This window comes from Symsagittifera roscoffensis, chromosome 3 (genome assembly GCF_963678635.1).
Source record: "Symsagittifera roscoffensis chromosome 3, txSymRosc1.1, whole genome shotgun sequence".
NCBI lineage: Eukaryota > Metazoa > Xenacoelomorpha > Acoela > Convolutidae > Symsagittifera > Symsagittifera roscoffensis.
Window position 1 is genome coordinate 1,386,499 of NC_087064.1, and position 71,771 is coordinate 1,458,269.

A 71,771-nucleotide genomic window follows, 5' to 3' on the forward strand; every position below is an offset into this window, starting at 1 on the left:
CGCTCGCAAAAACGGTTAATTACTCCTAGTAGGTTGCAGAGCAAGTCAAGTCCAGTGAGAAGCATGTCATTTAGGCAATTTTTTTAAAATTTCGGATTTGGCGTTGGAAACACGGCGAAGTTATCCTGGCTTGCTTGGATTGATTACGCCATGCTCAGGTAAAACTCATCCTGTCGAAGGTATTTTGTCTTGCTGTAACTTACTTATTTAGTGCTTGCTGAGATCCTTGTCAATTGTATCCCGGTACAGGGCGAGTTTTTCCGAATCCTTATTAAGTTGTATTTTTATCCGGTGGAGTTGGGCAATTTCTGCTTTATAGTTGATGGGAAGATTCGCATTTTGTTTCCACAGAAATCCGAGTCGGTAATGGTTATCGTATAATGATATAGTTTTCCGAAGTGTTTGCATAGCGTGTCTTTCGTCCGATGACATCGTTATTTCAGACTATGTGGCAAAGTTTTCCAGTCGCCGTAAGGAAGAGAGAAGATCCGAGTCAGTTGATGTCTGTATTGGAGTCGCTGTTGCTTGATGGCTTGAGAAGTGTGCAATGTTGTTGCTCGGTCCTGCTATTGTGCACCCTCGGGCTGTAAGGACTGCTCGAGGAACAGTTTGATTTCCTTTGAATATGGTCTTGGGCCTCATGATGTCAATATTGTCAGCTCCAGTCACAGGGACTACGTCTTTGTTGTTGAAGGAAGATATATATCCCTAAGGTGGTCGTATTGGCTGCAGTTTTTGTTCATATTTTGGGGCTCCCCAGCATTCAGGTTGATGTGCTTTTTGATTTGAACATTATTTAGTTCAAATTATATCCAGCAAGCAGCAGATGACGAAATCTCTTCAGATAGCCGAGATACTCAGCAAAAAGTCCTCTAGACAGGTTTCAAAGTCAAAACAACGATGACCTGATCGCCGCTCCAACAACCAGAAGGCGACACCACCAACGCAAGCCTCAGCTACTCGCAGTAACAAAACAGCAGTTCGTTACAGCAGCAGATTCTCAGACATCGAGTAACGGACAGTCGCGAACGGACTACAGTCTCATTACTAGACCTCTGAAAGTAAAAATTGAGCCTTTGGACGGAAATACCATGAAACGGAGCATGTGGTTCGGACTATTCGAACCAACAATCCACAATCAACCGATCTCGGACGTCGAAAAGATGACTAATCTGCAGACTTTAACGACTGGAAAAACAAAACAAGCTCTTTCTGGTTGTTCCTTTAATAGCACTAGGCACAACGCTGCGCTCCAAAACCACGACGAAGATATGGACCACCCGTCATCATCATCAATGACTTAATCAACAGACTACAGAACTTCAAGCGACCGTCAAATCATCGATGGGATTCGTAGATGGAGTTCTTTACAATAATCAGTAATATGGTTGAAAACTTTCAGACGCTTGGGCTCAATGATGATTTGAACTCTACAATATACGCACAATTCGCCATCATCAAATTGCAACACCATCAGCAGCTTCAATGGACTCAGTACATCACCGCCCAGAACATTGACCAGCATAATCTCATCGCCTCCAACGACTGAATAACTGGATAAGACAGTTTGCATTAGCATGCAATACCTTATCACCCGTGCAACCGAAGCGATGAACATGGATTCGAGCGATCGATAACACATACCGCCAAGACTTCGATACGCCAACGGATCTCGACCATCAAACAACCAGCCTTCACAGAAGACTTCTCAAAATTGGAATGCGAACACCCGACCCCTATGTCCCTTCGACGGATAGATTCACCACCCAGCAAACTGCAGAAAGTTTCAGAAGTCATCTTTGGAAGAGAAGAAGAGACTCGTTTTGGAAAATAAAATTTCTTACAAATGCCTTGCACAACATCAAGTGAAAGACTGCCCATCAAAGCACACATGAAATAATTGCAATCATCATCATCATACATCTCTACACAATGAACAACGAATACAACGACCAACAAAGCTTAATCCAAACCAGCGATCAAATCAATTCAACCATCTTGTCAGCCAAAACAAGATATCAGGAATCAACAGCTCACTACTGCTACTTTTACTAGTCAACATAACACATTTCAAAAAATACCTTAATATATATGCCTTTCTTAATGCAGGAAGTACATACATTTATACCGAAACTGATAGCAGCATATCTTCAACTGGAGTAAACTCACTATCAGGAACAACTTCTCATTTCTTCAACTAGCAAACGATAGACGCTAAGACACTGGATTTTAATTTTCATTCATTGGGAAAAACACTTAAGAGTATTGTTGAGGTCTGGCTCATGATTGCTGCTGCTCGATTTTGTTGACGTATGGCTAGAATCCTGATATAGCATTGGCTGTTGATGCGCTGAATCAGCTGTGTGTGGTGCTTGAACATTGTTTGCATCAGTTCTCTGCTAATGTGGAGTTGTCCCTGCTGTATTTTCTTGCAGCATCTGTCTAAAGTCATCCATAATGTCGTCGTGTACATCATGTAGATGAGTGAAGCGGTTGATTAGATCCTACGCTGTGGCCTACTCAGTCGGTTGGTCTACAAGGTAGGTAGTGGCGTCTTCCAAGTTGCTGAGAGTTTTCTTCATCTCGTTCTCTGAGTCAGCTATGTTGTAGTTCAATATGATGTCAGTGATGACTTTTCGTACTCATCTGAAGAGACCCTCTAGTTGTGCGATGAGAAGATTTCCCTAGAAGAAAGTTCTTTTTTTGGGCATGGCTAGCTTGTTGTAGCTAATCGTTGTTGTCGTTGCAGTTGTCGTAGATGTCATATTTAGTCGTAGTTTTGACTTATTTTGTTAGTTCTTTTCCTAGGTAGCTAGTTCTAAGAATAAGAGGAACGTAGCGAATAGAACAATGATGCTGTAAATGTATTTTCAAACAAATCTAACGAAATAAATTAAGCAACTAAAAGTTACAAATGCTTAATAGTAGTTCGTTCCGATACTTAAGCAGGCGAAAAATAAAATGAACCAAAAAGTAAAGTTAAAGACCCTTTACCAAAGTGAGGCTATGGGGGTGCGAATTCTTGGATCGATTTTTAAAAAAATTTTATTTCTTAATCACTTGCAAAATGAATGTTCCTTGATTGACACTAAAGACAAAATTGGGCCTCCAGCTCGGTGAAAGGGTAGAGTTAAAGTGTGGTTTCTAGCGGTTTAGCTGAGTGCCATATAGAAAACGAACATGTAATCGTTTCTAGTTTAGACGGTGTATTTGAATAAAAATTAGTTGTTTGCACCTGTTTGTCACTTAAATTTTGCATTTTCCGACATTTGTTTTTGCTGTGATCCGGTTTTCATTTTTTCAAGAGTTTTTCTGATTGCATATGAAAAGTTGACGTCATCTAAGATGGTCATCAATTGTCAAATTGGCATATAACTGGGGTTTTTAAAAAAAAGAAAGACTCTAATCAGAGTCGCAAATTGAAGTGCACAGCTTGTTGATTTCGTATAAATATCTTCTACATGGACTTTGATTTCCTGTCTATTTTATATGGCATCAAACTTCACTTAAATTGTTCTTTGAGCTGAGAAATCGAGTTGCAAAGACTATTAAGATTTTTTATCGTTTCGTCTACGAAAAAGAATATGATCTAGTGTTTTTTTTTATTTTCACGCAAATCCAGATGCCTCGAAAAAATTTTGGAAGGTTATTTGTTAGTCCTATCAAATGTTATTTTCAGAGTAGCGTAATGCAAATCAACATAATTCTCAACTTTACAGAACGGACAGACAAGAAATTGAGAGGAAAAGCTTGCTATTTTGGAAGAAAGTTTGATTTTTTGCCCGGAAATCTACATCTCGACTGTAAAGTTTTTTAGAAGAGCCATTCGCCAATGTAGCCTAACAAGAATTATACAAGAAAATGTGGACTCAAACAAGACTGCTCGTATCAGGGCGAAGCCCTGAATGTTCCGACTGCCTTTTAAGGTCTATATGGCACCAAGAATGTAAAAAATTAAAATATGGTCTCAATTTTTTTACTCTCAATTTTTTGCCTGTTCTTTCTGTACACGCCCCCCACACGCCATCCTAAATACAAAGTGATAGGTTTTGCTCCTATTAACAAATCAATTAGGACAAATAAGCTTCCTTGAATCAATTTGGAACGATTTCTAATACGGATAAAACTTCGCTTACGCTTCAATAGTTCGAAATATATTGCGCGTTAATTGTCCCAAATTGGCCAAAATGGCAATCTTTAAACCCCCCATAACTTTACGAAAAATGACCACATGTGAATATTTCTTTTCAAATTTAACCTCAGGACAAAAATAGCTTTCGATTGATATAAAACAAATATGTCAAAAATGGCTAGTTAAAACGTCGAACTTTGTCTGAAGAAAAATACCCACCAGGAGCACAAATATTCCGTTACTTTCGATACGAAAGTCGGAACAATGAACAAGGTTACAACAAAATACAAAACAAATGCTGGACAGACATTTCGACGGAAAACAAATGAGACGTCAATAAAACAACGGAGTTTCGTTGTTATATTTTTTCTGCATGACTAACCATTCGAACGAAAAGCAAAAAAGTAACAAAACCTACTGAAAATCAAATTTCACAAATGCAAAACAAAAGAATATAAAATCCCATTGCAAAAAAAAATTGTAAATGATAAAACAAAAATCTGAACTATGAAAATGGTTTGACAAGCATAAAAATTCAATTGTGATATATGTTTGAACTGCATTTAGAGAAGCTCAAAAAAGTTATTTGTAGCCGTCGCAATTACGTCCCGATATCAGCTCAACTAAAACTAATTTTTGCAATTAAAAGTGTGCTTCGACTTCTAAATTAGCTTTTCTAGTCAAGTTCAATTTGCATTTTGTCTAGTTTCCTAGGACCCAAATGAATCATTAGAAAATACACATTATAATTTTTTTTAAAAGTGTGTAGCAAAAATAACCCTATTGTAAAAAAGCAACAAATTTCAAAATTTGAATGCTTGAACCTTAATAAAAACTCAAGAAAAACCCCTGTATTAAAATCATATTGGTCAATTTGTGGCTTGTTCATTGAATGGTAACGGTGATTTACAGACGGGTCAAATATTTTGCACTTTTTTGTTCACAACTGAGCAAAATGAAGACTAATTTCTTCTCATTTTCTTTTCTCAGCAATTATAAAAAAACACACGTCTGAAATTTTGACACAGCTGGTTAGTTATAAATTTTCACAGTTAGTAAGTTATGAATGGCTGGATGAAAAATGCCTTCAAAAATGGTTTTGGAGGTTTTTTCTGGCTAACCAACTATCTTCAGAGACGTTTTTGTTGTGGAAATATCTTAACACATGGAATTTAAATTTACGGGCTCAAACTTGTTCTCTGTGAAGCTGAAAGACTTGGCTAGCTCCCTAAACTTCGTAAAATGACAGAAAAAAAAGAAAATCAAGTTTTACTAATTATGGCGTCAATATTGAAGCCTATTGGTTTCGACGAATCAATTTTGATTTTTTTGGACCCTTGTCATAGGTGAAAGAGTTTTTCAAACCAACCTAACTGATAGTAGTTTTATGCATCAGCAGAACTGGTCAAAAACATCTTAGTTGTAAATTTAGTTCAACTGTCAGCGCAGAAACACTCAGAAATAGGTAACTCGATTTTCACGTTTACGACTTTTTGTTTGCTGCTTTCACGCTGTACCAGGAGCAAGCCAAAGTCATCAGCTTACCAAAAAAGAACAACATCAAGTCGAATGCCTTGCAGCTCACGAAGTCGTCTTCTCAATAAAAACACTATTCTAACAAGTCTTGATTGACTACACAAACAAATCCTCAGAAATTCCAGCAGATGCTTTAAAAAATTTACAAGCCTTGTGTCAAAACTTCAACCCTATATCTTTTAAGTTTCAAAGAACACAAGTGACGAAGAACCTGGTTACTCCAGTTATAGTCACCAAAGGTCTCCGCATCGGTCTTGCATGCACAATGCATTGGAAACAACTTGATTACGGATGACTTACACAACAGATATAATGAAAAAAGCCTGCTTCTAAACTTTCGTAAGCATATTCACAGACAGGAAATTTTTTAGTATGAAAGATCAATTAACCATGCATTGCCGATGGCATAAAAAAAGCAATACAAAAAATGAGCAATTTTGTAAAAACATATTTTATAGATAAACTGAAACATAATTTGAAATTTGTGTATCCAGGACTAAGTTAAGCACACAACAAACTAAACTTTCCATTTAAAAGAAGAAGAATAAAATTTGTTTTTGAGGCAAATTTGAAGTTACATACCCGTACCGAGAAAATTTTGTATTTCTGACCTGAAAGACTTTGTATCTAATCAGTTTGAAATGTTTAAATAAAGTATGGATTTTCTTTAAATTCTTCATTTCTCATCCTAATTCTGATCAGAAATTAGCTAAATTTAGACAGACTATTTCTAGCTAGAAAAAGTCTCCTGGTGGGGGTCAAACCCCTAACATTCTGATTTCTAGACGTTTGTTCTATCAACTAGGCTACAGTCTTTGTTACAGTTGCCTGGTTTTAGCAGTATAACACTAAGTTTGCATTGTATTGCTACTGTTATTGTGTATACTCGAAGCATGCTTATCTCGTTGCGGTTGAGCAATGAACTGACTTCTGGTTATTTGTTTCCAGAAATTGTTTATTTCTAAACTATAAAGAAAGTAGATCACTTCTGCATGGAAAATAGGAAAAAACTAGGCTAGATAACCTACATAGATTTTCTATCTAGAAAAGCAGATTCCGCTGGGTACGGGGTGCTGAATTCAATTTGGATCGATTTTACAGCCGCTTTTTTCACCTCGTTTGCTATGCGGTGTTAAATTAAAACACGCAATAAAAACGCATTGCGCGGTTTTTACCTCAACTTGGCCAAAATTGGGCACACTTCAAACCCCATAGCATCATCAAGAGTTCGCGTTTTTTTGGCGCGCACTTCCCCCTCAAATTTAATACAACAGTCAAAAATGTTGATCTTAAAAACGTACAAAGGGGGACGTTTTGGGTCGGCAGGCTGTCGATTCCCTGAGAGGAGGCAGGGGGCGTCCGCAGTTTTAGCTAAACAATACAATAAAAAGGAATTAAAACTAGTTCAAGTCAAAATTTGAAGAACAAAAATGTGAAGTAAATCGATTTCTTTTTGCTTTGAACGTTTCGTTTAATTGGATATTTCAGTAAATTGACACGATCAACTTAATAAATGAAGACAACATGACAATTGTTTATCAGGAACTTCATTTCGCTAAACTTGTCAAAATAGTGGGACAAAAATGTTCTAAATATCAATTACATTTTGAAAACCAGTTAAAATTGGTTGAGCTTCGCATTTCAAATTTCAGCATTGAACATTTATAGCTTTTAAAATTTATCGGACAACGTATTAATCTTCTGAAATAATTCTGAACATCGAATTCAAATTAAACCGAACTAAATTTTTGGAATTTTGCGTTTGTCTTTTTGTCGGCGTTTTATCTGTTTTAATTGCTCTATAAATACATGGTTATTGTTGATTTTGTGCTGAAAATAGTCAAACATGAAACTCTCCGAAAAAGCGCAATCATTTGCTATTGCTTCAAATGCAGTTTTGAAAATTCGATTGTAGTTTTAACGGTCTCAAGGCCAGAACTATTTCAAAAATTTAGGACGTTGTTGGATAAGTTTGTTAAAAGCTATAACAACCATCCTTGAGATACTTTGGTCAATGGCTGTGTAACAAATCAACCGAATTGCACAAACTGAATACCAAATTAGTCGAGCAGTTGCACGACACAAACATGGGTCTCTGAATGCTAGTAGGATCTCTTTCAAAATCAGAAGCTTAGCATTTAGACCCACTGATATGACCAAACTTGGTTCAAGAGATTAAAAATCACTTTTTGGTTGAACTAGTCGAGCTTCGAATAGTTTGCTATTTTTTAATCCTTTGTTTTTGCGAAAAAAGCCGATAGAGACTCCGTATCAAAATTTGAATCATCGTCGAAATTTGAATATAATCTGTAAAAATGTCACCCATTTTCATCTCTCAGCTTCCGACCGATTTGGTGAAACAACTTCAAATACAAGCAAAAAGAGCCTATGATATATTTCGCTAAAAATTTGATTAAAATAAACAATCTTATACATATTATTTCCACACCCGTACAAAAAATGCTCTTTGCTCTAAATTGGCCTGAATAACCAAAAACATCAACAAGTTTTTCTCGTAATTCAAAAAAAAGTTGATTTGTTTTTAGGAATCGGAATAATGGCTAATAGAGTTTTAATTTTTTGCCGCACATGACCCCATTACAAGTCCAAACTGTATATTTTGTGAATTGTAATTGAATTCCGCAAAAAAACGCTTTTCTTTGATCTTAAATTTCCTTCGATTGTGTCGGCAAATTTTTAACATGTTTCAACTATTGTCTCTGGATTCCAAGAACTCAAATAGGCTAAACTGTGCTCCTGTCTAGTGGACAGTTTGGTAAGGTAATGCTTTATGCATTTGGCTTGAGGTAGCCAAAATGGGTCAGAAAAAATTCAAAATATACTATTAATTTTTCCCACTTTGTCGCGATCTGAATTTTATACAGAAAAAAAAAGCAACAAAAAAATTGAAGAAAAAAAGACTTCAATGTAATTTGTAGGCTCCTAGAACTCAGAACTCTAAAAATAACTTGCTCTAGGAAAAAACAAGGTTCAAGCTGTTTTCGTTGGATTGCAAAAATCTTTTATGATAGAGAAGTAAATGTTCATTCCAAAGAAGATTTTCAAAATGCTAACTCTAGTAATTGATCTATTTTGAAACATTGTTAAATTTGGCATACATCTATATTTGAAACCTTCGGAATATATATTGCATTTTTATTTCAGGCTAAACTAAAATTAGATTGAGTCGATTTCTAATTAACGAAATCACATTTGAAAGGGCTGCATAATAACAAATATCCATATAAAATTCACCCCGCTTCACCCCTTCAAATACCCCTTTCACCCCTCCCACTCCCCTACTGAAAACCATATTGCCTAATTTTTGAAGAAAAACGGATTTTTTTCCTTTCCTCATCTCATACGAGCACTAATTTTCTGGTGTAACGAGTCATTTTACCAAGTTAATTATAGAAACAAACAAAATTGCTAGCATCAGGGTGAAGCCTTGATTGTTTCGACTGCCTTTTAAGGTCTATGGAACAGTGTTTGTTAAAAAAAATGATGAATTTTTCAATCAAAAATAGTAAGTTCTATGATGAGCTCTAATGAGCTCTAATAAGTTCATTTTCATTCAAATAACTTAAAAAAGATATATATATATATATATATATATATATATATATATATATGAGGTATATAATGAGGTATATATCTCACATTTAAGTTTGTAAAGCGCCGAAATTTTCCATTCAAAACCTAAATAAAGTGAAGTCGGTCGTATTCAAAAATGACGCTGAACAAGAGAAAAGATACTCAGCAATACAGATAGATGGCGCTTGCAAAAAAAATTGCGTGGGTATTGCGTGGGTTTCTATTCTATGATGTCTCAAAGAAATTGATATTGTTTAAAAATTAAAATCGAATTACAAATGGCGTTGTGAATATTTTCTTAAGCTGATTGGAACTGTTTCTCGTTTAGAGAATCCCCAAAGGAATTTGATTTACTTCCACAGAGCGGTTAATTAGAGGTCAGTTCCATTTTAAATCAGCGGTATTTTCAAAGGCTATTACAGTAAAAGGTGCATTTTAAAGTCCTAAAATAGAGCTGTTTTGAATGCAACAATTTAGTATTTGAGCAAGATATTTTTATTTAAAAAAACACCCACAATCAGAAGAAACAATAAGAGCTTTACTTCATAAGCGGTCATTTATCAAACACTTTCCGAAAAATAAACTGTAGCCGAAAAAAATCGTTTGAACGTCAGATCCGGTCGATATATGCTACCAACAAAACTTAGCAGAATTAGTAGAATCAGAACAACTAGCAGAAAATTAGTTGGCGAAGAAACAATAGTTAAGTGGTGGTTGCATCAGAACTTACATTTTTGAGAAATCTAAGAGCAAAATTTCATTTTTTGCTTATGCATACGAGCTCTCTGGCTCAAATCTGGTGCATAATTGTTGTCTCTAATCGAAATTGATTTTCATTATAACTATTTATGAAAAAGTTTGACTCTTACCAATTTAATACCCAAGTTGCACAGAAAGTTCTGAACAATTTATCTTAGCAAGCAAAAACCAAAGAAAAAAATTTCTGAAGTTTACTGAAGTTTCCTTATCAATTTTTTTGAAAGTTCTGATAAAAATTGTTAACAAATTATTGGCCTCAAATTGTGTTATTGCTTGGCGGAAAATAAGAGCGAAGCTTGAACTGAATTCGTCGACTCTCCGCTCTATGTTGGCTTGAAAGCCAAAAACTCAGACCATTTTTTCTCAGACCACCGAAGAAACTTTTTGAATCGGGTGGTCAAAAAGGTCTTGAAAGTAAGATATCACTTTTTCCACGTGTCTCAGTGGTATTTTAATTGGTGCATAATGATAACAGCCGAACACTTAAGTTTTTTTCAATTTCATAGTCGGAACAACCATAATTATTTTCTTTGATTGTTTCGATCACGAAATGCGAAATGCAAGGTGATCGGCTCAATTTATTGAAATATTTATGCCTTGAGAATTTCTAAAAGTTGTAGAGAAGTTAATAATTTCAAAGAAGTCACAACTAGAAGCATTATTCAAAAAAGCGAAACAATCAAGCGAAATTTATCCCCTTCAAATCAATTGAGTGAGATTGTTCACATGATCCAACTTCTCGACAACTGCTGGAAATGTCTCAAGCATATAGGTAACAATATTTTGAGTTGAGCACTGATTTTGGACAGCCACAGGACATAAAAAGGCAAAATTTAGTTTTCAATCAATATAATAATTGCAAATTTATTCACGTTTGTGCCGTTTTTCTACAACTAGCAAAAAATTCCCCGTTAACACCAAAAGCAGGTGAAGACTCTGGACTAACAAGTATTCCTTGAAAAGCTATAAGAATTTAACATAGGCCTCCTGTTTCCTTTTTTTTACAAAAAGAGTACAAAACTTTTTTTATGTGAAAAGAACTGTTTATGAGGAACTAGGTTAGATTCTTAGCTGTCCAATTAAAACTTTTAAGCCAAGAGCTTCAAACTGCTTCTGCTGCTCACAGAACATTTAGTGCTCTGAATACTTCTCCGATGAACTCTATTTTAATGACCAACCGACGGCTCGAAAAAAAATTTACGCTTGTAGTCTAGCTATAATATTCTAAAACAACTCTACTACTTGTAGACAAAACGACACAAACGAGGAAAATTTACCCGCAATTTTATCGCTTGAGAAGGAAAAATTGCAGCTGCTATATCTCGTGACTGTAGAAATACATGATAATTTCACAGCTTTCTATTTATCTCGTTGGGCAATACATTTTGAGATTGAAAATATTTTGTCTGATTTGTAGCGATTATAGAAATTGAGAAAGTATCGTATGAATATGAAATATGATTGTATAGGCTAAGAAACCAAGTTTTTACTGGTTTAAAATTGGTTTGAATAATTTTTTTAATGGCTTCCTCTGCAGTAAAATGTTATAGAAATTTCAAAACACTTCTGTGTAAATTTAGAAAACTATGAAAATTTTAACGTTTTTTTTTGTTTTCAACTTTTTGAAGACAACTGTTGTCGAAGTCACTACTTCACTATGCGTTTGTATTCAAATGACCCAAAATGATTGTGAGAAAATGTTTCAGAGTAATCAAAAAAGAAACAACAAAAACGTTCATATTGCTAGATAGCAAAACGACTAGCAAAGCAAAAATTTTGGTGACTTGTGAATCATTTTTGTCAGAATATCTATGTTCAAATAATCTATGCGATAATTTTCTCAATTCATTTTTGCACGTTCTTTGAAAACAAAAGTCGTTTTCCAGGTTAAGTTTTTTCTCCTACCCTTTTTGAAATGTAAAGACACATTGTTGTTAAATTTTTCCAAAACCAGTATTATATGTTCACTACTTCCTTCTAGTAGATCTTTTGTCAAGCAGCCAGATGCCTTACTCGGAGATTACTTATTGATTGAACAAAAACTCACCTAGTCATGAGCTTATTTAGCAATGGCGATGTTGCAATGGCTCACTGTGCAGATTTCAAGCGCAAGTGCGATTTGAACGGTCAGTTGTATGCCGGCGGAGTCCCTTCACAACCATATACATCACCAATGAGATCATTTTCTGTAATTTTTTCATCTTTCTAAGTTCATTAATCGGCTTTTTTGATAAAAAATGTTTCCATATTTACATCCCGGATACACATTATACGCAATCCAATTACTCGTACAGTAAGAGATTTATTCCCTAAATCCGAGGGATGCAAGGTTGAGACTAATGGCTGACAAATCTTTGATTACGTTTTGAAGCCAGCTTTCCAAAAGTGCTGAGCAATTCAACCAATTTCAGGCTCAGGAAGAAGGTCAAGTCCAAATTTAGGAGATACACAGCTTTCAGATATTGTATAGACCCATATCTTATCTCGGTATCGGTTTAAAATGCCCAGAAAGTTAAGCCATTATTAGACAAAAAGTTTTATTTATTCAAGGCAAATGAAGTTCAGTCAAATGTTGCTTACTTTTGGGTTTGAATCATATAGCCAGTTTTTATATAAACGGTTACATTTTTGTTTGATAGACAAAAATTGCAGTTTTATTTCATAGCAAGTCAAATTTTGGGTTGAAAACTGATTTCTACACATATTGAAAATTTTTGGAGAAAATATTTTGCTCGAATTTTGTTGGCCTACATAAGAGGTTCTCTTCGATATAGTATGCGCATCAATTGCTCCCGTATTTTCCGCATAATTTTTGATGGAATAGGAGCCAAAAATGCCACTTTTTAGGGTAAAATGAGCACATTAAAAACTTGCACAGATTCGAGAAAAGTTGCAAATTAATTCAGTTATAAATCTAGCCCATTTTGTTCGCATTGCATTTTGTCCAACATCAACCAGTTTGTACAAAGGGGTTTAAAATTTGCTAGTCTGTTCGCTTTGTTTGATTTATATAAACCAAAAGTGTACATAGCTGACTTAAACAATCCGGACAAAACTATTTAAATCTCAAACGCGTTCTTCTCAAACTGGGTTAAAATACGACCAGAAGTGACGAGGACAAAATTTTCGTAGATTTTCACCTGAATAAAAGCGGTTTCTGATTTTTCTTTCAAAACGCGCAACCAAAAATTTAAACAGCTTACACAGCTTAACACAGTTCTGGAAAAATAAACTTGTAGAATTTTACTCATTTTTTGCGTTTGAATCGAATTTTGTACGTTTTTTTCCGGTTAATTTAAATCAGCAGTAGCATTCGAAAGATTGCCAAATTAATTTCTGTTCAAAACATACTCGCATTAAGTAGCGCAAAATTTTTTGGCTGCTTAGGGCTTTGTAGCTTCAACCAAAAAAGAGAAATAATCCAGTCATAATACTCAATTGAGAAAAAAACTGACGGATCAGAAATCGAAATCAGCGATGAGAATAATCTGATTGACTAGCAAAAACTTGAAACCGATATTGAGATTTCGATATGCTAAACTATTTTTCCTTAAGTACTATTTTTCTTTCTGCATTTTTTCTGATACGGAAATATTTCGACTGAATTCATTTGTTTTACCTAAAATTGAGCACGATCAATTTCAAATCCGGAATCTTAATATCGGTTTGAACGGTAAGCTAACCGATAATGAGATTCCGGTTTTGAAATTGATCGTGCTCAATTTTAGGTAAAACAAATGAATTCAGCCGAAATAAATCCGTTTAAGAAGAGATGCCGATGGAAAAATAGTACTTTATTTCATCTATTTGATCAGTCGATCCGAAAATCGGCGTTTTTGATGTGAATCGACGACAAATTTCCGAACAATCAAAATCATTAAGAATTTCAGAATAAAAATCTGATTGAAATTACACGTTTTTGGTCAGATTATTGAATGCTGACTAGTTATTATAGTTTTTGTCACACTTTTCTTGCTTCATGAGGGTTTACATGCAACCACTTAGGATACAAGGTAGAATCAGTAGAGGTGTCCCACTTCGGTCCTTGTAGGAGGGCTCCCAATCGCATCCGCAAGGTGTAAACAATGACATATAGCCCCCTCCCCCAACCCCTCTCTTTCCTAAGGCGTAGGGCACTGCAGTGGGTACGGCCAGGGGCTAAGAAAAACTAAGGTCTTGTATAGTTTCCTATTAACTTGAACAAAGAAAACATTCGAAATTCTAAACAGACCAGACATATCTTTTATTTGCCGTGATAGTGATGTTCCATTGACCTTTTTATGCAACCTGTATTATCATATCAATACTTGATTAAATTACATGTGCCATTCAATGGCTACTTAATTTTTTTATCAGATTTTTAATCAATAAAGTTCATAGCCAACAGATAGTTAGCAAAGAGTCAATGAATGCAAGGAAACAGAAAAAAAACGACTTGTTTTTTTGAGAAACTTCAACTTTCAATATTTGAAGCAAACAAATATGACCTTAAAGCTCTTTGATTTCACGAACAATTTATGATTGGCACTTTTTTGATGTAAGAAGTTTAAACCCAAAATGAGAAAACTGGATGAGGGGGTCATATATTTATTCCGCTGAGAAATCTGAAAATTTAAATCCACTTTCGATGTTAGAAGTCGGTAGCGTTTTTTTGCGACCTTTAAACTTTTGCAGCTCGATAGAGGAGTTTGCCTTTCTTTTAACACACAAAAAATCAAATTTTGGCGTGAATAAATTTTCAGACCTTTCATGAAAATCAAAAACTCATTACGACCCATTTAAGAGTCTTCACTAAGTTCATCGACTCTTAAAAAAATTAATCAGAATTGAAAAGAAGCTAATCTTGAAAAACTATAAAGTTTACCAACTTTCACAGAAACTGACTGAATTTCTGTCAGTTTTGTTCAAACATCTTAGACATAATAATTGTGGTTTCTGTGATTGGCAGAGAATATATGAAATGCAATCAGGCCTGTCTAAGTATACTCTGTGCCTATTGCAAACTATCAAACCAAAACATCAAACTTCAAACATTAAACAATCAATGTTCCTCGTTTTCTATTCAACGCAAAATTTGATGACTATCAAAGTACCAAGAATACGCCGTTTCCCAAAATGTCAAAAATTTCACGAGTAAATTCATTGTGGACTAATTATATTTAATTGGAAGTTGAGCTCAGAAAGTGAGGTATCAGAAACTCTGAGTATACCTGAGCTGAGAACGACTCAAATGGCAAAAATTAAATAATTAAGCCACTTTCCTAGTCTCAACAGGTAGTAATTTTTCAACAAACATTTTGCGCAAACAACTTATTGATTTAAACGTCTTACATTTTATTACAGTAAAAGAACCTTCAAAATAATCAATTTTCCATAAAAAATTTATTGTTTGAGTTCATACAAGCTGATATCATTCGTGGAGAAGAATAATTTTGAGATCAAACGAAAGTTCTTTTATTTTCACATAATTTCTTCAACCACTACTGATCTTCGCGTGAAATCGAGTTCTATATCACATGAAAACAACTTCTGATTGACACTTTTTCCAAAACCTACCCCAATTAGAAACAAGGATAGCCGGTTACTGTGCAAGTAGCACAGAATGTTCCGACCAGTCTTAAAAAATACAAAAATGTTTTCTCAAATTAGTATTGTTTTTTCTGCATGTTGTGATTAAAAAAAAATTTGAACGAAAAAATAGAAAGGCGTACTCGAGAATCATTGTCTGTAAATACTTTTTCTCAAAAATTTTTTATGTCGTTCAAATCACGACTGAAAGGGCTTTAATATGATATATCACTCAACCCGGTCCAATGATTTGTTTGTGGTAGCTAATTTTGCGTGGAACAAAAACTAAACCACACCCGAATCCAAAGTTCCCCCCGATGGTCGAAACAAAAACTGGATCAATAGATAATTTTAATAATTGCTAAGAAATCTGCGAACTAAAATTCACAAACAAAACTTCCGTCATTTACGCTTTTTCGCATCACTTCCGCTTTCTAACTGGAGAGCTTAAATTGCCTTCCTTTTAGCAAATAAGCTTGAATTGACCTTAAAAAACAGAAGCGAAGCGAAGCAGAGCACTTGCACTACAACACAACAACAGCATGGCAGCGAAAGATTTATCCAAAAAGATTTATCGAGCGGCAATATAGCCCTTAGTTTTTGGTAAACTTCCGTAAACCTAATTTTTGGTAAACTCCCGTTGACCCGAATACAAAATTCTTGTCAATAAAAACAATAAACAGTGATACAGTTCTGAATTTCTAATATTTTGATCCTTTTGTTTGTTTCCGGAGGGATGGGAAGAGTCGTAAGCACTATGCTTCTCTTCAAATGACGCCAAATTAGAACACTATGTCAATAAAACATAAACAGGAACCATTTTAGCTGAATAAAACTTGTAACAAAAACAGAAAAAGGAAATATTACAAGTTCAGATATAGTAAATTTACAAAATACAAAAGTAAATCAAAAACACTAGCAACAACGAAGATAATTCCGTGATGTGGCAACCAAACCGACAAAACGTAAGCAGACAAATACTAGGCCAATATTTTTCTAAAGCTGTATATTATTAACCTTTTTTTTTTTAAGAAACAGCTCCTGACCAGATTAGGACCCTAGCCGACACAGGCCTATACGCTACAAAATTATGCCAATACGCTAAATTTTAAAAACAACATTAAACCATTTTCGCATAATTACAGGAATACATTTTATTAAGTTTTGCGTTTATTCAGTTTTCACACTTCGGTTCACATATTTTCTAGAGTTCCAACACGAAGCCAATATGAAGAGATGGGAAATGAGCAAGAGGAAGGAACTGGTGTTTGTAGATGGGTACACGTTCCAGCTGTACTCTATCAAACAGACCAGCAAAACAACAGCAGGGTAGGGCAACCTGCTACTGCTGTAGAGCAAGAAGGGGATGGTGTGGTAATACCAGCAGTAAAACTGGTAGTGTAAGGTCCTACTACACAAGATGCCGATAAAATTGCACTCGAATAGGACTGAAATCATTTCACGGGGTTCCATCCCCGGAAACAGACCTCGGAAGGAGGGACTGACAATGTCTACTATTCGCAACACCTTCGGTCTCCACTTGAACCAAGCGAAAATGACGAGTAATGCTACATGGGTGACTAACAGAAACTTGTGAAAAATAGGGTTCACAAAAATCCCTTCGCCTATAAATCGCCAATTAACAGTCCATTTAAAGAAAAATACTCTGTTAAATTCAAACGCTTTCGACATGTAGTCTACAGGAGCATAATAAAGAAATGGTAGAGCCAGAATAATTTGCGAAGTGATTACAATTAACCCGAACTTGAAGCATAAAACAATTCCCCCGCAACAAGTGAGGATCACCAAAAATCCGGGTAAAAATAGCAGCGCATTCATCTTTATAGACAAAGCCAAGCTGAAAACCAACGCCGAAGTGTTGTAATAATATTTTGTTAAATACAGAATGGAAAGATACGCGAAAAATGTGCAAATGCAATCGTTGAACAACCTCAACACAAATATCGAATGAACTCGATATGATAAACCAGCCATGGTAAATAAGAGAAAAGTGGGTAAGGCTGCGCGACGATAAAGCTTGGCGACTATGTAAAAATTGAAAAGATACAGAATCATAAACAAATACTGGGCAAACTTAATATTTTCACCCTCGTTTGTTACTTTTGACAGAAATGAGAAAAGGTAGAGGAAACCCGAGGGGTAGACTAGGGGACCAGTTGAGCCCTTGAGGAGGGAATAATTATATGTTCCATTGAGGAAACCACCCACTTCTTCCATGTAAGCTTCCCAGTCAATTTCAGTGTAGGCCACAAAGTTAATGATGAAAGTGCAGATGAACAACTCGAAAGCAATGAGCATGTAAAGTATTTCCCAGAAATTATGCTTGACAAATCGAAGCACAATTGAAAAGCCACCATTGTTTGGCCCAACACTTGTGGCCTCCATGCTACCTGAAATTTTCAATTAATCTAGGTTCAACAAATGGAGTTGATGATAAGAAAATATCTTATCTTTTTACCAAACTAAGACAACATTCTGCAGGATTAACATGGAATCAAACAATGATAAAAAATAAAACATGTGCTAATTTTGTGCATGGTGTGATAATAGGACAGGCGAAAGTTTAGATCGGTAGTCAATAAATCATATTCGACAACCGTTGTCTTCAAAAGTGAAAAAAAAAACGAAATTTGCAGACTTCATTTTGAATGTTTTAAATACTTTTACTTAAAAAAAGGTAGCTTAAAGGAATAATAAAAATTTTTCCTCGGCAGAAGCGAAGCTTGGCTTCGCAAACACTAGCGATAACACGACAAAAAGCAGCTCTATAAAAAGCGATAAGAAAAATTAGAAATAATCCTCGAATTAGTAAAATTCGAACCTGCGACCTAGAGGTCAAGTCTCACACACTAACCACTCAGCCAAATATTAGCCACAAATAAAGCAGCGAACAGATGCTATTCAATTTCCAATGCTACAGCGAAATTTCCAAAAAAGTGAACACTTTTATTTGCGAGTTAGCTTAGAAAAAAAAGTTTCGTAATAATAGACTACGCTGATCACTAGAGTAAATAATACACCTACTTGCTGGCTTTATTGGCCCACAATTTGGCTAAAAGCGAAAAAAAAGATATTTCTTACTAGCCGTTATTTTGAAATAAACCGCAACAACTTGAGTACTTCTCTTTTAGAACTTTAATAAGCTTATGGTTATTTCGATCGAAAAAATTTGGCCGGAACCTGTAACTACTTCGAATCCGTAAACATTCATTAAAAAAAACTTGATTAAAAATATTGAACACAACAGTAACTGTTTATGCCACAAATATATTAAAAATAGGACATATGTAATCATCAAAAAAATTGAAATATTCAACAGAAACATAAAAATCAAAAAACAGATTTGAATTTCTCGAGATTCAAACCTTGCATTGCAAAAAAGAAACAGATTACTACAAAATAGGGCCTAGGAAATTAGACGATAACTCTTTGTGAAGTTAGACGATAACTGGTCCAACGAAGTTTTTAGTTTTCAATGAAGTTACACGATTATGTACAAAAAAAGTATATGATCACAGAACTGATCAAAATGATTTTTGTAAGTTGATTATAAAACATTTAATCGGAACAATTAACTATACAACTGTGACATTTATAACCTGATTTGTAGTTGGACCAATACTTACTCAACCAAAGGTTAATTTTAAACATGTTAACACATTTCTCGCAATTTACACGCAAGTTATCGTCTAAATTCCGTTATTTTCTAATCGTCTAACTGGCTTGTCGTCCAATTGTTTGAACCCCTTATATATAACTGAGTAGTTGATCAGATGTAATTGCACAGTTTTAACGACTAATAATAGAAAAACGAAGGTCGAGTAGATTTCCGTGGACTCAAAACCTACCAAAAACCAAAAAAATATAGAAGTAACATAACATACAAAACACTCTCTAGGACTCTAAGCCGGAACATAAGCAAAAATGAGCAAAATTATGCGCTCAGCTACCTGCATCAAAAAACATATGACAAACAAATCTGGTTGCTCCATTCGGAAATCGATTGAGAAACGAGCAAAAAATACGTCAGGGAATATGAAACAAAATTTTTCTTCTAAAAAATTGCTATCTTTTTTATTTTCAGTTTTTTGCTGTGTAAAGGGGAATCTGCGAGCTTGAATTTGAATTACCTTCAACTGTTTAATCAAAATCCAGTGAGACTAGATGATATTAAAAAATCACATTACGCAAGCCAGCCGATAAAATTAAAGCCGATACCCAACAGTTGAGAATTAAATCCGATACCCAACCAGTTCATAAACGTATGCACGAAAATACAAATCATACACAAGCGCAATAGCGATTCAAGCAGCTACATAGGCTTATAAATTGCCAACGCCATTCAGCAAAATTGCCACCAAATACAAATAGAGTCAATTTTGCAAGTAATAATTTGGAATATAGCTAACTGAAGGCATCCATATTAATTTTGCATGTAAGAAATCTCAAAGCATAGAGCCACATTTTGTAAAAATTGTGCATTTCAAAAAACTGCAAGGTATATTGAGCTAGAAAATTTCTGAAATCGAGTCTTCATTATTTGTTATGTTGTTTGAAACAAATCACTTTTTTCGGTTTATTTCATGAATTAAAAGTGCTTCAACTGTGTTAACTTATTACTATTCGAATTTCAAAGCACATGCTATGAAAAAGCTGTAAAGGTGCCCCAAAACTGAACTGTGTCAGAAAATTTGTTCATTTTGTCTGAACACTGAAAAACTCGCAGATTTTTTTCAATATTGGGACAACTTTTAGAATTATTTTTGGAATCCGAATCAAAACCAACAGGGATTTAACATGATACAAGATCGGATAAAAAATCGAGCAGCATCCAGAGTTGATCCCCAGACCTTCTATTGCTCATACTAATTAAAATCGCGAATTGAATTAAGCACAGAAAACACACCGAAGAAAGCAAATTATGGTTGAAACAAAAACCTGGTAATGTAACACATGCTCTTCTTTAAAAATCCAGAGCGCAAAAAGAGATAAGAACAAATTTTGAAACTTTTACTGAGAAGCAAAAACAAAACACATTTCAAAACTCAATATTTAAAAAAAAGCTCAAAGACTAGTTGCAAATCAGGGATACATTAAAATCGACTAATCGATCACATTATCTTTGTACAATTAATTTTAGAAACCCAATTCCGCAGCCAGTAACGATTACAAGATACAGTCTTTCTCACTAGAGAGCCACCCAACTTACCTCACTAGGTGGCTTCCTAACCTGGGCAAGTAACTTTTGATAAATTTTAGAGTTCAGAAAACTAGCATGTCACTCGCACCTACGTTGCTTTAAGCAGAAAGCTGAACCGGGAAACCGATTTCTAAACTATACAAAATAAAGCAACGCAATGCACTGCAATCGTTAAGAAAAAGTCGACTGGGTTTATCTAACATAATTTGAACGATTGTTTTTTTAAAACAAAATTTAGGTGCTTTTTCACAAGACTGATCATATCCTCAAATTATTGGGTTCCAGATCTCCATACTTAAGTTCGGTAATCAGACCCTAGGAACCCTGCCGAAAGCAAGCAACTGCACTTTCCATATGTAAAAAAAGTTCCAACATAAAAAGTTTTTCTTTGTACAATAATTAATTATTTAAACAGATTCTTGTTTAAATTAGTTGTTCCATTTCATTAGTCCGTGTGAGCATCATTAGCTGCTACGTTCGAGCATCATTAGCTGCTATTAATAAGTTGAACCAGCGTAATTATTCAATAAATATTTGGGATTTTTTTTGGAAAGAAAAGTTAGTGAAAAATATTGAAAAAATAAAAAATCTGAAAATTTTTATGCTTTCATAATTATACCGCTCGCGGACTAAATCCCCAAGGATATAACCCCAGCGGATATAATCCCAGCGGATATAATCCCCCACCACTAAATCCCCATTGGGCCAAACCCCCCTGTGACAAAATTGTTCATATTGTATTCAGTATGATGGAAAACAATTTGTACACATTATACGATTTTATCCTTCTATTGATTCCATTTTGAATCAAGTTCCATAAAAACATGCATCGCCATTTTGACATTACTTTTCAACAGCTTTAAGATTCCAACTTTCAGTTGACTCCCTATAAGAATGAGCTTTGATTGCAAAAATTAAAAAGCCACGTGGCACAGTCAGTATGACAAGTGAATGGAAAATAATGTTGATTCCTTCAGCGTGAGTTCGAATCCCAAATATGAGATTTTGTGCAATCGATGTAAAGGTTTGTTAAATTTACCCCCAGGGGTCAAAAATCCCGCGCTTCCACTAAGATGGGGGTGCGGGATGGTGTGAAAGGAAGGATTAGAATAATCCGACATGAAAACCGCAGCCAGCCACCGATCCCAACAGGATTCGATTTTGAACTGCCTGTTAAATACATGCAAACCATGAATGGAGAGGATTTTCTTCTAGAAGATTTGACATTTCCAGGAACCAGTTAATGATATTTGGTGTTCGCAACCAGCAAAAACATCAAAATTTTTAACTCTTATGGAAACTGGTTTATCGATGAAACCTTTAAAAGCTGTCCTGATAACTTCTACCGAATATACACTGTCTACTGCTTCGTAGATGGAATTTTTCCATGTATCTATGCCCTTCTCCCTGATGAACGAAATGAAACAAACAACGCTTTCTGGTCGAACTTGAAAGCAGATATCGTCCCCCCAGTTCAATCATGGACTTTGAAATGACTTGCAACAATTCTGTGGGTGACAACTTTCCAGACGCAGAAATCAAAGGTTGTTTCTTTCACTTCTCGCAAGCCATTTACAGAAAGATACTCGAATTTGGTTATGCTGTACAGAATCGCGAGGACAAAGAATGCAACTTAGCTATACGTCTTTTAGCTGCTCTTGCGTTTGCCCCGCCCTTACATATAGAAGCCCGGTATAAACAAATACTAGTAACTTGCCACATTCCTGACGACATCAAGAACATTTTGAGGACACCTTTGTAGGCAAAAAAACGCGAAACTCGACGAGACGGAAATCGCGATTCGATATGGATATGAGGAACGTTTACCTCAGGACCATTGACGACCTCCTCAGGACAAACAATGCCCTTGAAGGATTTCACTGCGGATTCGAATCCATGCTCCAAATGTCAAATCCTGACTTATGGAAATTCATTCAGGCCATTCAGAGGCAGCAGTCACTGCAAACTTTTAGTTTCGCTCAAATGCAGCTCGGCAAGAAAGTTCACACAAGGAAAGAGGATAATTTTGGGGGGATAAAGAGAATTGTATGCTCTGCCGCTAACAACAAAGAGTTAGATTATCTTAAAACCATAGCTGTTAATTTGTCCTTTTAGTTTTTAGTCGTTAATCTATCTACTTCTTTTCTGTTATTTATCTTTCATCATTTATTTCAAGTTTTAATGTCGCTGTTTTATTCAATTTGAATGTGGGAGATTTCAAACTGAAAACTGGGGGATTTTGTCCTGGGGGATTATACCCGGTGGGATTTCATCCTGGGGGATTTTATCCTGGAGATATAGTCCTAGACCCTAAATATACGCCAGATTTGCAATTATGCTAGTACCCTGAAAGCACTATACCATAAGATTAAGATTTATGATTCATTTTTTAAATTGAAAAATAAACACAAGATTTGCTATTTGCGAGTACCCTGACAGCACCCTACAATAGGGTTTTAAGTTGAGATTTTGCAAAGTTTTTTAAAATCGTCATACCCAGTAAGCTAAAAAAAATATTTGAGCAATAATATTTTGAGGCTAGATTTGGAGCCCCTCGGAGAACCCTGACAGCGAACCACCTAAGGGTTGCTTCTTTTAATCTATGAAAACCTGTAAAATTTTTTGAAAGTTTGCATTGCAAAAAATGAAAAAACAATTGCAGAATTAGGCATTTGCTCTCCGACAGGTGTATGATGAAAAGCGTATGTAACCTCGGAAATTTGCATTCAATTGTTCGTTTGAACAGAAAACTTAGTTGAAAATTCGTATAGAATATTTTGAGAGGTTGACTTCACTTAAGTTTTGATTGTTTCAACAAATTGGCTTTTTAGCATGTCAACATCGGTACTTAATGATGTGCCGAACAAAACGCCAGTTAAATAATGTATAGATAGATAAGACAATCTTCAAGCTCTATGAATGTCAAGAAACTTTCATGGCTAAGAAGCAAATGTTGTTCATTCTTCAAAAACAACTTTAAAAAGCTGATACTAACACTATTGAATTATTTATTCAGGAACATTGATAAATTTGGTATACACAAATGAATATTCAGATATTTGACACTTTAGGGATATATTGACATTGCATTTCAGGCTGGACTAAAATTAGATTGAATCTAGTTCTAACAAATGAACGAAAACGGTTGTGAGCATTATCAATGTAGGAACTGCAGCGTAGCGAAAGAATGCATTATCATAACAATGAACTAAAAATGTTTTAATTTGATACAAAGAACGTATATATAAATATGAGAATGGGTTTGACTTTGATGTACTCTTTCATATATCCGAAATATTTGTGTATTTCCTGTGCTTTTGGGACTCTGGCGTATTTATTCTTGTGTTCACTGCTATATTGCCGCCAGTGTCCAGGGTCTCTCGGTTGACCTGGTTCACAATCTTGTGTGCCGTGACCCAAGCCTCCTGCTCCTCCGCCTCCGCCACCTTCTTTGACCTTCCCGGGGTGAGGAGTTGTTTCAACTTTGACCTCACACTCTCTTTCCCCTGCATGCCGCCCGGAAGTGACTCGTACTGGGAGACATACTCTCCAATTGCATTCACATGTCCCAGTGTCTGCTTCACTGGCTTCCGTCTGATTGTCTCGATCGATTCGTCCTCAATGGGAAACACGAATCGAGGCTCCTGTACCATCGGTCCTTTCGCGTCCGCTTTCAATAGCGTCTCGCACTCTGTGCCCCTAGACAGCCCCGCATATCTGTCGCTCTTATCCCGACTACTGGCTCCTTGCATTGCGAAAAACGAAACTTCCAGCTCCCGCTTCAACTGTCGGTAGTATCTACTTTTCAGAAAAAAGGGAAAAACTTCCGTTTTCAGCACGTTTCCTAAAATAACAAACGCACAATCGAACACTGAAGACGGTATCTTCACCTCGCAAGTTTCGCTTTCGGGAGACATTGAGATCTTCTTTGCTTGCAGGATCTGTTTCTCAACTACGCTTATAACTGGCTCTGGAAATTGCACAAAAGTTGACAGCGAATTCTCGTTAAAATACGAGTTGAAAATTGAATTAGCGTCCGATAAAGAACAATGCATGTCGTAATTTAACTTGAAGTTTTGAATAGATAGAAAACAAGATACTAAATTTTGGAGCGTGATTGTTTGTAAAAACTCCATAAAGTAAGCAATTGTGACGTGACAGAAAAGAACGTCCGTCAGCGTCACATTTCGACATGTTATGCGATCTAATTGGTAGTTTACAAAATGTGAGCTGGAAAGAAAGCTTTCAAAATATTCGTTAAGAAGGATAGAATAAACATGGTTTTGTGCTGATACGAAACAGTAAGAATTCACACCCTCTTGCGCACATATTTTGTCCCAAATTTCCGTGCCCAAACTATCGGGCAAATCCACGCTCTGAGAGGAGTCTTTGCAGATGTACCTCATGAAGATGTTGACTGCATTTTGCTTGAAAAAATTGGCACTATCTATAGGGTCATTCGAAGCACTCTCGCCGTCCTCCAACCCATTTTGACCAATTTGAGTCGACCCCTGCTCTAAGATTGGCATCATTGTTATTCGGATAGTTCTGCTGTCTCCAGAAAGACAAAAATCCCCGAAGTCTCCGTTTTCGTCCTCAATTTCAGCAGCCTCTAAATCTTCTTTCGAAGCATTTGCCATTACGTCATCGTATGACGTCATTAACGAATCAGCAAATGGGTTACTGGGTCCGAACACGTCTATGTCTAGCATATCGTCGTCATCTTGTTCATGTGACTCGTTTTCGTCTGATTTGCCAGACTGTTGCGCCTCGTGTGATTGGCTTGTTTGGTCGGACAGTCGGAAAGTCTCCGCAGCAAGCCAGAAGTAGACCAGTTGAGCTTTAGATTTCTCCTAAAGCAGCGAACCGTTATTCCAAAAAACCTTCAATGACTTTACACAAACCGAGTCAATTCAGACTAGATTTAATATTTTTGAAGCCTTTCTATATCACTTTTTAATTACACGCAGATGCCTCTGGCAATTCAACAAAGTGGAACAGATTCTGAACTTTTCAAAAATTAGCAAAAAAGACCAACAACAAAATTAGAAAGTCCACCTCATCCTCAAAACGCATGAACACTCAAAAAACTTTAGTTGCTCGTCAAAAGAAACAATATGAGACCACTAAGACGATAAAAATATAGCCGAAACCTATTAAGCCAAAAAAAAGGAAAATGAAAAGAAAAACCGAAAAAAAATCAAATTTTTTTTAAAGACAATAAGAAGTTATTGAGCCCCCTCACGCTCAAAACACAGACATGACCACAAAAACTTTTTTCGCTTGTCTAAAGACGCAATACGAGGCCTATAGGCCGATATAATATGGACCGAAACCCATCAAACCGAAAAAAAAGCTGGAACAAAATTTTTGTATTGAAAAACTTGAACTATAATTCTATTACAAACAGCAGAGGTAAATCAGAACACCAAAAGCAACTAAAGTGTTAAGAAAACAGGGAAAAAATTCTACAATATGACAACTAAGCCACCAAAACATAACCAGACAATAATAAGCCAACGATTTTTTCTGAAACGGACTATTTCCCGTTTGAAAAAAAATTAAGTCCTTCCAGATTCGAACCCAGATCCTTTGCCGTCCCAGGCGCATTCGTTACCTCCGGACAAGTGAGTTGGAGACGCAAAAAACTACAATTCATTATAAACTAAACCTAAATTTACCATTTTTAATTTTTATTTATGGAAAAAAAAGTCTAATGCGCGATTGCAATACCCTTGCTTATCGCAATAGTAAAAAGTAACTACAAAGCAAACTGCATAGAGCAAGAAAATGCTAAGATGGCAACTAAGTCGACAAAAAATGATCGGACAAATGAAAAGAACCGCAAATCTTTGACGTCTCAACCAGTTGTTTTTATCTCAACCTCATATGTTTGATTGGATTTCAATTTATAATTACCAAGCGGCAACAAGCCGAAAAAACCTGAGAAGCCCTTCATGTCGAAAAGAATATCGAAATTCTCAACTTAAAAAAATATCCCCTCAGAGCACGCACACACACAAAAAAAAAATTTCGGACGTAACAACGCAATAAGAGGCCACTAAGTCGATATTAATTAGGCCGACGTTTATTAAGCCGATAAAAAAGACCAAAATTGAAACAAAAATATTAACAAAAATCGAGCTGATAAAATTACAACCAATGTGAAAAGCCAATTTCGATTCAGCCTGACTTTTAAAATACTGAAATTGACTGCAGTGAAAATTGTTTACAGCTTAAATAAATGATTATTAGATAAGACCTGACAAAACAGAAACAGACAAATAAAACGCCGAACTTTTTTGAACCGGAACATTTACCGTTTGAAAAAAAGCGGTAAATGTTTACGGGAAAAATGTCTAGTACCCGATTGCAATAACCTTGCTATCGCAAGGGTAAAAATTCAAATAAGAAAAAGTTAAAAAGAGCCTTGAAAACAAAACTTTTGTTTTGTAGTGGACTCGAATTGATGCTCTGTAGCAAACAGTAGCCACAAATAAACAAGAGAACAGGTGTTATTAAACTGCCAATATTATGCAATAAAAACGACACCAAAATGAGCACCCATAAAAACAATTCGGGTGGGGAAAAACTCGTTCTGTAATTCAACAAAAAGCTCGCAACTCGCTAGGGTACAAACAATTTAACAACAGATTTCAATTTTCTTTTTCAATTTTGCATCTTTTTCTGAGCGTGAGGGGATATGAAAGTCTTAAAAAACTAAACTTATAACTCTAGTAATGTCTTTCATTCACTTAACAAAAACTAGGATGGCCAATAGCTGTGCAAGTATCACAGAATGTTCCGACAATATTCGCAAAAAATAGAAGTAATTTTTTTTCAAATTAGTGTCGTTATTTGTGCGTGGTGTGATTAAGCCTAGAACAAAACCTAGACCATAAGCATATTCCGCAGCTAAAAAAATTAGGCAAAGTACGCAAAGTAATCTATATTCGCTCGAAATTAGATCGAAAATCAAAAACTTGAAAAGAGTTTTTCTCGACATTGAGAAATTTTATCAGAAATTTTCAAATGCTTTAGAGTCACGATTGAAAGGGCTTAAAAAACTAAAACTCAGTCGAATACAAGTTTGAACGGCCGGAACAAATAAGTGTTCACATTATCAATTAGATTTTTCAATCTTCAAAAACTGTATGAGTAAAACTTTGTATGAAAAAATTTCTTTAGTGACGCACACCAATAATGAGTCTACATAATTGCTAAGTGATGCAAGCCAATTATGACACATTAGCAGTACTAGTCAACTTGAAAAAAAGAAACTTACCAACTAACATGCCTCAATTTATAGAGCAGACGCATTTTAACTTGTATACGAAAAATTCATTAAGAACATCAGACACTGTCCAGGTTCGAACCCTCTAATTTTGCTGCGAGTCTCCTTCCCTACCTCTACGCTACATATCCATGCTACCGTGAAGCTAAAATGCTAATTGTAATATAATAGTCTGTGTTGGATATACTTAATAGCTGGTTATTGATCAAAATGAACACTTTCAAAGTGAACACATTTTGTCGCAGCAATATTTGCGTCGCAACAATATTTGCGACTTAGATTGGAAAAAAGATAGTTCATACTATAACACAAGCTTTGCTTGTGTAATAAGGTGAATAAGGCAGACAAAACATGTTTGTCATGGCCTAATTAGACGGAATGCAATTTTTTGTAACAATCGGACAATTGAACAACAAAATTGCTCGTGAATTGTGAGGAGGGAGGGGAGGGCCTTACTATGCGGTGGTATCTAACCACCGACCTGGACATTGAGATTTACAAGTCCTCGCATCTTCGCCAGGGTCGCTTAAAATCTTCAAATATAAGCAACCAATAACTCAGATACAACGAGAAATATAATGCTTTGCAGCAAAAGATAACCAGATATAAGGTTATTGCTGTAAACGTGCCACCAAATCAATCAAAACTTTTATTAGCGACTTGGGCTGGGAAACAAATGAATCTCGTAATATGACACAGCGCTCGCAGGTGTAAAAAGAAAGATAAAATTAGGAAAATCGATTGAAGTTTAACGGAAACCGATTCACCTTTACAAAGTCAATATTCAGTCTTGAAAATCTTTGTTATTTCAGCACATTTTGATATTTTCATCTCTTCAGATTTCGATTTAACATTTATGTATTCTATTGAGAAACAGCTCAGAATAACTATGAATAGCACGTAATCCGGGCGGAAAATGAGCTGAGCATCGAGAATACTTTAGCTCCAAAGTCTTTTATGAAATTAGAATTGACGGCCTCTCAAGCTGTTGTTTACGTGTTTACAGGCCTGGTATTATCATTTACGACATTTACAGTGAAAGTTAATTGCCCCCCCCCCTCCCCTCCCTCAGCTCTGGACCAATTTTATACACTTGGATAGCGGCTGGAAAAAATAAGTTAGGACGAGGATGGGGATTCGTAATATGACACTGGGCTCGCTAGCCTGCATGTGTATTTAATAATGTCCACTTGTTTGCTTCAAATACCTGTAAGAACTGTATGAGATAGGGCAACACCATGTCATGTTTCAACACTTGGCTCAGTTTTGGCGACAGGGAAGATTGACACACTAAGTACTGTTTGCTCCTCACAGCCATTCCCCGTTCGCCTCCCTCGTAGCAGTGGACGTCCTTGGAGGATATGGACTTGGCCGCCTCAAATTCGCCCACCTTCATCAACTTGGCGTGCTTCTCCAGAAGGCGCACTTCGTTCAACACTTTTGACACTCGAACTTCCCATGTTTTGCAGTCTGAATTCTTCTTAGCCATTTGAAGCCCCGTTCGTTTGCTCTCCGCTCAAATAGCTCACTATTTACATTTTGTACAATTTATTAGAAAGTGTTAAAACGCAGCCTATAAACACTTACACGCAGTGTACATCTTCCTGAAAAGAGCACAACTTTTGAGCCATCCTTCATAACTGGTTGTTGTTTTCATCAGTTGTCACAACAAGTTTATCTATTTGACTGCCTTTTAACTTTATTTGAAATCACCTCAGTCAAATTGAATACATTAAAATAAAAGTTTTAAATGTTGCCATGCAATGCCACTTATCAGAACAATTTATCGCCAGATTGACGATTTTTTAAACCAAAATGAAACGAATGTTTTAAGAAACTGTTCTACCGAAAGCTATACCGGAAAAGTATGATGCACTCTTTTCCACCATTGTTTCCATGAAGTAAAGCGGATGCAATGTCATTGAAATCTCAACTTGCTAGGGAAAACATTGGGGAGTTCTGATTGATTCAATTGCTATTTTTTTTTTGAAATACTCGTATCACAAATCTTCTTTTTTAAGGAAGCTTGATCATACGTAAAGTATGTCAAAGGCTATAATTTGGACTCTCGGACATAAAAAGCTAATCAGCATATTAAAAATATGAATAGTACATGGCGCCAAATTACGTAAACTGAACAAACAAAAACAAATAATAGTTTCCAGAACTTAGAGATTGCTAATAAATCAACTCATTCAAGTCTTGGAACTGAATCGAATAAGCCCAATTCAGTCATGGTGATAATCAATAAGGCGAATACCAGTTCCGTCTAGCTCTGAAACCTCCGCGGCCTCTGTAGACAGGTCTGTAGCCTGCAAAACCACCCCCTCGGTATCCGCCCCCGCCTCCCCCTCTGAAAGCGCCGCCTCTACCGCGGGGTCTGAAAAAGCCACCTCCTCCTCCCCGATTGGTTGAGCTAACTCCGGGCACATTAAATCTTTTGGCTGTCACTTTTATTGCTCTGCCCTTAAATAAAGAGTCGTTTAGAGCCTGGGCTGTTTCTACAGAGTCTTTGTCACTAAATTCGATGTAAGCGAAGCCCTTGGGCTGGCCGGTGAACTTGTCGCACAAGATTGTGACTCTGTTGATTGCCCCACACCCGTTGAAATGTTGTTCCAGCTCTTCCGCAGTTGAACTGTAGTCTACATTGCCTACGTACACTGACCTGGAACAAAACAAAACAAACGATACTTCATTTCACATCCATCGCTACTTCAAAAGAGCTCTTTTCAATTTCAAATCAGCAGTTTTCAACCAAATTTCATCCCTTTTCCTAAATATGATCACAAGTAACCGTGTTTACAGATTTGCAGGCAAACTGCAGCTTAAACTGACAACCGATTGTAGAAACCGAAGATGAAAATTGTCCGAAACATTTGAAGTTCGAAGCAATGACATTCGAAACAATTTCAAATGGTCATCCTCTTAAGCGTGGTTTCGAATATCAAGGTAAAAATGCTGGAAAATAAGTACCAACAGTTTAAAAAATCATGAGAAAAATAACAGGAAAAGTGGACAATCAGCATTATGTTCTGTTTTACTGGATTCCTCTGGAACATTCAGACGCCGCAAAAGAGACCAGCATGCAAAGTGTATCAGCCTACCTTTGGTCAGCTTCCATTTTTTCGTCCTGGGAGGGAAAGGATCTCTGGGCTGCATTTCCACCCTGCGTGGTCAACATCTGCTTCTCGACCTCATCCTGCATCTGTTTCAGTTTCAGCTGCTCCTGTTCCATCTCTCTCACTCTCTGGCGGATCGCCTCCAGCTCCGGGTCATCCACGCCCTCGTCCTGCAACACTGACTGGTCATTGAAGGTGCGACTGTCGCTCGTGTCGCTCTGGGCGGCCGAGTCAGCCTTACTGGTGGCGGCTATCGCTTGGTCTATGTCTTCTGCTGTCAGTTCCGACTCTAGGAGGCCTTCGACGTCGTCCACATCTCCCATAATGAGATAATCTGAAATTGGAACGAGAAAAACTTCAGAGCCACTTAAAAATAGTGACAAATGAATCTATAAATTTAACTTATTCTCGACTTCTGCCTTTTGGTCTACAAGAAAGAAAACAAGGAAGACAGATAGAAAGGAAGAGAAAGCGCGAAAACAAAAACAAATCACATTGGGACCGAAGGCGCCCCTAAAAATTATTTTAGGGTCGGTTGATCATAGAGAAGTACCAAAGGTTGATCCTTTGGTGGCGAGGAGGACGAACCTTTGAGATGGGGAGAGAAGTGACCCCCCCCCCCCCCCTAAATCACACATTATCCATAAATGATCTAAGAAAATTTCGCTGAGATTTGAAGAGATACAACTAATTCATGGCCTTATAGAACGGAGGAGTTGTGAGCTTATAACCGTTGGGACAACAGCTCCTTTAAGATCAGTTCATTGATTCAACTTCAATTTACTGTCAAACACTATTGGAAAAATAGATGATATGAACAAAAACTATCAACGGCAATATAATCCACAAGACCAAGCTGCGGCTGAATTTTTCAAAAAATTGATTCTTAGTAAAAGAATATACAACGACACTTCATGAACACATTTCTGTTAATCGACGATCAATTTTGGAAGGTCAAAAACTTTGGTGTCATTTTGATAAAAAATTGAATTTTCTCCTATTTATAGTGGACAAAATTTCATTTTTCAAATTCACTTTCCAATTCAACAAATTGAGATAAATTCGTTTAGATAGGTACTTAGCAAGATGCGAAGTCAAAAACAACTGGCGATTTTGGTTCTAGTAGTATATATTAGCTCTGGCTCTGGTTTCAATACACGTACTAGGTCCAGTGAACCCGATTTCAGACCAGCGGAAGAAATCGAGGACAAAATTGTGAATGGAGTTGTGAGTGAGGCTCACGCATACCCATGGATGGTGAATATTTTGCTGTACGGGAACTTCCATCTATGTGGAGGGTCCCTTTACAACAGCATGTATGTAATATCTGCAGCCCACTGTTTCCCCAAGGACTTCGACCTCTTCAGCTACTCGATGGTTCTGGGAGACTACAATCAACAGCAAACAGAAACTGGACAAGTGAGAATTGTCTTCGGTGTTTTTGTGGACTACTTTCGATTTTCAAAAATTATATAAAAGTCAAAAACCCAAACAGCCAACTAGAACCCAAATGATGGTCCACAATTTGATCTCCAATTTATCCATTCTCAATTATTCATGACGTAGTATAGTATAGGTACAATAAAAAAGATTTTGTTTTTCAGGTGACCCGCAAAATCAAATCCATCAGGACTCATCCCGACTTCAACCAGAAGACGATGAACAACGACCTGGTGATAGTGGAGATGAGCGAGGCAGTGGACTACTCGGACAGCATCAGGCCCATCGGGATGACCTTCTTCCCCGTCATGGCGGGGGAGACTCTCACAGTGATGGGGTGGGGGGCATCGGAGGGGACTATGGACGAGGACATTCTGAATGAGGCATCCGTTCCCGTCATCGACAGGGAAGTGTGCAACCAGACAGATTGGTACGACGGAAAAATAACTGAGAACATGATTTGTGCAGGTAGGTAACTCACTCTTAGTCGAATAACCAGAACAAAAAGCGGTTTTCAGCTTCAACTAGTTTCATTTTAAAGTTGAATTACTTTCATGCATTAAAAAACTAGCAATACACTCATAAAAAAAACAGGGAATGGTAGATTGAAGCTCATAAGTGAGTGGACCACTAAGGAACTGAAAATACGGCGGAAATCAATCTACGCAAATACGTTGCCTAACAACTTGCACACTTTTCGGAACGGAAGAATTTCAATTCCTATGGCAATAAAACAGGATAAAATGAGGATAAACTGCGCGAAATGTACTTGATAAGTGGTAGGACACTAGGAGTTGAACATGTGAAATTGGGTTTCAGGGTTCGCTGCGGGCGAGACTGACAGTTGTCAGGGCGACTCAGGGGGCCCCCTGGTGAGACATGTGATGGGGGGACAGTGCCTGTTGCAAGGGGTGGTGTCGTGGGGGAAGGGGTGTGCCGACCCCCGACAGCCGGGAGTGTACACTAACTTGATCAACTATGTCGACTGGATCCACGAAAACACACACTAGAAAAGAGAGAGAGACACTTAATTGTTGGAGCAAACAGAAAAGAAAAGAACTTCCAACACGAAAATTATCAATTCAAAAATCTCACAACTAACTTTTCCAACACGATAGAACGCGGCAGTAAGCTTGACAAATTCTGACAAAGTAAACTAAAGCTTGATTTCTAGTCAGACAGACAAAGCCGTTCAGCGCATCTTTTGCAAAACAGAAAAAGAAACTACTGCTAAATGTTAGAAAACTAGCATACTCAACTTATACTCAGCATACTCAATTTATGGGTAGGCTGGCAATAATCCGCCGTAGAAAAAAAACTGTGCAAATGATAGCGACTTAGATTGGCGAAAAATATGGTAACGTTCACATAAAAACCCGCTTACTCCTAAATTGTTTGGTACAGTTTTTAATTCATTGCCTCCAAAAATTATTTTAAATATTACACGGAGGCGAAGCTACGCTTCGCAAACAGGAAAATGCAAAACAGAGCTCTGAGCAAGCAAAACAAAGTGAAATAAAAAAAGGAAAAATTTAAAAACACTCGAATAAAAATTTGAACATCAATTTTGAGACTAGAAGTATCACGTTCTCACATCTGCTCCACGACAGCTTGTAATTTTACTAACATTAGACAGCAATAAAGCAGCATAATAAAATTCGATCAAAAAATTTTAACTTTTAGAATGTTCCGGATTTGAATATCCGACCTGATCATATATTTAATCATATATTGAACTGATAAGGAAATTAGTAATTTTCAAAACTTTAAAAATATATTTAATCATATATTGAACTGATAAGGAAATTAGTAATTTTCAAAAATTTAAAAAGCTTCTCTGCTCAAGTAGTAATTTAGATGCTTATTTAACGGTGATTTTTTTCTTTCAGTTAAACCCTTATTCTCCGCTTTGGCAGGGTTGTTTTTGAGAAGTTTTTAAAATAAACCAAAATATCAAAACATTGTCTTGTTTGAGGCTATAACTTTTGTTCTACCAAAATAAGGGAATATCCGCTTAAAAAGGGGAGATCCCTGTGATTTTTTCTTTTGATTGAAAAGTTCATCTCAGATTTGTGCATTTGAAACTTGAGAAAATAAAAAAACTCAAAACAAATAGGTCAAAAATCCCCTACTGAAAGTTTCGAAGGCCGTAGAACGTGGGTTAAAATGAAAAGACTAGCGACATATGAATGCATGTAGAAGCTAGGAGTTTTCAAACACGACATAGCACAAGCCACAAATAAGACAACAACATATGCTATTAAATTTCCTATGCTTAAATAGGATTAAATAAGATTAAAATTGAAACTAGCGTGTAACGCGCCTCCGGTGCTTCGAACTGATAAGAACACCATAGAAAACCGAATAACTGTAATTAAGATCTGCATCCTATGAGTGTATTCTGATAGCACCCGATTAAAGGTTTGGTAATTACAAATTTTGTTGAGAAAAAATATTGTTCAAGTTTTTGTTAATTCAAACGTCACATCTCGAAAAAAATAAAAAAAATTGAGCGAGCACAATTATACGCAAGATTTGCAACTCCTGAAAGTAATCTCACAGTACCCAACTACAGCGCTGAGAATTTTAAATTTTGCGAAACTTCAAATTTAAGTTTACTAAAAAAAAAGTTTTGAAAAACCATAGAAAACGTCATATCTCAATAACGGCAAAATTTCGAGCAGTCAATATTGGAGGCAAGATTCTCAAACCCTGAGAGCACTCTGATACCCCCAGATTAGGGGTTTCGAATTTCAAAAAATTGGAAAAAAAATAAATTTGAGTTTCCTGAAAAACGTTCAGAAAAAATCACAAAAAAAAACATCATATCTCAAAAACTACAAAAACTTGAGCAGTCAGTTTTTGAGGCAAATTTTGCAACTCCTTGGACTACCGTGACACAGCCTCAATATTCAGATGACATCTTCAAATTTTGTGAAATTTTTTATATCTAAGTACTTCGAACAACTTTAACAAAAATGCATAACAAACGTCACACTCGAAAACAAAGACCATTTGAGCAGGCGCAATTTGACGCACGATTTGCAACTTGGAACTCCTGAGAGTAACCTCACAGTACCCAATTACAAGGCTAGGAGTTTCAAATATTTAAATTTTTTATCCAAATCTGAATTAAAATCTGAATTTTTTAAACCTACAATTTATAAAGTTTTCTGAAAAAAAAACTTGAAAAAAACTGAAAACACGTCATATCTCGAGAACTGCGAGGTTTTGAGCAGTCATATTTGACGGCAAGAATCGAGTAATTGAGCAAGAAGAGTTATCGTACAGCACCCAACTGCAGGGTATTTTGTGAATTACTTGGTTATTTGGGTTTTCTCAAAAATTTTGAAAAAAAAAACACATAAATCGTCGTATCTCGTACACTAAAAGGATTTGGGCATTCATAATTGAAGGTCGATTTCGCAACCCCTGGCGGAACCCTGACAACATTCCACTATTAGGCTGCTTATTTTAAACTCGGTTAACAAACACTGAATTCAGCTGGAAAATCGAAGGAATATCTTTACCATTGCAATATACGATATAGCTTAAACGTTGTACACTTTTTTTATTTCGGATGTTCAAGCAAAAAACCTATTAACTCATTTTTCAATTGATACCAAAAAATAGCTAGAATAAGCAAACACATTTAGTACCCGGGAACACTAGCTGCACTTACTGTACATGACCAAAAAAAAACACAAATAACAGCCAGTTGGAAAGGAGTCAATGAGCGCAAGTTAACAAAAAAAATAGTGACATAATTTCTTGAAATAATCTCAAACTTCGAGAAAAAAGAACGGCAGAATTTATTTTTCGCTGGGGAAACCTGATAAATAAACTCTATTTTCGAAATTAGAAGTCGATCACGTTTTTCGTGGCCTTTCCACTTCGCTGTTCGATAGAGGAAATTGCCTTCCTTTTAAGAAATCAAAAGTCAAACTTTTGTTCTACCAAAATAAGGGAATATCCGCTTAAAAAGGGGAGATCCCTGCGATTTTTTCTTTTGATTGAAAAATTCATATCAGATTTGTGCATTTGAAACTTGCGAAAATAAAAAAACTCAAAACAAATAGGTCAAAACTCCCCTACTGAAAGTTTCGAAGGCCGTAGAACGCCTTTACACTTCGCTGTTCGATAGAGGAAATTGCCTTCCTTTTAAGAAATCAAAAGTCAAGCGCTGATAAAAACTTGAGCCTGAACATATATTAACATATTATAAAAATAAATAGCAAGAACTGTTTATAAGCCTGAAATCGAAATCACTGTTCATTGTTCTGTCGCTCTACCGACAACAACACAATAACTTATTGTAGCTTATTATTGCTTCTTTTGCTGTTTAGCAATGAGAGATATTTCTCAGGTATCAGCATATCTATTTTTGATTTCGAGCTTAAAATTATCTAATTCGATACACTTTGTCTCGTTTGAGCTGCACTTTGCAGAAAGAAAAAATGAAGATCATTGAAAAAACATTTTTAAAAATTACTGGACTTGAACACCGGATCATTTGCTCGGTTATCGACGTTTTACGGCCTGATTGAAACTCAAATGCTTTTGCAACCGATATGTATGCCTTCGGAGTCCAAACTCGTACTGCAATTGATGGGACTGAGCTCCAAAATTGCTTGCTACTTTACACACCGGAAAAATCAACAAATTTTACGAGATAACAATATGCGCCACATGCTACAGTGCTGATTTAAATTATCCGGACGAAACAAACAAAACTTGAATTTTCAAACGCGTTTTTCTCAAATTGGGTTAAGATTAGACAAAAAGTGAAGAGGACAAAATTTGCTTAGAATTTCACCAGAATTAATATGGTGCCATTTTTTCTCCGAAATTCTCGACAAAAATTGTACCCCAAAAATGGGTCATTTTGGCTTTTTTCAATTAATCAAGAATTACGCTGAAACTACTTTGTTAATTGATATGAAAATTATATCACAGGAAGCCTCTTACGTAGTTCAACAAAGTTTAAGAAGGGTTAAATTTCCAAAAACTGGCGCAAATTGTTTAAAATTTATTTTTAAACAGAGATTCTGGGTTTAATATAGTAAAAATCACATTTATTGACTATCAAGTGATTTTTTTTTTCATTTATACTGGTTTTTGGAGATTTAACCCTTCTTAAACTTTGTGGAACTGCGTAAGAGGGTTCCTGTGATATAATTTTCATATCAATTAACAAAGTAGTTTCAGCGTAATTCTTGATTAATTGAAAAAAGCCAAAATTACCCATTTTTGGGGTAAAATTTTTGTTGAGAATTTCGGAGAAAAAATGGCACCATATTAATTCTGGTGAAATTCTAAGCAACTTTTGTCCTCTCCACTTTTTGTCTAATCTTAACCCAATTTGAGAAAAACGCGTTTGAAAACTCAAGTTTTGTTCGTTTTGTCCGGATAATTTAAATCAGCACTGTACAAAGGCAGCTTCATAAATTAAGTCGCCCTCAATTTAAAACAATCTGAGTTGAAAAGAGAATTTGGAGTATTTCTATTTCAAGAACTATTCTTAATCATCAGAGTCTGATAAGCTTATACCCTCGCCTATATCTTCTGCCACTACGCTTTTCTTCATACTGTTAAAATTCAGCACCGGTGGCTTATCAGGTTTTAACTCGTTGATCGAGAACTTGTGCTCTACTTTCGAATACTCCATTTCTGGAGATAGGTCTAGGAGATGAGAACCTTCAATTACCTCTTCTTCCTCCTCGTCGTCGGCATACAATGACGGGTTTGAAGGTTCCAGTTGTTCTGATTCGCGAAGTCGATGTGAAAGCGTGATTTCCAGTTTTGCTTTGAGGCACTTTAGTCTTTCTGCCACGTCCATTTCGTTTGCAACCAGCTGTCGCATTCTGTCGAAGTGAGGCTTCAGAGATTTGCAACTTTGCAGGTAGTCAAAATGAACCAAGAGGATCTCTCGAAGCCAGACATACACAAATGCATCGCCAATTTTGTCAATATTTTGAAATAGATGGCCAGTTAACACACTAATTTGCGGCCCGCTCAAACTTTGTACAGTTTCACTGATCAGTATTCGATTATTATTTGTGAGAATTTCATTCAACTTGGCTTTATCGTTACTGCTTAGACACTGTATCAACAAAAGCGCACGCGACTGTCCTTCCTCTTTGGCCATTCGAGACCCAGCTGTTATTTTTTTGACCGGCGATAAGGCAGTTTTTTTAGTTCCTGTAGTAGGGGCATTTGAAGTCATTTTAGTCAAAAGCTCAATTAAGCTAGGCTCCTCCTTCTCAACTACTTCATGGCTCCACATTGAAGTTACTGTCGACTTTTTAAGCTTTGAAACATCATGTGGCACGACTGAAGTTGCACTTTTCATAAGCATGGGTGCCCGTTTCGTAGGATCCAATGTTTCGATCACGTGTTCTTTGCCTGATTTCAAATCAGAAAAGTTAACTAACTCAACCGATACGAACTCGGGAAATATTCCGTGATAGAGAACAACTGAATGTCCAGAAATAGCAGAAACGAAAACGGGAATAATACTTTTAGTGTCCGAGTCCACTATTTTGACAGTAAACATCGGTTTGCCAGATTTTGCTTTCAAATGCGCATCTATTATCTCAACTGAACCATCAAAATTGCAAACTGAAACGTACTTCGTAAGTTGTGAGCCCTTCTTGAAGTGTTCGGAACTAGCCAAGTGGCAAAAATTTGCAGACAAATTTATGTTCCTCGGGGTTTCTGAATTAGACCATGTCCAGGAAGCTATTTGACGACAGGCTCTAGACGCTGCCACCACAATAGGTGGACTAGACTTCTTATTTTTCTTCGACTTTGTCGGCGTAGCTTCAAATTCTGCATGTTCCAGACTGGATGACACAAAGCGGACAGATGTCACGTGGACGTGGAAAGGTTTAACCTTGTGCAAAATTTTCTCAGAAACAATATCCCAAACAAAAATATCCAAATTTACAGATGTAACAAGGTACGTATTACACTCTGAAGATGCAATACAATCAACTCGACTTTGATGGCAGCTTTTGCTGGAGTAGCCAATTTTCCCCGAGTCATTTTTTATAATCAAGCTGGCTGATGTTATTTGTCCGTTTTCATGCCCAAAATGGACTTGCGAATCATTGCTATGTATACATGTCACTGGTGAGACCGATTTTCCGTTCACGTGGTCATTTTGCATTTTGTAGTTCGTCTGTTGCTTCCCATTCAGTTGGGTCAAAAAACAAACAAAAACAAGGGTGCCTTCAGCCGTACCTATACACAGTAAGGGCCGACGTTGTGTCTTCTTCTTTGGAGTTGAAGGCGTCTCTATCTTGGCCTTCTTAGAAGGCGTTTGGGACACTGCATCTTCTTTCGTAACATCGATCGTCAAATTCACAACCCCGACAGCAGTTGGTGTTTTCACATATTCATAAACTGAGAATTGCCACTGAGGCTTCGTCCAGTTTGAGTCAGAGTAAACAGTAACAACAGTGCCATCAGTCACTATAACATACTTGTCTATACTGAACACTTCAAAAGTTGAACTCTTAACAGCCGATACAGCTTTCATCAACGGCAATCTGAAATGTAATTATATTCAGCATCATGTAATAACAAAAGCCATTTTAAACTTCGCTTTTACAGACAAAGAGTGACTCAGAATCATGTCAAAATCACTCAATCAAAACATTAAAACCGCAATGAAATTTATGAATTGCAAAAAATTTCCTGTCACTAGAACACATTTTTGTTGAGCATTTTTTTGTGTCACTAAATTGATTTTTTGAGCTCTTCCAAATCACCCTATTTCGACCAAACTTTCTGCGCGGCAGGCAATTTTTAGAAAACAAACAGGCTAAAAAAACGTTTTTAGGCACTTTTTAGAAAATGTTGACCAAAAATCGCTTCTAACCGGCGCGCGCTCCCCCTCAAAATTAGTATATATTAGCGCCAAAGGCGCCTTTAGAAAATTTTTACGGTCAGTCAGTCAAAATACATTATAGTACAAAAGGGAACCCTTAAGTCAGCAAAGGGTCGGGTTGCTTCCTAAATCCTCTTCCTAAATTTTGCCTCCTAAATCCTCTACCGTGATCAAAGACAATTGAAACATGAGTTGCAAGTTAAACAAACCATCAGATAAAATGTGGGCAGGGGCAGAATTAGGGGGGGGGGGGGGGGTGGGGTCATAACATAACAAAAAAACTGTTCAAATCGGAACGAAACAAATGCTCCAGAAAATAGCTTACCTATCAAACAAAAAAATGGCGGTTTTAAAAAAAACTCTTTTGAAGAAAAAATTACAACCTGAAACGGTGAGATTCCTGAAATGATTCCTGTTAACTAAGTTAATTACGGGAAAAATGTCTAGCACCCGGTTGCAATAACCTTGCTTATCTTGAATGGCTTAAATATAAACAGAAACCTTTGAAAACTAGGCTGCTGAATTAGCGTAATAAATCATGTAAATTGCATTTGAAAAAAAAAAACGGAAATGAGCCGGCGGAAAGTAGGACGAAAGCCGCAAATCTGACAAATCCTCATCATTTCTTTCTCATTACGTTCAGTTAAAAAATTTATTTAGTACCTACAATGAACTACGAGGTAGTTTATGTGAAGTTTCAAAAAATTGAGCAGGTGAACGCTGCCTACACTTGAAATCAACTGCAATAGTATTCTGTAAGAAAAGTTGTTTACGGACAAAAATCTAGTTCCCGATTATAAGTACATTTGCTCTCGCAACTGAAAATAAGTCTGAGATTAGTCATTTGATGTTGGGACAACATTGGAACCAAAACTAGTCCCAAAATATCTTCAAAAGATAACATTCTTTCCATAATTTCACTATTAACATGCTTGATCAGCAATACAAAAAATTTCAATAAAACCAAGTGGGATGTTTCCGCTTTTTCAATTCAATTTCATCTTCTAGGCCATGGGCTTTCAGGACACTGTCCTCAAATGTATCCAATTCCATTTTGTATGTTTTCTCTTCGCACAATTCTTTAGGCGTGTCTTTGGAACTGTCTTCCTGGACCGGATTGCTTTCCACTTCTGGGTAAGGAATGATGCGACCAGTTGAGCGTGACACTCTCACTAACTCGCCGAGCTCGTTATACTAAAGCATTTATAATCGCTAATTACCAATCGCGAAACCAAGGATATAACACAGTGGCGAAGGAGGGCTGCGCACCACTTGCGATACAATTAGGGAGAAAATCGAAGAAAAAAAATCAAAAGCAGTAGAAAATTTCTGAAGGACAAAAAAAACAAGATGTATCAAAATGAATTAAGCCAGTTTTGAAAATAAAACATACCAAGTCAATAGTATTCGAACTTAGCATCGAAAGAAAGTTTAAACGCGGGAAAAAAGCCGAAAGTACCTGAGCACAATCCGTTTAAGCCGAAACAAAATTCAACTCTGAAATACTGAACTAACGAGTTAACCATTCAAGAAGAAAGCTTTATGCGCGGCTCCTCGACGAGGCAACAACAATAAAGAAAATTCTAAAGGACACTTAAACTTAAAAAAAAATGTCGGTTTAGTGGCATTATATTGCGTCATTTGATGACCGAATTTTTTTTGTGTACGTGTTTAGGTGCTTTAAGGAGGAGGGGGACTCAAACATTTGGCTCTTTTTCCTTCCCCCCCCCCACCTCACACGAGCGTCAATATTATGGTCTAACGAGTGGTTTTAAAAGGTTGATTATGAAGACCAAATATGTTTGTCATGTCCTAATTAGTCTGAATGTCAATTTTAATGACAAACGGACAATGTGGACATTAATTTTGATTATAAAAATTGGCAGGTGGGGGGGGGAGGAAAAAGAGCCAAATGTTTGAGTCCCCCTCCTCCTTAAAGCACCTAAACACGTACACAAAAAAAATTCGGTCATCAAATGACGCAATATAATGCCACTAAACCGATAAAACACAGGCCGAAATCATTGTGGCAAAATAAAACTTTTAAGCAAAAAAACGGAAGAACATACGAAGCCAAGGTTATTAAAATTACAAACAGCAGAAGTAAACCAAAACACTCAAAGCAACTGCAATTTAGATTGCGTATAACGAAAACACAATTCCACGACATGGAAACGAAGCCGAAAAAACATAAGCCGACAAATAATAAGCAGATTTTTTAAAAACGAAATACTCCTGTTACATTCGAACCCAGAGCCTTTGCCGTCCCAAGCATACTCGCTACCCAGGGTTGGCAAAATGTAAGTTAAAAACAAAAATAACAAACTAACTGTTATTTATCGAAAAAAAAACATGTTATTTTTGTTAAATTGTTAATTAAATTAACATATCAACAAGAGTTGACTTTCTTGAACAGAAACGCCAAATTTCCGGCTTTCTCAACGCCGAGTTGAGCACAAAGCTTCCCATGCGTCAGGAGAGATTTTTCGCTCTGTAGTTTGTCAAGTGAAAGTGCAATTGGTTTGAAAATATTTTTTTCATCCGTTCGGGATTCGCTACAATCGTTTCGGAACAAGCATGCAGTATAGTTGCGTTGTGTTTTTCTAAGAATTACTCATATTTCTATTGTGCTGGAGACGGAAGAAAATGAATGCAAAAGCGAGAATTTATGCAGATGAGAAAAGCAAAAAGAACAGTACCACTGAACCGAAAATTAGAAAATTCGTTAACTTGATTGGCTGCAACACTTCACATAGAGCATGGCAAGCTATACGGAACAAATCGAGTCAACCAATCAATCCACTGTCTTAAAAAACATGATTAAAAAATGGAAAAACCTAGATCTTACAAAAATTGCAAACGTTGTCCTGAAGTGGCTTTGCCGTTTACTTTGCGAAAAATGATTGCACGTATTCATTTAGCATTGGAACAAAAAACTTATAAAGAAGACAACAGAAGTTCAAATTTCGGATTCAGGCTCCAGTAAGTGTACACATACATGAAAAAATGTTTTTACACTGTAAACAGCAGAAATTGAGGCCGCTAAGCCGATCTACTAGAAGCCGAAACTTTTTGAGTCTAATGAACATTTCACGCGAAAACAAGAAAGAAAGAAAATATTCAAAACAGGAGGCGTTTCACAAGCAATTAAGTAGAAAGGCACGTGCATTTAGATAAAACGGCCAGCACGACATGATTGAGTAAGTGCCTTTCGGCCAAATACCAATAACATGTTCAGCTGATTATGGCAAAAAATTTTAAGACTTTTGAAGCAGAAAAATTTTGTTCCGTCGAACAACCATCCGAATCACAACAATCAGCAAAAACTTCTATTAAAAAATTCAAAAACCTTGTCTTGTGTTATTGTAACAAATAAACAAATTGAGAAACCTCATGGAAATCCAGTTAAATTTACATTCGTCCACTTATCCATATTTTGGTAAGAAAACATTTTAATTGCCAAATGAAATCACAAATTCATTTCACACGTGTAGGTTATGTTCATATTTTAAAAATCAATGAATAAAACATAAAAAATAGCCAAGAGACAGTTGAAACGAGTCATTACTGACTTGTTTTCTGAAAAAATCTCAACTTTAGAATTTCAAGGAAAAAATAGATGCCCTTAAAGCTCTTTGAATTTCTAGAACAATGTAGCATTGACACTTCTAACATAAAAATTAACCTAATTTGAGAAAACTGAATCAATCAGTAAATTTTTATTTCGCTAGAAAATCTGAAAATTAAATCCCATCTTCGAAATTAGAAATCGATCTTATTTTTCGTGGCTTCTACACTTTTGCTGTTCGATAGTGGAATTTGATTTGTTTCTAACGAAGGAAATGAACAGAACTTGAAAAGAAATCAAAACTCAAACAGCAAAAAATTAGATTCAAGCCTAATCAATTTCACTTCTTTTAAAAAAAACTAAAAAATCATAGCGACCTATATCAGAGTATGAACTACGTTCATTGACTCTTAACAAAGCCAAAAAACTTTCAACCGTTTTTTCTCGACAATAGTACAACTTTTTAGAAAACTTTCAATGTCGTTTAAACTTTTAGAAAACTTTCAATGTCGTTTAAATCACGACCGAAAGGTATTGAAATAGTATATCACACCGCCCATTCCGATGATGTTTTGTGGTACTTCTTTTTGCTTGAAACACCAAAAAAAAAACACCTGAAGTTCCTCTCAATTTTCAATAGTCAGAAGAAATCTCAATCCCAGAAACTATTTATTTGCCAAGTAACCCCAATCACTTACTTGCAGTGGAACCTCAAGTAAACGTAAGTAAAACCAAAAAATTTTAAAGAACTATGTCGACGAAAATAGGGCTGATAAAAAACTAAACATTTTTTACAGAAGTTGCAATCGAAATAACTCCAAGGAACAAACTTACTTATTTGATATATCTCCATGCACAACAGTTCAACTTATTCATTTGAGCGCGCGCTAAAAGAAAGCACCGGAAAGGAACATGGCCGCAAGATAAGTTCGCTGGTTGAAAAGATAATTGAAGGGAAAAAATCTAGTACCCGATCATAAAGCATACCAGCTCGTAATCTATACAGTCCTAGCAAAATGAACTAAGAGACAAAGCGACCCTTTACGCTTCTTTCGATGCCAAAGCAATATAAAATTGCAAACAAACTGACAATGAATTAGTCTGACTGAAAAAAAAAAACAGAAAAATAACCATTTTTCAAAAATTTCCCCTCCAACATTTTAGCGAAAGAAAGCAAATTTGACCAGAAATGTTTTTTGCTTAAAATGATAAGTGAAATCCCGTATGCCGCAGATATATGCATTTCAGGGCCTGAAACGCACACATCTGCAGTTCTCAGTACTTCTCCCATAATTTTCATCAAAAAAGCGATTTCTATCATCTCAAATTTTCTACTCGAATCAGGAAAACACGACCAGCGACGCAATCGCCAGCGAGAAAAAAAGCATTCAGAAACTTTTATTGAGCGTCAACTATGTCCGCAACTATGTCTTTCCCCCTTCGAAAATGTTAAAAATTAATTTTTCTTGTCGATAAAACAGAAGTCGAACAAATTTAGATCGATCAAAGGTTTCAAGCTAACGAAAAAGAACAAAACGAAAAGAAATTTTGCAACGCCAGAGTTGGTGATATTACAAATAAAGGAAATGAATCAAAAACGCTTTCAAATATAATGAAGCTGATTACTATACAAAAAAATCTACCATTTCCAACTAAGACGACAAACCATAAGCAGACAATATAGGCCGATAATTTTTTGAAATCGAAAATTTTCAATTAAAATCAGGTCCTGTTCTGATTCGAACCTCGGCCCGTAGCATCCTCAGTCGACTTAATGTGCTGAAGCTGAGAAACTTGAAGTGTATATTCCGATTTAGTAACGCTAGCTAATTGCAAGCATATTGAACAAATAGCGTGTCACGTACTTCCGGCGCTTCAATCAGATTGCTGAAGGTAAAAATTGCTTGCATATAAAATATATGCAAAAACTAAAATGCAACCGTAAAAACAGACAGGGCAGCCAAGTTGGACAGGGCGCCCAAACAAAACAGCTGAAGTTCAAATCCATCAAAATCATACAAAATCAACACAAATTCGGTGGTATATAAACCAGCCGAAAATGCGCGATTGTTATATAATAGTTATGCAACAATTATATAACAGAAACGAAAGTTATGCAAACTTTTTGGTTTCAAATGACGTAACTTTTCGGATGGTTTATATACTCTGCGCATTTTCGGTTGGTTTATACTTCGGCTGGTTTATTCACACTCACAAAATTCAATGTCAAAATTCAGCCGAAAAGAGAAAATTGTGTTTACTAATTATGAATAGAAAAAAAACTGGAAATAATGCAAACGGAACACAGAACTTGAAAGAGATCCCAACCGGAGCAGAAAAATCAACAACGAGAACGTAGATGCTTCAGACTTAACGAATGCGCGACGACTAGAGGGGGCGGTCGAAGCAAAGCAAGAGAGGTGGCCGAAGACATTATAGCCAGAAGGGGGACATGACATAACTCATTCAGTCAAAGGAGGAACTTGAAACAGACCTCAAACAATTAAAAAACTGGAAAGAGCCGAGACAACGACAATAAATCTAGATGGAACACTTTTCTGGGTGAAAAGCAAAAGATGGATCTCAAAAGGAAAACACCCAAAGATAAATGGGGATAAAACAGTGGCTGGGCCCAGTCAAAGACGTACCAACTAAGCTTAAAGACCTAAAAAGGTCCAATCTCCAAAACAACTCGGCTTCAGATCTTATTATTAAATCAAGAAAACCCTAAAATGGTTGACAGAATACAACTGCACTTTCCATATTAAACAAAAACTTTTGAATAAATCTCATTTGCAAAATCATTAAAATCAATAAAAAAGATCGTTTAACTTCATTCTGAATTTCATATGCCCGAAATTATATCATTGGCTGCTATCAACAATTTAACCCATCAAAATTAAGTTTAAAATATCAGAATTCTCTTTTAGTTTGATTTCAAAATATCATGAAAACGTCACTTCCGAAAACCTAAAAAAACTGACCTATAACATAAGAATGGAGGCCACATCTGCAACTGCTGCTAGTAAAATGACATCACCCCACCAAAGGTCGACCATTTCTTTTTTTTTTTAAGTTCAACGCTAAGTTTTTTTAAACCGAAAAAAAAATGCCATATCTTGGAAAACAAAATGCGTTGAGTCGCCATAACGAGTCCAGATATGAAACTCCTGAGAGTACATTGAGAGCATGCCAGTCTTGACAATGTCAAACTTCGATTTTTTTGAATCTTAAATTATGAAAACTTTTGCCAAGCACAAAAAAGGCATATCTCGAGGATTTGAGCAGTCAAAAAAGGAGGCGAGATTTGCAATCTCTGAGAGTACTGTTGGACATCTCGAAACTATAACCTTCTGATTCAATGTTTTAACATTTCGAAAAAATTTTAAAATGTCATATCTCGGAATCTTATATCTTTGCAGCCACCTTGTAGCACCAACCTATAGGGTTGTTAAGTTTGATTTTTGGTGAACTTTTTTAATTTCCAGTTTTTGACAACTGTGAAACATAGAACTTGAAAGAGGTCCCAACACGGACAAAAAAATCTGCAAAAGAGAATGTAGACGCTTCAGACTAAACAAATGCGCAAGGGCTAGAGGGGGCGGTTGAAGCAAAGCAAGGCAAACCCTTACCTGGATGAAAATCGAAAGATGGATCTAAAAAGGACAACACCCAAGATAAATGGGAATCAAAAAGTGGTTGGACCCAGTCAAATAAGTACCAACAAGGCTTAAAAACATAGAAGGGTCCGATCTCCAAAACTACTCGGTTTCAGATCTTATTTTTAAATCAAGAAAACCCTACAACGGCTGACAGAATACAACCGCACTTTCCATATTAAGCAAAACTATTGAAAGAATCTCATTTACGAAAAACACTTACCTCATTAAAAAGATTCCTGTTTAAGTTTGTTCTGTATTTTCATATGCCCGAAAGTATATCATTGGCTGCTATCAACAATTTAATACAGCATAATTAATTTTAAACATCAGACTTCTCTCAGTTTATTTTAAACATTCAAAATATCATGAAAACGTCACTTCCGAAAACCTAAAAACAATTTGACCTATAACATAGGAATGGACGCAAAAACTGCAAGTGCTGGTAGTAAATTAACATCACCCCACTATAGGGTTGACCATTTTAGTTTTTTTTTAAATGAAAATTTTTATATCGGAAAAAATGCCATATCTTGCAAAATGAAATGCGTTGAGTCGCCATAATTGGAGTCCAGATATGAAACTCCTGAGAGTACATTGAGAGCATACCAGTCTTGACAATGTCAGATTTCAATTTTTCTATATCTTAAACTTACGAAAAATTTTGACGAGCATCAAAAACCGGCATATCTCGAAAGATTTGAGCAGTCAAATTTGGAGGCAAGATCTGCTCTGAGTGTACTGTAGGACATCTCAAAATTATATCAGTATGATTCGAATTTTTAATATTTCGAAAATTTTGAAAATGTCATATCTGGGAAGCTCATATTTTTACAACCACCTGTGCTTACCCTTCTAGCACCGAGCTATAGGGTTGCAAAGTTTCATTTTGGTGAGGTTATTTAGTTTTCAGTTTTTGACAACTGGAAAATCATAAAAAAACGTCATATCTCAAAAACTAAAAACATTTGATTAGTCACATTTAGAGGCTATACATGCAACTAGTAAGATTAAAGTGACAGCGCCCAATAACAGGGTTGGGAGTTTCACTCTTCCGATTATTTTGAAATAATCTTAAAAATTGTCGTATCTCGTTAAGTAAAAGAAGTTGGGTATTCAAATTAGGAGGCCAAACTCGCAGCCCCTGTGGAAGCCCTGACAGCATCCCACTATTGGGTTGCTAATTTCAAACTTTGTGATATAAACATCGCAAAAAAATAATCATTACAATAAACGATATAGCTTACGCTTGAAAATTTTTTTTCGTTATACATGCTATAATACTCTGAAAAAACTTAAATATGGCAAAAAAGTGAAGCTCGTGTTCAAATATATACAAAGAAGCGAAGCTTTGCAAACACTAGCGACAACACGACAAAAAGCAGCTCTTAAAAGGCAATTAGAAATCAACCTCGAATTCGTAGAATTACTGCTACGTCTGAGATTCGAACCTGCGACAGAGATTCAGAACCTAAAAAATTAACCATTCAGCCACGGACACTTAATAGGTACCAAACACTAGCCGCAAACAACGCAGATAACAGATGCTATGCAATTTCCAATGCTACAGTGAAATTTCCAAATAAGTGAACACTTAATGACCACATATTTGCGAGTTAGGTTAGAAAAAAAGAAGGTTCGCAATAATACACTACGCTCATCGCTAGCATAAAAAGACAAATTAATTGACCAGAAGAAATTTAATTAGCAATAACTAGAAGTATCAACCCCCATTTTTGATCGTACTCGCTGATGTTTTGAAAGAAAACAAGTCGTTAGTTTTTCGGAGCAACTAAAAATTCAAATTATTGAGAAGCAATATTTTAGCTAGGCACTACATACAAATTCCAACCTAAACAAAAAAATATTGAAAAAAGGGTTAGTTGTTGTAGTGGTTTTACAGAAATGCTGAAGGGCTGATTGATCCGTCGTTATTCGTCAAAGCATTGTCCAGTTATTACGAGTTTTGACAATCGCAAAATAATTGTCATGAGCAAAAGTTTCGCTCAGTAAATTTTTCTTCACAGATTTTCTGAGTTTTTTTATTCTATTTGTGAATCGTATCATTTCTAACCTTTGTAAAATTTTCTAACCGATTTATGATTCGACATGTTTTGAACACCAATTCGTTTCGCGCTTTTCGGAGATCAATTGATTTTAAGAATCAAGGAATTGCAATTTATGTAAGCCCCGTGTGGATCAAAATGTATCGTAGAAATCGCCAAACAGACCCTGCTCAGTTGTGGAAATACAAAATGTATCAAAAATTCAACTTCTGAATTGACTGTGGATGTGACTCGCGATTGGTTCCCCGAAAAGTAGGTTCCTAAATAAACATTTTCTTTTTAATTACTATTAAATCTAGTACCTTGAAATCAACAGGAGTTGGTTCTTTCAGCTCTGGATCCAAAAGACTGACATGTTGCATCAGAAGCGGTTCCTCTATTTTGTTCCATTGTGTTTGGGCGCCCAAATTTAGCTGCTCCCATTTGCAGTTTTTACCCGCTACGAAAACTTTCGACTCTTTCTGTAGAACCTGCGCAACTACCCCTCTTTTGCCCTTGTCTTTGCCATAATGAATATAAACATAATCTCCTTTGAACAAGTATTGAACGGGAATAATTGGTCTAGCCAAACGCTTAGGCCAATTTCCTAAAACATTTCTGGTAATATCCATATGGGTTCCTGGTTCATATTCAGTTTCTTCGTATGAAGGATGCTTTGGATGCTTGATCATCTCCTTGGGAACCCTGACACTGCGCACAGCTGATGAAGAAAACAACCGATAATTTCGCAAATAATTCATATCTGAAAAATATAATCAGAAGGTCAAAAGTATCATAGTATGTGACATTCGACCAGAATGTGAAAAATGCAATCTCTGCAGAATTCGGAATTTTAGCAGTAAGCCTTCCGGATTGGTGGTTTTTAAGAACTAAGGGCGTTATTGGAACGTTTAGCCAAACGGTGAAGGCTGGAATATTCTAGTATTTTAAAATTTTAAAAATTCGAATGATGACGTCACATTTCTGAGAAATGCTGAAACGGCCATTTTAACAGAAAACGAGTGAAAAAACACAACAACAACATTAGTTGCGCTGACGAGAACAACTTTATCGAAATTGAAGAAGTCGAAATTGAAGAAAAACAGCAGCAGATTGCAGAGAGCGTTCCGGGTTGCAACTATTGTGCTGCTACAATAGTTGCAAGGCCGTTGCGAACAACGGTGAAGGGTAAGAAACCAGCCTTCCGTGTTGTCGTGAAATCGAACTTAAGGAGCTTGATTCACCGGATTCAAGAATCCGGAAGGGTCTCGGGACGGAAAACTTTTATTGACTCATATGAACTTTTAGCATCCTGTCATGTCCTGACTTGAATTTAATTGATATTTGGATTAGTTTTGACAAGGATGAGGTGCTAAGAGTTGGGGGGGGGGGGAAAGGGTTGATCCATCTTCGATGGAGATGATGATTTTTATCTACTGAACAAAAACAATAGTAATATAATAAATAGTAGCCCTGTTTTTAGGAGTGACCTCGTGGTCTGGGGATACTGAGACCCAGCCATGAGCTCACTATTTTTGCATGTAATTCAGTTAATTTGAGCGTTCTGGTCGAAGCCGGAGAACAGTGACGTTTTTGTCGACCCGATGTAAGAAAGACCACCGAAAAGTACTGGCTTGGTAGAGACGGTGAAAAACATGCAAAGCTCTGTTTAGACGCTAGCCAGTCGTCTTAAGACTTAGTTTTGTTATCCGTCGATATGTATCTTCCGGGCGAATGTTACATGTATGTTTTTATGGCGCTCCTGGGTGTTATTTTTTCATAACATCATGACCGGCGGAACCGTTAACGAGCACTCCGCGCCGAGCGGATGCTCACATTAACGCCCTTAATAGGCCTAAACTGCCGGGGCGGAAGGGTAGTTCGGAACGCGGAAGCCTTCCGGATTACCGTCAATAGTTTTTTAACCTAGTTAAGACCGAAAATTCACGAACCAGGAAGGGTGGGGGGAATCATGAACCCCTCATCTCCTGAGTGGTTTGTGACCAAAAACACTTAATGATATAAGCAAAACCAAACAAAAAGTAGTATAGTACCCAAGAAAAACAAAAAACATAAAAAATAACCGAAAAAAAAACCAAAAACAGTAAAAAAAGTAAAAAATCAGTAGAAATCATCCCCCCAGACAAGATGTGATTCAACCCCCCCGTTTGTTGTTGATAGATATTTTGTTGTTACAGGCATTTATATCAGTCAGGATCGTTACGATCAATTTTGTGGCCCGTTTGTGAGGCTTGTACTGTAGGGTTATTTGAGCATTTAAGCACGTTAATGATAAATTGCGCTCAATCCGGAAGGGTCAGCTGATTTGCGCTCAATTCGGAAGGGTCCTGGGTGAAGACCGATCCGGCAAGCAGTACAAGGAGCAACAAGAAGGGGCTCAACGACAACAACAATCGACTGTTGGGTATCGTTAACAAGTTTTGTATCCCTTTTGGTACAAAAAGTAAGATAGTAATCTGTGGGGGGCTCGACAGTGCTGCACTGTAGTAACCCTTCACCGAACTGCGAATATCCGAGTTAAGCACCTTAATTCGGATAATAAACAAACCCGGAGGGGTATAGTATTACTAATATTATTACTTATATAGCCTATATCAATAGTCTTATATCGTTTTTCAGTGAAAAACAACGAAAACAGACCGGTTTTTGGGGTCAAAATAGCGATATTTTGATCCCCCCACAAGTCGCGATTTTTGAGATATCGATATTTTTTGAAAAGGAAAAAAGCACTAAGTTAGTGTGTTACATCGTAACTGCACTACTGTAATAGGTAGAACCGGTTAACTTTAGTTCGGAAGTGGTTGGAACTAGTTTGGTACCAAAAACCAAATTTTCCCATTTTTTGATAGTAAGAAGCACTATAAAATCAGAAAATTTTTTTGAAATCTTTGAGTTAGGACAGTAAAAATAGTTGTTCGGACAACTTCGACTAGTGAATCTACGAGTTTTAAAACCCGCTACCCGAAAGCCTTCCGGGTTGCAGAGAAATCGAACATAACGTGTTTGATTTGGTGGATTCATCAATCGGGAGGGGTCCAGGTAGCATAGTTTTTCGCAAATTTTTTCTACAAAAGCGTTTTAGATCGGGTCTTTTGCCTTGAACTAGAAGAGTATAGGCCTTCCGAGCTCAGATCAATAATTTTTAGTTCAAAAGGACCAGATTTGCGGAAAAAGTTAGGCGGAACCTATAAGAGAGAAAATTTTTGAGTTTGGAAAAAAGACGTTTTGGTTAATAACTTTGGAACTACAGAGCATATCGAGTCAATCTTGGTACCATTAGATCAGAAATTAGCTGAACTTACTAGTAGGAAAGAGAATTACTCGAAAAAGCAAGCGAGAAAATTTTTTGAGATTGTTTTTAGCAAATTACACAAATCCGGAGGGGTACACACTTCACGTTTTATAAATTTTTCTGAAAAACCCTTATACCCCTACCAAAAGTTGATAGCGATTGAACTAAGTAACTTAGGACAGTTCTAGACAAAAAGGGAGGGCTGAAGGCACAAGACAACCAAAATAGAGTCGAAATTAGGCAAGTGATAAGACCCTTCACCGTTAGTGTGAATTGTCAAATAAGTGCCTTAACTTCAATCCGGAGGGGTCTAGGAAAGGACCCTATACCCTTCCCAGTTAATTCAAACAGCATAAAAGCAACGCAGAACGTATCCGGAGGGGTATAAGCTGAAATTAAGAAAGCTACGAAAAGCTACTTTGACAGAGCTAAGGGCTCCCAATCCGGAGGGGTCGAAATTTTTCAAAGTCAGAGATGTCCGAATCCGGAGGGGTCTTATAGTTGCTAATTCGGAGGGGTCCAAATCCGGAGGGGTCTACTATTAACTAACTCGGAGGGGTCCCAATCCGGAGGGGTCCATATTCTGACAGTCCGGAAGGGTCCTATTTGTGCCAATCCGGAGGGGTATTATTTTATTAAGGACTTAGGTAAACGAAAGAAAGACTAAAAAGCGAGAGGTATTAGGTTATTAATACACAGGCTAGGTATCAGTGACTGCACTGGTAACTTGCCTTTCAAAAAGAACCAGACTAATACAAAACAGGTCCGAACTCGGATATTCGCGACACTAAGTCTAAATTAAAAAGAGCGTGACTCATTGGTGTGGATTGGAACATAATACGTTTTTGGGAAAAGTGACTGCCCTGAGGATTTTAGTAGGTCTAGCTCGGGCAGTCCGAAGGCAGATAGGTAACACAGTACTCGGTGGGTGCAATAGACGCCCACTTGAGAAAATAACTGCCTTCAAAGTTTTTTCTGTTTGGTGCAGCACCAAGCAGGGAAAGCTTTTTCTTTAAAAGACAGGTTCGACTATTGTACTGCGACCGACTAAGAGTACAAGACACATACGTTTTTTTATATATACATTCATATTGTGTCAATATATATTTTTTGTTTTTGATTTTAAATCAACCTAAACTGTGTTTGATTGGGTAGTGAGTACACTATCTTTTAAATTGACTGATAACATCATATTGTGCTAGTTTCCAGATCTTTGGACCGATAATCGGCTAGTGTGAATAAATTTTATACAAACTGTACTCTGACAACATACAGGGATTCGTGGTCACTATTTAATAGAATCTGGTGAAATTTATTGTGTTGTGTCATTATTATTGTTAATAAAACTATAAGGTCTCTAGCAATTGAGTCAAGAGTAGGCATAGGAAAGTGACAAATAAAGAATGAGTTTAGACAAGTCAAGGATACCAAAACGAGGTAATAGCTCTAGGAAATTCATACCTGAAAAGCAAAGAAAAACGATGACCGATCCTTTTGTGGATTGGATCAAGCGATCCCGGTCCGATAAAGAGGAGACGGTTTCAGGCAGAATGGTTGAAACGAGAAGTCAGAAGACCTCAGAAGAGCAAAGAGAACTGTTAGAAGTGGAGGTCAATACGGACCATACCATGAACGACAACCAGGAAGTAAATGGACTGGAAGGGAGAGGCAGAAGGCTGGCGAGTGAATCTACTCCGGTGGAACAAGGCCAAGATTTTGCCACTTCCACCGGGACATTTGATCGGGAAGAGATGTCGGAACTGTCCGACATCTCAACTGAAGTAGCGACAACTAGAAGATCTCCGACAGACAACACTATGATGGCAAGCGGAAATGGGAAGCAAACAACGTCGTCATCGTTCTCAGAAAGAATGAAGAACACCTTAGGAAACTTCTTTCCATTCAGCATGGGAGGAGGAGCAGGAAACGATGGTGAGTCCCAGGAGGATGGGGAAGATGAAGAAGAGCAAGGGGACTTTGGATCTCAAGTCAGCCTCAATAGTTCGATCCAGGAGAGTGAGGCACACGCCGGAAGAGAGACTGGAACCATGGACAAATTTGGTGTAGTGACAACGATAAGCAAGGAGGCAAACACACCGGGCCAGTCAAAGGACTTCGCGATTAGGACAAGTTCGGAGCCACAACCTGAAGAGAGCAGAACCAGAGGGCTCGGCAATGCGTTAATGGATCCTGAAATAAATAATGAAAAGACGTTGAAGTAGAGAGTCAAGGCCCGGATCTCGACAAGCACGAAGTTACCTGGGACCGGCAGGGTTACACCGCCACTAGTGACGCCACTCGTGGATAACGGGGCAGCACTAGAGGAAGCCTTAAACAACATAGTGGGCAGTTTAGGAGAACAAAATGAACAGATGTCGATAAGGATGAGTGAACTAGAAAGAGCAGTTCACATTGAAAGAGAAAGTCTGCGGGAAGAAATAAACCGCAACAGACAAGAAGTTGGCAGAAGCGAAAAACGCTTGAAAGAAAGAACGGACGAACATATGACGAGGAACTTGTCGCGAATGACAAGAGAGGCGGAACAGAGGGAGTTACGCTTAAGAGCCGACATGGAGAAGTTAAGAATTCAGCAAGAGCAGTCTCTTGGGTCTCTTGACACAAAGATAGACGCGATGATGGAGAGGCGAACGCAGGCTATCATGGATAGGTTGGACGGGCTACTAAGCAGCAAGAGTGGACCAAAAGAAGGAGAGCCGAACTCGGGAGGTCCCAGCAGGGAACCGAGGGTGAACTTCAATGAACATCAAAGGAGGAAGACATATGGATCCACTAGAGGCAGGGGCAGCTCATCAGGCTATGCCATAAGGGGTAATACAGCATGGGGCCCGAACAGTAGAGCAAATTCAACGGGGAACAGACAGACCTCTGACGAACGACCAACGCAAGGCACACATGCGACTGGGAGAAGTGATTCCGGCAACAGGGGGCATGCAAGCCCGAAGAGGAGTCATGCATGTCAAGCAGGAAACGCTCATGGTGATTCGGATTGCAGGGATGCACCGCACACAGAGCCTTCGACAAGGTGTGAGGACACTCAAGCGGGACACTCAAGGGATGCTACGGCAATGGCCACAGCATTTGAACCCCTGAACAGGTCTTTGGAGACATTCCTGACGAGGTTATCTAGAACCAATGAACGCAGTGAGAAGTCCAGAAGAGTCTTTAAGAAGCCAAGATGCTACAAAGACGAATCTGATGGCTGTATTGATACCTGGATAGAGGTAATGAAGCTGCCTTTCGAGGAAGAGGACTTGTCGGAGAGACAGGAATGCAGCGCGCTCACCAGCAACTTAGAAGGGACAGCCCTGAACTGTGTCATGGCCAAGAAACAGTATCAACGTGACACTGCTGAGAAAATCTTCGAAATCTTGTTAAACCGTTTCGGATCAGGGGTGCAGGGGCACCAGGCGATGATGCGCTTCGAGAAACGGAGGCAACGAGAAGATGAAACAATAGACAAGTTTCTCGATGATTTGGAAATGCTGAGAAGACGCAGCCAACCGGATGAGTCAAACCGAAGGATGAACCTGGCCGTAGCCTCAAAATTCATCGATGGTGTGAAAAATGATGAACTTCGTACGATGCTAGCAACGCATTACACACCACTATCAACTAATGCGCCAACACCGGAGGAGTTGAGGCTCAAATCAAAAGAGTATCTTTTGTTGAAACCTCCTTCGAGATCTGGATATTACAAGAACAATTATGGCAATCTTAACAACGGACCAGCAAACCAAGGGAACAACTGGTACAAACCGAGGGATGATATGGACAAGAGACGTTCTTGTGCTAATTGCAGTTCAACAGACCATCATGTGTCAGCATGCCCAGCTTACAAACAAGGCATGAAAGCAATAGGCTTTAGCCTCGAGGACGAAGATGCGTCAGAGTTGGATCATGAGGATTTCATGAGAGGAGTAATTGCAAAATTCGGCCCGAGGTGTTTCTTTTGTAACTTGGAAGGTCATTTTAAATCAGATTGTCCGCAATTCTGGGATGCAGTGGCAGACATCAAGCATCCAAGACATGAAGAAGCTTTGTCAGGAGTGAAAGCCAGCAAGGCTCGACTTTTGAGTGAAGCGGAGGCACGCAGAAAGGATAAACCTCAAGAGCTGGTGGCAAAGAAGATGCAAGCGGTAACAGAGGAAGCACGTGAACCGGAACCAGCAACTGCGGCCGATTACTTCAAAATCGATTATAGGGCAGCTGCGAGGGATGCTATAAATAGAGTACAGCAGGAACTAGTGACGAAAGAGATTGAGCAAAAGGTGAAACTCGAGCTGGAGAATGAAAAATTACAGGAACAACTGAAAGCAACGGAAGTTGAAGAGGCAAAAGCACCAAGCAGCTTGAGCATGAAACTTAATGTTATCTCTGGTCAGAGGTTCGGTATGGCACCGCAAGGAAGTAAAATACAGTCGATAATCTCGGTGGCAGGGCATCAGGTAATCAGAAATCTGAGTGAACCGTCTGAGTTCGTTTTGATGCATTTGGACACATATGCAGACTATCTGAGGCAAATGGAGCCACGCACCGAGTCGAGGGCTGTGAGGGCACTACTAACCACGGGTGGCCCTCGCATGAAGAAACTTCATGGACGCTACCTAGAAGTCTATGGGCCGTATCAAGTGATGCTGAACGTGGATGGGATCAGTATCTACACCAGGACTTATGTAACAACAGATGATGACCAAATAGGGCAGATCTATTTGGGTGAAGAGGAACTCAAAGTCCGCAGGATAGGCCATGACGCCATGATGTAACAAGACGCGGTACACATTGGATATGAAGCAGATGTGACAGCACACCTGCTCGACACCAACGGAACAAAAATTGGAGTCACAGGGCTTCTGGACACAGGAGCGGTGGTGAGTGTGATGCCGATAAAAACTTGGGAAAGAATGGGCTTCACACGGGAAGATCTGATTCCTACGAACCTCCGACTGGCCGCCGCAAATCGAGGAGCCATCTACGTAGCCGGAAGAACACCGATAACGGTCCTTCACATGGGAGGACGAGACCTTTGGATGAGCTTCCTGGTGGTAGAGAATCTGGACGACGCCGACCAATTCATCTTGGGCAGAGATTTTGTCAGGAATTTTGACGTGATGATTGACTTGAACAACGGTCTAATACGGATTAGAAACCCGGACCGAAAGTATGTTAAGAGACCAATTAATAGGATAATAACAGATGAAAATAAGGTACCAGTTTTTTTGGATAGAAAAGTAAAGTTACAACCAGGACAAGCTGTAGTAGCAATTTTTAGAATAAGAAATTTAAATTCGTTAATTGATAGCAAACAGGTTTGCTTAGTACCGAATCCAAATAGTCAGAGTTCGGTGATTTTAGGCCGGAGCTTCTCGGTAACGCGAAACGGACTGTGTGTCAATGTGTTGTTGAACACACTGGACACCACGGTTTCAATCCAGCGTGGAAAGAAGCTTGGCTACGCTTTGCCGATGAGGACCGACTATGAGGAGACACAAAACTTGAAGAAACATAATGTGAAAGACTGTCCTTATCATGCCAATAAAGATAAAATTTTAAAGAGGATTAATGAATTAAAATCTATTCATAAATTGTTTTCAATGAAATCCGAAACGGACGACGGCTTATCAAGCTGCTCGAATTTTCCGGAACGCCCCTCGTCATACGAACTAGAATCTGACAAACCGGTTTTGCCAGAGATAGAACATTTGAAAGGAAAAATAGGTGAGGGAGATTTCGAAAAATTGCGGGACCTCCTAGATCGGAACGCCGAAGTATTTTCAAAACATAAGGCGGACATCGGTTGCTGTAATTTCGTCGAACACGAAATCGAACTAGAAGGGGGCGCCGTTCCCCATAGGGAAGGCGCAAGGCGAATGACGCCACATAAATCGGAAGCGTGCCGAGTGGAAATAGAAATGTTGCTTGAATACGACATGATAGAACCCTCGAAATCGCCGTGGGCTTGCGGGGTAGTCATGGCGAAAAAGAAAGGGGGGCAGCTTAGATTTTGTTGCGACTTTCGTTACTTGAACGCGGTAACGATTAAAGATGCGTACCCGATACCGCGAATAGACGAGAGCCTATCTAAACTTGGTGATGCAAAGTTCTTCACCACATTGGACTTGGGTTCTGCCTTCTGGCAGGTTCCTCTGCGAAAGAAGGACAGAGAGAAAACCGGATTCGCGTGCGAATTGGGGTTGTACCAGTGGAAGAGGATGCTCAGGCTTTGACAGGAGTGACCAAAAAGTACGGGAATCTCTTGATGTGCTACGTGGATGACGTAGTCATAGCGACACCAACCCTGGAGGATCACATTGATCGACTCGATGAGGTCTTCGGATGTATGAAAAGAGCAGGCTTGAAATGCAAACCATCGAAATGTGAAATCCTTAGGGATTCGATCAAGTACCTGGGAAGAATGGTGGACCGGCATGGTGTGAAGCCAGATCCGGAAGCAGTAGAAGCAGTGATGACATGGAAAGCTCCAAGAACGGACACACAGCTCATGAGCTTCCTAGGGTTTGCCAATTACTACCGAGAATTCATAAAAGGATACGCGGACAAGGTGTACCCGATGCAGAAGCTAATGCGCAACAAAGGGAAAAAGTTCGAATGGAACGATGAGGCACAGGTTGCCTTCGAGAACATAAAGCGGGAACTGTGCGAAGCGCCAGTGCTGGGCATGCCTACAGAAAAGGGCATGTATGTTCTCGACACAGACGCATCGGTGGTGGCCATCTCAGGAATATTGCATCAAGAGCAAGAATGGAACGGAAGAACAGTTCTCCGTCCCATTGCATACGGCAGCAAAGTCTTGAGTGACACAGAGATGAAATATGGCGCACCAAAAGCAGAAATGTTTGCAGTAGTCACCTTCGTGGAGAAGTACCGTGCATACTTGGGGAGCGCTCCCTTCAAGTTACGCGTGGACAACAGAGCGTTATCCTGGTTGAAGACCTACTCGATGGATCAGAGTTATATTGGTAGATGGATAGTAAGACTGGATGGCTACCATATGATAATCGAACATAGGATGCGTGATAAACACCAGAATGCTGACAGCCTCAGTAAGAAAACTGAGTTCTATGAAAGATTGGAGCAGAAGCAGGCCAATCAGGCGGAAGTAAAGGAGGGATTCTCGTTTCTGGACAAAGAAACTTATGAAGCGCTTCCCTTAACGAGATGGTTGGATAAGTCTGGACATCCAATTCCAGGGCATCCTGAGTTACCTGTAGAGAAAGCAGCCGAGATAAAGATCCTGTCAAGGGAGGACCCGGTCCCATTGGATCTAATGCTGCGCTCGAACCTGGTCCAGCAAGAACTCTCTCGCATGAATATAAACAGCCTCTCATTATTGGATAAAACGGTGCAAGTCACACCCCAAGTGATGCGGATGCTGGGTGGATTGTTAGAAAGAGAAGTGACCAGAGATAACCCCGAGTGGACAGCAGCAGTGACATCGCTAACAGTCAGTGAGAAGGTCAAGATCATGCCGTCCAGACGACAACACGAAGAGAACGAGAGGGATTGTAGGACAATAGTTCAGCAACTAGTATCCTCAATACCCCAAGAGATTTTAACCAGTATTTCTTACGGACAGAAAGGAAAGGAGAGCGGCAAGCAAAAGAAAACTGTCACCTTTGTAGACCGGGATAAAGAGGGTGAAGTTGTAAAACAAAATCTGCTGCAAGACTATTTGTCCGGGGAGAAGGATAAGGAGAAAAACCAGCGATCACAAGATCAACACCCGGGACAAGTGAATTGGTCCGGGGAGTCCGAGATAGACGAGAAAATTCCTGATGAGAAACAGGACCTAGAGAACAAGGTTTTGTCCGGGGAGTTCAGATGGATGCGAAGGAAATACAGACATGATCTGGAGGAGCGTGCAGTCTCCAGCACAACACCTTCGACGGATGATGATTCCCGAAACTCAGGAATGGATACCTATTCCGACAGGAATTCAACCTCGGGATCGGAACTGTCAGAACTAGCGATACACACGCTACTAGTGGAAACTCGGGCAAAGGACCTGGACAGAGAAGTGTACCAGGATCCTGACAGTGATCGCTACCTAATACCAAGCGAAAGAGTCTTTGACAACGCAGCGGATGACTTAGAAACAATAGCAGTATCAAAGCGGTCGATGAGCTTATTGCCACAGAAAGAGGCAGTCAGGACTGATCTTCAACCGTTTCAGCAAGAAACACAACCGTTGGCGAAGATTTGGTGCGTTAAGATGGAAGAAGACACACATCAGCCCAACGAGCTGAATAGTCAGATGAGGGTCATGAAGACGTACTTGAAGGCGAGATACAGACTCTCGGACCTTCTAAGGGCGCAGAGAAATGATCGCATGACAAGCAACCTAAAAAGGTGGATAGAAAACGGTGCACCTGACAAAGGTGACTTGGAAGAAGACAGCTATAGGATCCTGAGACAATACTTCATGCAGAAGGAGGGGAGATTATATCTGAACAAGGACGGGATCGTGGCTTGCAGGAGAAGAGAAGAAGACAAGGTCTTATACAAATATAACGCGATAGTGTTGCCGCAACTCTATCAGACAGAACTATTATTCAGGTCGCATGATCAGATGGGCCATCAAGGGATCGACAAAGTGTATCAGAGGATCCTGAAGCGCTTTGAGTGGCCTGGGATGAAAAAGGCATGCGAGAAATGGGTGACAGCATGTCTGTCATGCCAACAGGTCAAGGATCCTAGGAAGTTGCGATTTCCTTTACAATCAATTGAGTCGTCTGAATTCAACGAGGTGATGCAGATAGATCACCAGAAGATATGCATGACAGACAGCGGTTACAACCAAGTCTTGGTCATGATAGATCACTTCACGAAGTATGCAGAGGCCGTGCCCTGCATAACTGCCTCGGCGGAAGAGACATGCGACCACCTGATCAATGCGTGGATAGCAAGACATGGTTGTCCAATGACGTTTCAATCGGACAATGGAACGGCTTTCGTAGGCGAGCTTACGAAAGAGCTTATGAGACGGTCACAAGTCGCTCAGGCTCACTCCACGACATACCACCCTCAGACGAATGGCTTAGTGGAAAGACAGAATAGGACGTTAGTGTCGATGCTGAGGGTATATTGTTCCAGGTACATGACCGATTGGGACAGATACCTTCCACAGGTGATGGGAGCTTATAATAGCACGCAACACTCCACCACTGGAGTTAGTCCACACATGATGCTGACGGGACACGAGAAGTCTTTACCCTTGACATTCTTCTACCCAGAATATGAGGGAAAGAAAACGTCCCCACAGGTCTACGTGAGGGATGTGATCAAACGCCAACAGGAGTTGAACGATTTGTGTAGACGAAACACTCAGCAGGCACAGGCAAGGCAGAGGAAAAGATTCGACAAGAAAGCAGCTGGTGCAAAGGCTCACTCGGTGGGAGACTACGTATGGGTATTTCAGAACGTTATACCACCGAAAGGGACAAAGAAGCTTCTAAAGAAATGGAGGGGACCCTTCATGATTACAGAGGTGCACCAAGAGGGACGCTTTTATAGATTGAGTACTGGCCGAGCCGCCCACTACGAAACCATCAAGCCACACAATCCATCGACAGAAGACTGGTGTATACCTGCAGACATGGAAGAAGGGGATTATCTAATGATGGATCCTGCTTGTGAGGTGAATGAAAAAGGCACCAGGGAGAAGAACGATGGAAACGAAATCGTAGAGGAAGGTACGGATACACCGCTGGACCTGGATCCAAATGAAAAGATCGAAGCGGACGATGAAACCTTACCCTACGCAGAAGAGGATTGGCAGGATCCCGAACAGACAGAGGTTCCCAAGAACTTGGAACCAGATCTTCCGTTCACGATTCAGACTCGTCAGAAGGACGGGACGAGACAAAGAAAGAAATACAATCCTTACGGTGACGACTTTGTAGTGGATGGGATAGATCTAAAGAAAGTAGTGGACGAAGTAGTGGGTTTAGAAGAAATAACTGTGTCACAAGACATTGACATAGTCGATGATCATAACGATGAGTGGGTTGACGACTGGTCGAAACCCGAGGTAGAATTTGACGATGAGCAACAGCAGTCATATGAACAAGACCAGACGAACCTGCGTGTCTTAGAGTGGCTGAACGAAATGACATCAGACCCTAAAGAGACCAGCGTTACGATTCAAGACGTAGATCGTGAAAGCGCGAAATACATTAAGACCGAACGAGATGATCCTTCCTGGGCTGCCCAGGAAGGACAACTTCTCATTCCAGCTTCTAACCTTGACTTAATACCCGGTATGCGATCGACGGGGACGCCGATGGACATTTTTGTCCGGGGAGTGGGGGTAGGACTTACCCACACTGAAAACTTGATAATAAAAAAATTAAGAATAGCAAGAGAAACAGGAGACTTAGAAGCAGAAACAGGCGAAGAACCTAAGAAACCTAATATAGGCAGGGTAGTTGAGTCATATTTTAATTTACCAAATGAATATTCTAGTAACATAATACTAACAGACAGTGATTTCATACTCACAAACAGAACATGTGCAGTAGCAATCACCGCAGACATGAGTTTTAGGACGGCGCTAGCGGCAGATTTTAAGAGGGAATATAAAAACGTGGAATTCCTTTGGAAGCAAAGACCAGGGATAGGGGGCGTAGCAGCCTTACCTCCGGCGGTGTCGCAGATACCGGGAAAGTACTTATGCTTCTTGGTAACGAGGGCGACAGAGAAGCAGCACGTGGACCCAGAAAACCTAGTCTTGTCTTTGACGAGGCTGAGGGACTTCCTTGTGGAAATGGACGTGAAGGAGCTCTCGCTTCCAGTGTACGATCCAAACAGAGGAAGACTGCATCCTCGGGAATTGTACGCGCTTGTACACGTGATATTCGCTGATACAAACATACAAGTATATCTACATAAGAAATATTACTTAAGTATAGGCTGAGTGAAGTGCGAAAGAGTGTTAGGCCAAAGATTAAGTTGTGTGTAACATGTGATATGTGTGTTATGTGTTAGGTTATTAAGATCATGGGTAAGTAGGGGTTAGTGACCATGAACAACTAAATGACGATCTTGGGAATAGATCCAAAGTTTGGACTGTCCAATCTTAGGTCGAATTCCAAAATTTTAGAAACCAATTGATTTTAATAAATTTTAGGATAAATATCTTTTATCTGAACTGTTTTAAACAGATTTTAACGATATATGTTAAGGTGAAACTGACAGGTGTGACAGTCGTGATTCCTTTTCTAGATCCTGATTGATCATTTAATTGCTCATTTGAGTCAAAACTTGAAATCGAAATCAAATCAAACTTGGAAAGAACAGTATGGACAATTTCAACCTGGATGAATTGATGGACCTGGCAGAGGCATATGTAGGACCGATGGTAGATGCGATCTATCGTCGGCTGATCGAACGAGACTTCGCTCTGGAGGACCCAGAGGTGGTCATGTTGCTGACCGCCCTGATCAACATCTTGGGGCACGACAACCGTGGGGACCGCCCCACGGAAGTCCTGTTGATGGCAGCATATGGAGAAAGAGGAGTACTAGACCGCCCGAACATGAGAGTGATGAGGTGGAGAAACGGGGCTCTCTCAGGGAGTGACTTGGCGAATGAGCCTGGATTGGGAAGTTCTAGGACCTACCAACCAGGTGAGATGCCAATGCCCTCTAAGCCTAAACCTGGGCTGACGAGAATGCATCGGGAGGTGAACAGCGAGGCGACCTCGTCTGGTTCACCACTGAGAGCAGCTGTGCCACCAAAAAGGGCGAAAGTAACACAGAAGGTTCAGACGAACCAAACCATACAAGATCTGGACGAGATGAACGATCAGCTGAGAAGTACGAAGAAGGAGTTAGACGATATGACGAAGACCATACTGGCGATGGAGGAAGACCGGGACATGTGGAGAAAGTTGTTTGAAGATTGCAACAAAAAACAGGGTCAAGAGATCGAACGCTTAAGGCAGGAATACAAAGAGCGATCGGAACAGGTGGCGTTGACAACGGCCATTGAGAAAGTGATACCTGCAAGGGATATTCCTCGTGGGCAGTCCCCGATGGAGCTCTTGACACCTCGAGAAATGAGTCAAACAACGAAGACACGGCTTCCAGCAGAGACGAACCGAGTAACAATCCCGAATCCTAGTGACACCTTGGGTGATCCCGTCGTAGAACAGACAGTGAGAAAACTGATAGAGACAGCTGGACGATTGGTCGCTAACAAGAATGCACCAGGTTCCGGGGTGACTGCACCCTATGGAACGATTGACGATACGGGCAGAGTACAACTCTCCCAGACAGTAATCAGACAAGGGATGAGTAACGTGACACCACTCATGGGGAACTCGAGAATCCCAGAGAGGAAAGTAAGGAAGATGCCAGCGAAGAAAGTGTCTCGTGTAATAGACGTGCAGAAGAATAATCAATTGAAGTATAATTTCACGGGAGTTCCGGAGACAAATCCGAGGGCCTGCTTCAATCGAGCTACCTGGAGCCCGGCTGTGAACCTGCAGCAACCACCACTCGGGACATCTCACCTGATATTGGGAGACAGCTTAGTCAGAGTGCTGTCGAATTTGAGGACCTCATGGGTCACCACGGTGATGGCCTTTGGAGGCGCGACGATTGCCCAATTATATTGCATGGTGGAGCTGATGAATCCAGGGAAGATACCCAATGTGATGATCTTAGTTGGGACGAATGATATCTCCAGAGGATCAGATGAGCAGGAAGCACTGTGGGAATCAATGATGGTGTGTTTGTTCACTACTCTCTGGCAGAAGTTCAGTTGCGCGGCACTGACCGTTTGCACGGTGCCAATGAACGCAAGAAGCCTGACAGCATCAGGAAGAAGGCACAACGAGGGAGTCATGAGATGGAACAACATCTTGAGAAACCTAGCAAATCGAAATGCCCGAAGAATGATCCTCATGGACATTGAACATGAATTGAGAGCCATGGATCAAGCCAGACTGACCACAGATGGCATCCACTTCGACAGTGTCGAAGGACAAGCTTGGTTGAATCGAGTCTTCCAAGAACGGTTGGATGAGCTGGAAGCAGAACTCTTTGACACAGGAGTGCTGAAGGAAGAGGGAACGGTGAGTGATACGGTGATCACCACCTTTGTGCCTCCTAACCTGGAAACACGCTTGGGTACGGTACCGGCCGTCACGAACTACAGGCAGCAAAGCTCCAGCGAACCAGGTCAGAGGACAGACGTCAACTTCCGTGATCGCATGGCAGAAGTAGAGAGAGGGCAGCGACAGGAGGAATATCCAGTCTGGATTTCAATTTCCTCAGTGACTTTGAGAATAATGCGGATACGTTGGAAGCGGCTGAGCCAGCAGACGAAGGCACTTCGACACTGGAACCTCCATCGGCCTTAATGGAAATGAAACGAAATTTGCCGGAGAGCAGCTCTCCGAGCTATTTAAAAGGTAACGAATAAAGACTCCTCATGGAATCACCGAGGAGAAGAAGAATAGAAGGCGCTGCCAGAGTACTTTCTTGGGAACGTTGCCCGAAGAATAGTGGGAAGTGCATCACCGAGACCATGAGAATAGGACGGGATGTAAATTGGACAAAGTGGCGTTCATGGAAGAAGTCTGGACAGTAGTTCAGAGCTATGGGACCCAGTCCATTTTGAAAGTGGGTCTCAACCGACCATTGATGCGGGAAGTCCTTGACAAACTTGATGAGTGTGAAGGGAGATTGAGTGAGTTGTTGATTGACTCAGCCACTGACGAAAGTGAGGTGAACTCTCCCATCAAGATGACACCGCAGGAAGATAAAGGAGAGATGGTGTATCTGTCAAGGACCAGGAAAGGAAAGATGCGATCGAAACTGGTGATTGATAAGATCAACGAGATGAAGATGAAATTAGGCAGCAAAGTGATACCGAGGAGAGCAGGAAAGACAAAGGTGGATTCGGAGATATCGATAAGAGCTGTCAATTCAGCGAAAAGGAAACGAGTCGAAGAGGCCATGGATTTGGGGCAAGGTGATTATCAATTGCCTGGCACGGACAGAATGTTAACTGATGTAGCGATGGTGCCACCCATTCTCATGGCAGGGATAAAGTCAACAGGTTACAACAGTGTCGGAGACTGTGTCAATAGATGAACCCGCCGGTGGATACATGTGATGGCTCTGGAAGACAAGATTTCCATGGAAGGTTATCTGGAGACGATGTTGCAAGGCACCACCCTCAAGCAGAAGGCGTACGGGACTCTAGCGTCGTCTGAGATGCAGGCGGAAACGACTGAGCAATTAGTGAGCCTTCCATGGAAAGCAGTGGTGTTGAGGTACTTTGAGGGAGGAGGAAATGAGGACTACGCCTAGAATACACGCTCTCATGGCAGTACCTTACGTGAGAACCGAATTAAAGTTGAGGTTCGCCTGGTGCATGATGGGATTAACTTGCGGGGAATATGACTCAGAAGAAAGGAAAAGTTCAAAAGAAGAAAAAGTATTCCTGATGACGAACCTGAGGGATCTGATAATCCAAGAGGGAATGGCAGTAGCGTGCGCGAAGCGGAGAGATGCTCTCTGTTTCATTCGATTCCTGATAGAGCAGATTTCAGTGCCAGTATCGAACACCTTTGTGAAGATGCTGAGAGAGGGCGATGAACGAGTAAAAGCCTTACTCTTGCTAGCACTGCTGGAAATGCATCAGAGCAAGCCGATGAGGGTGAATATGAAAGACCCTGAAGAGCTAGAACCCATGAGAAAAATAGACGAAATCAAGAGATTCTCAAACAAGGAGAATAGGGATAGCGTACAATCCTTTCCTGAGTGAAGACATACGCGATTGCTTCTTTGATTACAAGCAAGCAGTGTTGCTAAGGTTCTGGACGTCGAGAATTGCAACGATTAAAAGCGCTGCTAATCCACAGACCAAGCTGGGACTAGTCTTGGAGGAAAAGGTGACTGCACCTTCCGTGCCAAAATCAGTGGAGACAAACGAGTGGAGTTTGGATTGGGATTCTCAGATGAACTACTGAGAACGAGCTTGATGGTAGTGTGGGAACTGATGAGACCATCATGGTGTCCTATTCCCAATGCTGACTCGATACTACGAGCGACACAAGACGTGCAGAGGGAACTAAGCGCAGACTGTAACCTGCGTGACCTGAACATCATATATAATGTGATGACAACAGCCTCTAGGAGCAGCGGGGAAGACAAAGTGGAGTTGCCTGGATGGGGACCAGAATACTGGATCAAACCTGGTAGCTGTCTGGCAGAAGTCTGTGGACTGGAAGATCACGTTTGTGGAAGTCTGGATTGCGTGAAAACCCTAGAGAGACAACACAAGCAGTTGACGATATTGTCTGGGAACGTTATGATGAAAACAAGGACGGAAACGGAACTGATCGCAGAATGCCATGGAGGAACCGAGGTGAATCTAGTGACTGCACTAGGATTCTACAGCATGTTTGGTTCTTTAGAGTCACTATTGAACCAGAACAGAAACATGAGATGGTCACTGCCATCAGTGTAGAAGTGTTCCCATGAGTTTTGCAGACTGAGCAAAAACACATAGGAAGGTGGAGGAAGCGATCGAGGCGGAAATGAACATCCGACACAGTGAGACATATCGCAGACCGTCGGCAGCGCGATATTTGGTGGAATCGACATTAGCTCCAATGTGCAAGAGCAGATACCGGTGCATTTCGTAGCTGTGGATGTGAAATGTACGAGAACGATCATGGATCAGGCCTTCTCGGTGCCAAAATGCGTAAGACTAGCGAGAATGTCAGAAAAGTCTTATGAGTTACTGTGCAAAATGTTCTCAGCAGTTTCAGAGAGAACTAAAGAGGAGTTAGAGTCGATACTGGGAAAGAAATTCATGGGATACGCCAGTGGGAACTTCAGTGACTTTGAAAGACAAAAGCAGAGAGGATCAACCGTTACAGATTACAATACAGTAGACGAGAATGATGAAGTCCACCGAGTGATGATGGAAGTGGAACCATTACTGGAAGCTTCGGGAAAGCGAAATTGGAGAAGCATCATGTTGACACATGATGAGTTTCCCTGCCATTGCTTGCTGCAAACCTGGTGGTATCCCGAGCGTAGTAATCTGGTGTTGATCTGGAACTCTGGAGAGCTGCTCTCCATGGGTTTACCAGACTTATCACGGCCAATAACAATAGTGATAGTGGGAGTCATGATGGCGATAAGGTGGCTGGAGGCTCAGGTGAGAGAGAACAATAGACAGGAGGCGCCAACGCGAGAACAATTGCAGAAGTTGAATTGTCTAAAAGATTTAGATTTTTTTGAGACAACGTGCAAGATTCTGAACATTCCGATGGAAGTAAAGAAGATATGGGCGAGAAGACGACTGATGCCATTGTTTAGAGCCAACATGACTGCATGGTTGTACGAGTATGCAAAGAAGCATATGTCGAAGCACGGCAGAGTGTACAGTGGGTATCAGCTGGACATTGGGGCAACAGCTTTCAAGCGAGCTTTCGTGACTCATTGGAATGCAGTGACCACCGCGGTGAAGAGAATTTCCAGGACAAGTGCACGTAGTGGAAAGGAAAAAGAAGAGATGTTGAAGGAGGAATAGAGAATCTAACGTGGATCCCCTACCTTGTTGTAAACAGAGGGTAGAAGAGCAGAAGGGTTGGAGGACTGCTTCCAACAGCGTCAGAATAGCTAACGATGTGTTGCAAGACACAGAAACTGAAAGTGCAGAGTCAGTGTCGCGGGAGGAGGAGATGGAGCCTTGACAAATGGCCGAAGAACAAGATGCAAAAGAGACGAAATTAGGAGGGTTTAGAAGTTTTAGAACTTCTAAACGACGAAAAAAGAAGAAACAAAGAGGTGACAAAAAAGAAGAAGTTAAAACTCAGAATTGTTTTATGTGTGTGATGAAAACTCAAGTGAGAAACTAAGCAACCAAGTTGTAATTGAAAACTGAAACACTTAGTTGAGTTTTGAACATTAAAGAATGTGTTGCATTTATAAATTTGCATTTTGATTTTAAGTGGCTTTAGAGACACTCACTAATTATTTAGAAAGATTTGAGTAAAGAGGTTAATTAAATATTCCAGCCTGCATGACTGTTTTTAATCAACTAGGAGAACTGATCACTTTTTGGTGACATGAAAGGCTTGGGTAATCTCTCGGAGAGGGAGATTGTTTCATTGTTCTTTCTAACCACAGAGTTCCTTAATTTTAATATTCAGGACAATAATAACTAAAATTTCCGAAGGGAAGAAGCATAGTAGGATAATTTTAGCTTGTTGGTTGGCAGGACTGTCCTGCAAACTAACACCTTTTAAAACCTAGGAGAAAAAGTTTTAATTCAGGGCAATGACGTTGGAAGTCAGAAAAAATGTTTCATCTTAAGTCATATCCTCAGAGTGCAGATAAGTGAAAAATGTAGAAGGATATAGCAATGTAGTATGATGCCATTTATATTCTGCAGTGAGTCGATATGACGTAGATAAAAGTAATTTCGTGCATTTTGTAAATTCTGTTCGATGACACTGTACCAATTTTACGAACATTGCGAGACTCAAAAGGGACATTGACCGGGCTGTCCGGGGAGTATGTGGAATGTGACATTCGACCAGAATGGACAAAAATTCAGATGCAGCAATTTCGAGTTTTTAGCAGCGAACCTTCCGAATTGGCGGTTTTGAAGGAATAAGAGCGTTATTCGGACAATTGGACAAATCGTGAAGGCTGAAGGATTCGGAAATTCCTAAATTTTAAAAATTCGAATTGATGACGTAATAATTCTAAGAAACGTCAAAAACAGCCATTTTGGAGAAAAACCAAAATATACACACAACAACGATAGTTGAGACAACGACAAAAACGGAAAAAATGAGAATCGGAATCAGAAAAAAAGCAGAAGTAGCAGAGACCGTTCCGAGTTGCAACTATTGTGCCGCTACAATAGTTGCAAGGCCGTTGCGAACAACGGTGAAGGGTGAAAGACAGCCTTCAGGAAGGAGAATAAGAGTCTTATTTCCCCGGATTCGAGAATCCGGAGGGGTCTCGGGATTTGGACTGAAGCTATTTTACCTAAACGTTTAGCTTCCCTATTATGCCCTGAGTTGAATTTAATTAACATCTGAATTCATTTTGCAAGGATGAGAAGCTAGGAGTTGGGGGGAAGGGTTGATCCATCTTCGATGGATATGATGATTTTTATCTACTGAGCAAAAACAATAACAATTCAATAAATAGTAGTAGCCCTGATTTTAGGAGTGACCTCGTGGTCTGGGGATACTGAGACCCAGCCATGAGCTCACTATTTCTGCATGTAATTAAGTTAATTTGAGCGTTCTGGTCGAAGCCGGAGAACAGTAACGTTCTGTCGACCCGATGTTGAAAAGACCACCAAAAGAACTGGCTTGGTAGAGACGGTGAAAAGCATGTAGAGCTCTGTTTAGACGTTGGCCAGTCGTCTTAGAACCTAGCTTTATTTACCGTCGATATGTATCTTCCGGGCGAATGTTACAGAAATTTTTTATTTGTAACACTTGTATATTATTAAAGAATACACAACAAAAAACATTATATTTTCTCGTGTCGACTTGCGTGTTCTTATTGAAGAAAGTAACCCGTATCGATTAAATTATAAGG

At 38.8% G+C, this 71,771-nt stretch overlaps 6 protein-coding genes across 6 annotated transcripts; 1 reads left to right on the forward strand and 5 right to left on the reverse strand.

Annotated features, from left to right (window-relative positions):
• Nucleotides 1–16,646: 16,646 nt before the first annotated feature.
• Nucleotides 16,647–18,011, reverse strand: LOC134842234 (lethal(2)neighbour of tid protein-like). The gene has a single exon (XM_063858488.1). The coding sequence runs from the start codon at nt 17,993–17,995 to the stop codon at nt 16,760–16,762; it is 1,236 nt and encodes a 411-aa protein (XP_063714558.1). The 5' UTR covers nt 17,996–18,011; the 3' UTR covers nt 16,647–16,759.
• Nucleotides 18,012–23,808: 5,797 nt separating this feature from the next.
• Nucleotides 23,809–29,704, reverse strand: LOC134841431 (A-kinase anchor protein 10, mitochondrial-like). The gene is made up of 2 exons (XM_063857416.1): nt 29,312–29,704; nt 23,809–25,663 (listed from the first exon to the last, which is right to left on the reverse strand). The coding sequence occupies exons 1-2, from the start codon at nt 29,591–29,593 to the stop codon at nt 24,092–24,094; spliced, it is 1,854 nt and encodes a 617-aa protein (XP_063713486.1). The 5' UTR covers nt 29,594–29,704; the 3' UTR covers nt 23,809–24,091.
• Nucleotides 29,705–30,057: 353 nt separating this feature from the next.
• LOC134841464 (polyadenylate-binding protein 2-like) lies at nt 30,058–31,553 on the reverse strand. The gene is made up of 2 exons (XM_063857471.1): nt 31,209–31,553; nt 30,058–30,769 (listed from the first exon to the last, which is right to left on the reverse strand). Exons 1-2 carry the CDS (start codon nt 31,544–31,546, stop codon nt 30,349–30,351), a joined length of 759 nt encoding a protein of 252 aa, XP_063713541.1. The 5' UTR covers nt 31,547–31,553; the 3' UTR covers nt 30,058–30,348.
• A 721-nt stretch (nt 31,554–32,274) lies between these two features.
• On the forward strand, nt 32,275–34,006 carry LOC134842282 (trypsin II-P29-like). Its single transcript, XM_063858553.1, has 3 exons — nt 32,275–32,642; nt 32,828–33,131; nt 33,483–34,006. Exons 1-3 carry the CDS (start codon nt 32,310–32,312, stop codon nt 33,671–33,673), a joined length of 828 nt encoding a protein of 275 aa, XP_063714623.1. The 5' UTR covers nt 32,275–32,309; the 3' UTR covers nt 33,674–34,006.
• A 4,136-nt stretch (nt 34,007–38,142) lies between these two features.
• Nucleotides 38,143–40,213, reverse strand: LOC134842675 (uncharacterized). Its single transcript, XM_063859124.1, has one exon. The coding sequence runs from the start codon at nt 40,204–40,206 to the stop codon at nt 38,185–38,187; it is 2,022 nt and encodes a 673-aa protein (XP_063715194.1). The 5' UTR covers nt 40,207–40,213; the 3' UTR covers nt 38,143–38,184.
• Nucleotides 40,214–41,429: 1,216 nt separating this feature from the next.
• On the reverse strand, nt 41,430–50,613 carry LOC134842370 (large ribosomal subunit protein uL24m-like). Its single transcript, XM_063858678.1, has 2 exons — nt 50,153–50,613; nt 41,430–41,751 (listed from the first exon to the last, which is right to left on the reverse strand). Exons 1-2 carry the CDS (start codon nt 50,588–50,590, stop codon nt 41,512–41,514), a joined length of 678 nt encoding a protein of 225 aa, XP_063714748.1. The 5' UTR covers nt 50,591–50,613; the 3' UTR covers nt 41,430–41,511.
• Nucleotides 50,614–71,771: the final 21,158 nt, after the last annotated feature.

What these genes read in the sequence shown, in the direction of transcription:
- LOC134842234 (XM_063858488.1), bottom strand. Translation starts at nt 17,995, where the DNA reads ATGGAGGCCACAAGTGTTGGGCCAAACAATGGTGGCTTTTCAATTGTG.
- LOC134841431 (XM_063857416.1), bottom strand. Translation starts at nt 29,593, where the DNA reads ATGGCTAAGAAGAATTCAGACTGCAAAACATGGGAAGTTCGAGTGTCA. An exon ending in ATCTCATACAGTTCTTACAG is followed by an intron (nt 25,664 to 29,311) that starts GTATTTGAAGCA and finishes TCGCTGCTTTAG; the next exon opens with GAGAAATCTAAAGCTCAACT.
- LOC134841464 (XM_063857471.1), bottom strand. Translation starts at nt 31,546, where the DNA reads ATGGGAGATGTGGACGACGTCGAAGGCCTCCTAGAGTCGGAACTGACA. An exon ending in AAAATGGAAGCTGACCAAAG is followed by an intron (nt 30,770 to 31,208) that starts GTAGGCTGATAC and finishes GTTTTGTTCCAG; the next exon opens with GTCAGTGTACGTAGGCAATG.
- LOC134842282 (XM_063858553.1), top strand. Translation starts at nt 32,310, where the DNA reads ATGCGAAGTCAAAAACAACTGGCGATTTTGGTTCTAGTAGTATATATT. An exon ending in AGCAAACAGAAACTGGACAA is followed by an intron (nt 32,643 to 32,827) that starts GTGAGAATTGTC and finishes TTTGTTTTTCAG; the next exon opens with GTGACCCGCAAAATCAAATC. An exon ending in TGAGAACATGATTTGTGCAG is followed by an intron (nt 33,132 to 33,482) that starts GTAGGTAACTCA and finishes ATTGGGTTTCAG; the next exon opens with GGTTCGCTGCGGGCGAGACT.
- LOC134842675 (XM_063859124.1), bottom strand. Translation starts at nt 40,206, where the DNA reads ATGAAAGCTGTATCGGCTGTTAAGAGTTCAACTTTTGAAGTGTTCAGT.
- LOC134842370 (XM_063858678.1), bottom strand. Translation starts at nt 50,590, where the DNA reads ATGAATTATTTGCGAAATTATCGGTTGTTTTCTTCATCAGCTGTGCGC. An exon ending in CAACTCCTGTTGATTTCAAG is followed by an intron (nt 41,752 to 50,152) that starts GTACTAGATTTA and finishes TAAATGCTTTAG; the next exon opens with TATAACGAGCTCGGCGAGTT.